General features: G+C 45.0%; 1 protein-coding gene across 1 annotated transcript; it reads left to right on the top strand.

The window, feature by feature from the left end:
- Positions 1-22,960: 22,960 nt before the first annotated feature.
- Positions 22,961-61,492, top strand: Bach1 (BTB domain and CNC homolog 1). The gene is made up of 5 exons (XM_041678557.1): positions 22,961-23,090; positions 42,496-42,789; positions 46,035-47,381; positions 50,533-50,739; positions 57,583-61,492. The coding sequence occupies exons 2-5, from the start codon at positions 42,556-42,558 to the stop codon at positions 58,009-58,011; spliced, it is 2,217 nt and encodes a 738-aa protein (XP_041534491.1). The 5' UTR covers positions 22,961-23,090; positions 42,496-42,555; the 3' UTR covers positions 58,012-61,492.
- Positions 61,493-71,657: the final 10,165 nt, after the last annotated feature.

Here is a 71,657-nt window from a genome sequence, read left to right as displayed (position 1 = left end):
AGTAGCAAGCGCTCTTAACGTCTGAGCTGCAACAAGCCGCAACATTATACAGTAATTGCTCAGCCATCTTTTCATGAGTGACTTATCAGATCCAAGCCACTTCTCCAGCCCTCCAAATGAGTCTAGCTTGTGTCAAGTTGACATAAAATGTGCCAGCACAATCATCAACTCCTCCCGGTTTGCCAGAGCCTTTCCCTGTTTAAACAATTAAAGTGAAAACTTACATTTATTATGAGGGATGTTATCGCCTTTTTCGGAGCCACCACAATTTCTATATATCATGGAATTCCTGACCATTTTTTCTCAGATATGACTTCTCTGTTAATTTAGATTTTGTTTTCCAGGGAAGAATTTTATTTCTTGTATACTCTTAAGGACAGTAAGGCTAGGGTAATTTTTAATTAAAAAGAAAGGAAGAGAAAGTCTTAAAATTTAATCAATGCTTTCATATTACGAGTGGGCTGTAAGCAGGTGCAGTCACTTAGGAAAGCAGATTAGTGTTATCTTGGGATGATGGATGTGCATATATCAAGTGTTCTTGTTTTGTATCCATTGCTCTGACAAGTACCATGACGAAAGCAACATGGGAGAAAAAGTGTTTCTTTGAAAGCCAACGCAGGAACTCCAGTGGCTAGTCCTATCACATCTACAGGCAAGAACGAAGAGATAGTAGTGCATCCTTGCTGCTCGCTCTACTCTTAGGCAGTCCCTACAGAGGCGGTGTTGCCACCCACAGTGGGCTGGGTTTTCCTTTATTAACTAGCAATCTTCACAGGCAGGCCTACAGGCCAACATAATCAAGGTAAGTCCTCATTAAGCCTCTCTTCCCCTGTGGTTCTAGATTGTGCCAAGTTGACAGTTAAAACTGACCAGCATTCCAGGTGACCTATAAATTATACTCTTAGGAATATAAAAATAAAACAACCTTTATACATGTTTAAGAGCGTTTATTGCATGACAGCTGAAACCTGCACAGAAATCAAATGCCCACCCATAGGGGAGTGAAGTAAAGACCTACTGAGTAACTACACAATAGAATATTAATTACTCTTAATCAAGGACTGTAAGACCCACTAATGGATGAATCTTACAAATGTAGTAAGTGCGAAGAAATAAGTGCCAAGGGATTATCTGTAATACTCCCATTTCAACACAAGTAAAACCAAACAAGTATGGTGTGCGCTACATTTAATCTTTTGGTCATTGATAGCCCGAATGTGATTATAGAGATGAAAAATTCCTACCTAATGATGACATAGACATTCTAGTGTTGTTGCACAATGCATCACTCACTGGTTGGTGCTGTTAACAGTGTACAAAGCCTACTACATAAAAATATAGAGTTTACAATTATGTATGGTACATATTATTTGATAACAGTAGTACGTGACGATGGGTGGCTTACAGTTCAGAGGTTCAGTCAGTTTTCATCATGGTGTGACATGGTGGTATGCTGGCAGACATGGAGCAGGACATGGCAGGTATGAAGCAGGAACTGAGAGTCCTTACTTCCTGCACAGGCAGCAAGAAGCAGTTTTAGACACTGGGTGTGGCTTCAGCATACAAGAGACTGCAAAGCCCGCTTTCCACAGTGATACACTTTCTCCACTAAGGCCACACCTATTCCAACAAAGCCACACCTCCTAATAGAGCCACTCCCTTTGGGGTCCTTTTCCTTTCAAACCACCATAGATGATTTCTGTTGCTGTATCACCAAATTAAAAATCCTTCTTTCTTAGTGCCTAGTGTGCTGTTAATTTCCTTCAACATTTTTTATGCAGTTCATCATGGACAGGTTTGCCCCTCCATAAATATTCTTGGATTTTATTTGAGATAGTGAAGAAAGTAGTTTAATGCTTTCAAGCCTTTGAGCTTCTCTGAGTAGTACCAGAGCAATTTCTAAGAGCCGACTGTGTCCTAAATCTAAATCGACGTTCTTATGACTGCTTTACAGTGAATAGGGTTTCCACTGTGGCGTGGAGATGCTGCAACTATTTCCAGCTTTGTGTGACTTGGAGGATTTGTTCCCTTTGCCTCTTTGTTAAACTTGTTTATTTTCCCATCTGCTGGTATTTTCTCCAAATGCATGCACCAACTAGGACTAAAGAGCTGGGCTGGGGACCTTTGCAGATTTCTGGAGGAAATAGATTCTCTCCCCTCTGACTCTCTCCCATCGCCAGCTCTCTCTTTCCCCTCCCTCCCAATAACTCCTTCCCTTATTTTATGCTATGTGAATTCTAGCTTTCTTGTTTTTCTCCTAGTACTAACGTTGAGCTCTAAGCTCAACCACCTGGTTCTGCCTGGAAATTTTCTCTGTGCAATAGTCAGGAGATTCTCACAATACTTATCCCTTGTGGATCTGTTTTTTCAGGGATCACTGTCCCATGTCCCTAGACTCCAACATGCAAGTGCACTATCATTTGGTATTCCTTTTTAAAAAAGTGTTTGCCTGTTTGTTTCTTGTAGAACAGGAAATCTTATTCCTCTTGTGCTATCTTGGCCACAAGTAAAGATCTAGAAGCTTCTACAACATTCCCTTTTCTTTTAAAATTGGATAAAGTGTGATTCATGTCATCCTTTTCTCACTGGCACTTTCAAAAATCTTACATAATTCTAGTTATGAATAGGCAGGAAACAGGCCACACCTGTGTGACTTTCTTCCCTGGGGAATGAGAGGAAACATACCTGGCATCTCTAGACTTCCCTATCATTGAATTCTATCTGTGTGAGTGATACTATTTCTTTAGAGAAGATACATAATTCCAGCTCCTCTTTGCTTTGTAAATACCCTTTCCAGCTACGCCCAATACTATCTGATAATAAGAATGGTGATCTTGCATGATGGATATTCAAGATCCGTGGCCAAGACACAGACATTGGCATTAGTTAGAACTGGGTCCAAATCTTGGCTCAACTACTAAGCAAATATAATATTTCTTGAGCTCTTACTACCCGAGCAATGCAATGTAGGCTTTTACCTGGGTGGTTTCATTTGATTTTCATAATAATATTATTTAATGTGAAATTAATATTATCAGGGGTTCAATATTAAAATCTGCTTTGGGAGTCAGATACTTAAGTTGAACCTTGACATCGTACCTTTCTAGGTTTATATTACTAGGACATCTTTCAACTTCTCTAAACCTTGAATTTTTTTTTTCCTGTAGGCTGGTAATGGTAATATCTTCCTCTCTGGGATGTGAAGACTGTAAGAGAAAAAAATAGATCAAATGTTCAGCATAGCTATTGGTAGAGGTAAGTCCTCAATAAAAGCTAACCGATGGGTTGGGGGTGGTAGCTCAGGTATTAGAATCACTGCACCATGTGTAGGAAGCTCTGGGTTTGATTTATTTATTTATTTACTTATCTATTTGGTTTTTCAAGACAGGGTTTCTCTGTGTTGTTTTGGAGCCTGTCCTGGAACTAGCTCTTGTAGACTAAGCTGGCCTCGAACTCACAGAGATCCTCCTGCCTCTGCCTCCCAAGTGCTGGGATTAAAGGTGTGCATCACCACCGCCCCGCTGGGTTTGATTCTTATTGGTCCTGGTGGCACACACCTATTATCCCAGCAGCTGATGCGAGGCAGGAGCAGGAGGATCCGGCGTTCGAGATCAAACATGCTACATAGTGAATTTGAGGTGCGCCTGGGATGGTATGAGACCTTGTCTCAAAAGGAAAAAGGTGACTAAGTGACTTATTGAGAATCAAGGGGATGTTCCAACAGAGACATTTTGGGAATGAGACAAAGGAGCCACGAGAATGCATCCTGCCCCAAACCCAGTGAATGGAAGAGCATAGCTGTAGATCAGTGCTACCAACTACTAACTTGAAAATACACAAGTAACTTTGCTTGAGGCCACAGCCCAGTCAGGCTGCTCCTGCTGGGTAGTGGAGTGCAGGGACTCTCGGGAAACCCTGTTCATGAAGCCACTGACAGGCTATTGGTGCTGACTTAGGCTCATGGATTTTTCTGATGGTGTTGCTGAACTTTCATTAGACTGTACGGTTTTTGTCTCCTGCATAAGACTTGCCAGAGCCTTAAGTCATTGCCGGCCATCTCCAGCTTTTTCTCTACCTCATTTCATACAGACATTCCCTCTGACCAGATCCTTGAATGTTTAATCTCATCTTGATATTTGCCTGTGTTCTGGTTCAGTTCTGTAGTTGGATTTTCTGTTATTCTAGTCCCATGTTGGAATGCCAAAATGTAGTTGGTTGTTTTACTCTTTTGGCTTTTTTTTGGGGGGGGGCACTACCCAGCTCCCAAATAAATCATACATGGAGTCTTATTCTTACTTGTGAATGCCCAACTTCAACTTGGCTTGTCTCTAGGAAGCTTTTCTTAAATTATCCTATCTATCTTTTGCCTCTGGGCTTTTATCTGTCTCTATCTGTATAACTTTCTTTCCTTCACTTTCCTGTCCTTGGAATTGTGAACGTATACTAGTTAGGAGGATTTTTTAATGAAGTTGGATTCACATAATCTTTGCACTCTCAATTGTTGATGATCATGCAAAACATCCTTCTTTCCACTCCGTGGCTTGCGTTGTAGCTGGGCGACTGGCCCCTGATGCCCTCCTCTCCTCCTTTTCTTCTCTTTATTCTCTCTGCCTTCCAGCCCCACCTAACCTTTCTGCTTTCATTCAGCTCTTTATTAGACTAATCAGTGTTTTAGACAGGCAAAGAATCACAACTTCACAGAGCTAAACAAATACAACATAAAAGAATGCAACACATCTTTGCATCCTTACAACAAAAGACCCACAGCATCAAAAACTGTAACACATCTTAAAATAATATTCTACAACAGTTTACCTCAGTGACTACTGATCACAAGTGCAAAAAGTTTTCCCAGTCCTAACTCTGTTCTCCTTAGAGAGTGCCCTGAACTCCAGAAGTTCCTTTTGGCTTTGTTCAATGTCCCTTTTCACTTTCCTGTCCTTGGAACTGTGAATGTATACCAATTAGGAGGATGCTCAATGAAATTGGATTCACATAATCTTTGCACTCTCAATTGTTGATGACCATGCAAAAATATCCTTCATGCTCTTGTTATATATAATAGGGCTTTTGCCTTTTGTGATTTTTTTTGTCATTTTACATTCAATTACAAACATGTGAATACTTATTATGAGTGATTTTGAACAAATTCTTTCATGTCTCTGATCCTCAGATTTCTCATCATGAAACAGGGCTAGACATACACATGGTTTTCATTACTGTAAACTAATGCATTGAGATCATGTATATTTGTACCTACTATTCAGCAATTGTTTATTTAGGTGGCTCAAAATATAAGGCAATTTTTGACTGCAGTAAGAAGAAATGAAAGTTATTGAAATAGAAATGTCCACAAGTGAGAGGCAGCCTCATATACATTAGTATTAATAAATGACAAGGTAAGATTTGAACTCAGCTCTTCTGGTCCAAGAATGTACCTTCATCACCAGTAATTTGTAATAAAATGGGACATTTCAGTGTCTTAAACTGCTCAGGCTGCTTTTAAAAAGTCCTATAAGTGGCGTATAACCACCAGAATTTCTGGAGGCTGGGAAGTCAAGGTTCTGACAAATTCGGGTTGTATTGAGACCTGTATCTTAGTCTACGTATAATTCTCTAGTAGAATAACACAGACTGGGTAAATTTCTAAGGAAATGAAATTGATTTGACTCTAAGTTGGAGAGGCTTGGAAATTCAAGGTCAGGAGGCTTTGGTCTGCCTTGGTCGACAATAAGTCTAGCTGCACAACAATAAGCCTCAGCTAGGTCTCAAACTTTTCTCCTTTAAGCTGCTCCTTGCCAACAGCTAATGCCCAGGTCAAAGGGCAGTCTCGGGCAAGGGTTCTGCAGGAGGCAGGCCCATTGGATCACAACGGGAACTTGGAAATTATGCTGTACTGCAGAGTAGAAGATAAGGGAACTTGATGTTTATGTTCTGGCCTCGATCGGCTAAGCGCCTTCGAAGAGGTGCTAAAGTCTCAGGCATGTCTAGTTTGGCACGTGCAGGAAAGGGGAGGGGTGAGCGGCTTCTGTACATCAGCCTCCAAAATACAGCAGATGCTGAAGCCGTGCGTTTTTATTCTCTATCTTAAAAGCGATCATCCAACTTGTTTATGACTAAAATGTGAGATACAGGAAGATCTCCCAGGAGGTTTTCTATTAGCCACATGATGTCAACACCACTCAACTCTACGCTCGCATCTTTTTCATGTTCTCTTATTCTACCTCAGAGTCAGAAAATGTGGGTCTCATGGGCCTAGTTTCTCATAATCCCTTTGTTTTTAATTTGTCTAAAACCTTCTTGGTTCCCGTTATTATAAAGCTACCATTCCGTGTTGTCCTAAGTGCTCTCTGCATTGTCTCAGCCAGTGTCTGCGGTCACTCTGCTCTAATGATAACCAGGATAACTGCTTTGGTGGACAGAGAAATATGCACAAGTGGTGAGTAGTGGAGCGGGCACTCAAACCTCTTGTCATGATTATTCTGAGCTGGCTGGCTCTCTGTGGGGACAAAGTCCCTCTAAAAGCAGCCTGCGTTGACTTGTGTTCTCTCTCTGCCTTCTCACCAGTGACATCCAGCCACCCTGAATGGGGCCACTAAGTACTCGATGCTGCTGGACACGTTCTTGCTCTCTGAACTTGGTGAGTCAGTAGTAGAAAGTCCAACTTCACGCCTTCCCGTCTCCACTTCTGTACCATCCCTTGATTGCTTGAGGTGACCTCCAGGTTGCACTCTACAGGTCAGGGGTTTGGCATTATAGAACATCTCAGTAAAATTCCTAGAATATCCTCTTTGATAAGGAATTGGTGCAGCTTTGGAAGTGACGGCCACATCACAGGGCACACACAGTGAAGCTTTCAGCCATGCGCGTCAATCAATGTAAAGGACAACTGTTGGGAATATTATTTTACGGTGCATATTTTTGTTTATGTTGCATTTTTAAACTCTGTGAAGCTGTGATACATTACCTGTCTCATCTGATGGTCTAATAAAGATCTGAATGGCCAATGGCGAGGTAGGAAAAAGGACAGATGAGGTAGAGAAAATATATATAGACGGAAAAAGCTGGGAGGAGGGGTTTGGTCTGGAGTAGTAGCCCAAGAAAGAGGAGGACATCAGGGGCCAGCCACCCAGTTACACAGCAATCCATGGGGGTAAGATTTAAAGAAGTAAGAGAATGGGAAAAACACGAGGCCAAAGGGTAGACAGGATAATATAAATTAAGAAAACAGGCAGGAAACAAGCCAAGCTAAGGCCGGACGTTTACAAATAAAGACTCCGTGTGAGATTCATTTGGGAACTGAGTGGTGGTACCCCAAAGAGCCAATGATCATAATATCACGTTACCACAGATAACATTTACATGGGTGGAGTTCGCTTATCTGCACTAATTTACGAGGTCCTTGGAGAAGATCTCTGGTGCAAGAAAGGGCTCCTGCTCATGTTCTCCCTCCTTCTGCTCCTCATCGGGACCTTGGGAGCTCAGTCCAGTGCTCCAGTGTGGGTCTCTGTCTCTGTCTCCATCCATCACCAGATGAAGGTTTTATGATGATATGCAAGATATTCGTCAGTATTGCTCTAGGATAGGGTCATTTCAGGTTCCCCATCCTCAGCTGCCCAAGGAACTAACTGGGGACCTCGGCTTGGGTATCTGGGAGCCACTCTAGGTTCAAGTCTCTTGCCAACCCTAAGGTGGCTCCCTTAACTAAGAACCGTGCTTCCGTGCTCCCCCATCCAACCTTCCTTCATCCCAATCCTCCCCCTTTCCCAAGCTCTCCCCCATTCTCCCCCTCTCCCCCCTCTCTCCCCATCTCCCCTTACCCCCATCCCACCCCACCCCCAAGATCTCAATTTTCTCCCCGGCAATTTTGTCTACTTCCCATAGCCAAGAGGACAACTATATGCTTTTCCTTTGGTTCACCTTCTTACTTAGCTTCTTTGGGATCACCAAGTGTAGACTCCGTGACCCTTGTTTATGGCTAGAAACCAATTATGAGTGAGTACATCCCATGTTCATCTTTTTGGCTCTGGGATACCTCACTCAGGATAGTGTTTTCTATTTCCATCCAACCACGAGGGGAGCACCCACCCACTGAGACAGTGGAGCTGATCTATTGGGAGCTCACCAAGGCCAGCTGGACTGTGACTGAAAAAGCATGGGATAAAACTGGACTCTCTGAGCATGGCGAACAATGAGGGCTGATGAGAACCCAAGGACAATGGCACGGGGTTTTGAACCTACGTAATGTGCTGGCTTTGTGGGAGCCTAGCCAGTTTGGATGTTCACCTTCCTAGAAATGCACGGAGCGGGGAGGACCTAGGACTTACCACAGGGCAGGGAAATCTGACTGCTCTTTGGGCTGGAGAGGGAGGGGGAGAGGAGTGGGGGGAGGGGGAGAAGGGTGGGAGGAGGGGGAGGGAAATGGGAGGCTGGGAGGAGGAGGAAATTTGTTTTTTTTTTCTCTTTTCTCAATAAAAAAAAAAAAGTTAAAAAAAAAAAAAGAAAGGGCTCCTGGCCAATGAGCTCCAAGATGACGCGGCACCTGCTGTGTCCTTTGAAAGCAGTGTTAGAAGGTGGCGTATCCACAGAATAAAGCCTCTGGAGAGGGACTGTAAAGACGCTGGTGTGAAAGAGACACCACCGCCCGGCTCCAATTATGACTTTTTCTGCCATCTTTCTTCTATTTAGAATCCAATACGTCTCTAAGTATTTCTATTTAGCCAATGAACCATTTCCTGGTGTTCTAATTAATTCAACTTGATAATTTCAGAATTATTAAGATTAATGTAAATTTTTGGATGTTCCTTGACTTATATAAAAATGTCAGGTTTTTAGTATACAAAGATATTTCCCTTAACTTAATGAGTTTCAATGTCTCCTCTTTCTGAGGGCTCATTTCTACCATAAGGATTTAACATGTGTCCTATTTTTAAAGTTTTGCCCACTTTGCAGTTGACGTAATCTGCTGGTTATGATGCTTTTCATTAGTTACTCTGTTCTATAATGCATCAAAATGGGGTAAGAGTTTGAAGTGCCAGGATAATTGCGTATAATTTCTCAAGCTCTCCCAGTGTTTGCACAGACCTTTAATTCGTGAGCTTGTTTTGAAGAATGGTAACTTCCCCTTTTCTCTCTCTGGCAGCTGTCCCATGTCTCAAAAGAGCCGTTTCCTGAAACTTAGGGTATTTTTACTGACATCTTTGCATTCCTCTTGGTGATCTACTTAGACCCAAGAGGAAGCAGCAATCTGGAAGTCAATAATGACAGTCTGCATAACTTCACAGTCAGATCCACTTCCCTGCTCCTTTCCTGGTGTCATCATTACCGTCTGCTGTTCACCTGCCAGCTTCCTGATCATACACACGGTCTGTGTGCCTCAAGCATTTACATCCATTACACAACGCCAGACTCTGCGGTGGCTAAACATTTATTTCTCACTGTCGCAGAGGAGGGAGTTCTAAGATCAGGGTTCTGACGAGAGCTCTCTTCTGTCCTCCAGCTGACTGTCTTCTTTCTCTGCCCTGATATGGTGGAAAGAGTGAGGGAATTCCTCAGGAACCTTTTACAAGGGCACTAACCCTAGTCACAGGGGCTCCATCCTTGTCACCTTCCAGTCTTTGAAGACTCCACATCCTCTTATCAACATAAGGTGGGGGTAGAATTCAACAAATAAATCTTGCTGTGCTGAAAATTCAATCTGATCCATCTTTTTAATAGTCTATTTACCCCTACTTATCCTGGAATGTATCAGAAAATTATGGGGGACTTGAGATTAAGTTCTGTGATTACAGGACCTCACTCTCTAGCTGGTTGCAATAGAAACCCGCATGTAGCAGCTTGAGAGACTGAGGATTTCTTTCCTTGAATAAGAAAGCATGATGGGTTATCTGGTCAAGGCAGCAGCTGAGGACCAGAACTGCAGCTAACATGTTCTGTTACGCTGGCCCGAGACTGTGACTTTTACACTTCCGACTGACTGAAGTGACTCCCTTGCTGGTCATTCTGTGGAGGGAAGGCCAGGGTCAAAATTGTATGACAACTGATTTGGTCTTATGCTTCAGGAAAGCAAGAGGTTTCCTGAAAATCCCACAGAGTTCCTGCTGAACAGAACTAGGTGTGTGATGGAGGAGTCTGGGAAGGTATTTAGTGGGTCTATGGCACACATCCTCAGAATTACATTAGAGAGGAGGAAGGAGAAGCTGATACTGAGCAGGTACCCAATAGTGTCTAACATAGAGGAAGCCAGAGAAAGGTAACGTGAGCAGAGAATGAGGTGAGTCATGAAAACACCAGCGATGAATGCAAAAGATGTTTCTGTGCAGTAGGGACTACCTTGACCAGGTCATATGACTCTGGGTTTGCCTTATCAAAGTCACCGTGACTCTGGGTTTGCCTTATCAAACTCACCATGACTCTGAACTTGCTGATTCTGACCGTTGGCCTGCAAATATCAGTAATGACTCAGCTTTCAAAGGCATGCTCACAAAGCTGCGGACTCAGAGAGAATGCTGGAAAGGTGGGTAATTCACAACGAGACTGTTACTGACATGTATGTCGAATAGCATTATTTATCACTATTCTATCTATCTCCATAGGCAAATGTATGCTACCTGCAAAGCCAGGTGTCATTAGAAAGAATCAAAGAGGACTGTGGGTGCAATGATTTTGATGGCCAGGGTCTAGATTTTGCAAACCACGGCAGTCTGCATTCCTGCCATCCCAGGTAGGAGTGCCCGTGATCAAATGCTATGTCTATGGACACATGTCTGCACCCCTAGGCTGTGTACAGGATTGCTGCTGTACCTTAGACTTTCTTTTCTTGGCTCCATGAATTAACTTCTCTACCCTACGGCTCCGTTTCTTGTTTAGAAGTGTTAATATAGTAACAGTACTTTCACCCAACTCCTGACCTGCTGGTCAGTGAGGAAACTGGCAAGAACCAGATGAGACCACTTCCGGGAATGAGGACAGAAAATACTGTAGAGGGTGAAGCATTCTACATGGAAGATGATAAAAAACGGGATGGAGGTATCACCACCCCTAAAGTGATGTTGGTTTTGACTTTAACTATAGTTGAGAGTTGCCTGGGAGGAATTGAAGTTTTCAAGAAAGGAATATGGACACAACCCAACCATGGTGAGGCCGGGAAGCAATTAATGCTAATGTCTCCTGCTATTATTGATAGACAGCTGATCAGGGAAGCCCTGCATCCTAAGGGGCGTGTCTTTGAGAACACAGGGCAAGATGGAGAAGTTAAAGGAGTAATCTGGAATAGCTAGTGCTGCAAACTAGCGATTTCCAATTAATTAAATTCTCCATGTCTCTGTAGCCTATACATCTCTCCTCTTATATCACAGATCTTATTTATAGATTTTAAATCTCAGAGGTAATCTTTGGTTTACTCAAAGTATCTCTTACCCATAGCAGTCCAGTTCAGGACACAGGCTGCTGTGATGGGGGTCTATGATTATGACTCTTTCCCTCTCTGGGATTTCAGGACTTCTCACTCTGCCTGTGGCCATCCCATTCCAAAGCTCAAGTCCTATTTGACCTGGACCCCAGTTTGTCAAGGATATATATTTCTACTTTCATTCCAGATAGGGTACTGATGATCCATCAGAGTAATGATTCTTTCTGCCTGTCTAGGTGAATCAATAATTTTGGGGATGACTTCTAGAATCATGAGTGAGGGGTTATTTACCAGAGGGTGGGAAACCCTAGAACAGCTGTACAACTGAAAGATATCAACCTGGCATGCATGACTACTTTTCCATAGTGGCACGGATGGAGTTCAAGTCTTCAGTGAATGTTCTATGCTTTAGTTTAGCATCTCCAAAGACAACATACACCTAGGGCAGAATTACATGCAGCTGGCAGGAAGGGAGTCCTGGAAACCTCAGAGCCCCTTCCCCTTCTTCTATGAGGGAACATCATTAGGCCCCATCTTGAAGGTCTCTTTGGGGGTATTCACTTCTGCTCTGATAAAGTTGGTGATGGTTTGTTATGCCCAGAGGACAGCACTCCACAGCAGAGGCTCACTCACATGACTGGGATTTGATGGTCATGACTTTTCTGGAGCTAGAAGGGAGAAGCGGTATATGTTCCATGATGACCTTCTAACAGCAAAGTGGCTTGGTTTTCAGCAGGACATTTTAAGGGAGAGCATTTCAGAAGAGGAAATGGCTGCCAAGCCTTTGAAAGATTAGATCCAGCTTTGCTTTCCTCAGAACAGCACCAAATTTGAGACAACAGGGAGGAGGACACATTTTGAGGCCATCTTTAGCCTGTGACAGCCTTCTGCTGGAGTTTAGAAGTGCAGATGTTTCCTGTGTTTGATCCACTTTGGTGGTCAATAAATCTGTCTCTGCATCATCTTGTTCACGGATTTGGTCCTTGTCACAGGGAGTTCTCTGGCTCCAGCACTCCCCTTCCTTTGTCTGCTATCTAGGTGTTTGGAAAACTATTGTTGGGGAAGTGTACTACTGCAGAGGCCAGACTGAATTCAACTTCATGATTACATGAGTGAGGTGTGGGCCAGAGTTAGAGGATGCATAGAGCTGTCCTAGGAAGTCAGACACAGAGCTGAGCGGGGCGAGTACTGAACGGCACTGTGCAGTCTTCCCTGATGCTAGGAAAGGGGAAAAGGAGGAGCCCAATTGTCATGTGGTATGGGATTATGTTTCATCCAAATATTGTGTCATGTTCTCCCTTTTATGGTCACCACCTGCTGCTTCCAGTAGGATTTAGATTTTTCATTTTTGAGTGCCGTGCAAGGCAATCTGTCCCTGGAAGAGAAAATGTTGGTGGGTATGTTTAGATTTCTTTGAAAAATTTCTTCTTGGCTTGTGCCTTGGAGTTATTTAAGTGCTTTTCATTGTTAATGTCACAATTTTGTTTTTGTGACAAAGCTAGTATAATGTCCCCAAAAGAGAATAAAGACGAGAAATGCTTGCAAAGAGAGTATTATTCTTGGAATAAGTGTGATAATACATATGTGTGATGATATGTCAGAAGGATGGCGTATGGACAAAAGTCACTCACACAGACGAGTTAGTCATCACTTTGCTAACTGAAGAGCAGAAGTGGTCAACAGGCTAGGATGTCTCTGCTTCAGAGGTAGACCTTCCTAGGGACTAGGAAGCCATAACTATGGAGCGAAGAAGCACCAACTGTTAAGTAACTGAACCAGCAGCATAGAATCTTTATGTTGTGCACCAGGGTGATTTTCTCAACTGATGGTCAACATTAGTTGAAAACAATCAAACTTTCCTTTTATCTGTGTGTGTGTGTGTGTGTACGTGTGCATGCACGTGGGTGTACATGTGTGTGTGTGTGTGTGTGTAGGGGAACATATGTATGTATGTAGGGGGACTTATGTGTGTATGTTCATGTGCCTGTGCACATATATATGTGTGCATACGCATATGGAGGCTTGTGGTCAACCCTGCTGTCTTCCGTGATAATTATTCCATTTTTTTGTTTTTGAGACAGGGTCTCTCACTGAACCTGAATCTTAATGATGTGGCTAGGTTGGCTGGTTATAGATCTCCAGGGATCCACTGTCTCTATCTTTTTAGTGTTGGGATTACAGGTGTGTACTGGATTTGAACTCAAGTCTTCACACTTGCAATACAAACACTTTACTCACTGAGCTATCTCCCTAGCTGCCTCACCATAATGTTAAATTTTTTTCCACTAAAAACTGGGAAGAAGCACCAAACCTCATTAGAGTCAAAGATAATTTTGAGCAATTTTTAAATTGATATTTAGCAAATGTGTAATAAAAAGATCCCGAGACTGGTATCTTTAAAAGTTGACCTGAAGTGATGAAACAGACTCTTTCTCATAAGAGCACAGAACATTGTGTACTTTAATTTGTAAACATGTTCAGCGGGGGGGGGGGGGGGGGGGGAGGAAAACTGGATCACGGTGAACCTGCAGCTGAGGAAAATGCCCAAATTTATTGGCTTAGCAGCTAACACACTATGCTAATCCAGGGAGTCCAGAAGGTGGACTCAGACCATATAGCCACTTGTGAATCTCTGTACTAATAGCCAGGCTTTAAAAGATGATTTCTTTCTTTCTTCTTCTTCTTCTTTTTTTTTAAACAAAACAAAACAAAAATGTGGTTTTGGTTCAAAGCAATGCATCCTAAAAAATATCATCCTTTCTTTTATCCAACCTACACTTGTTCCCTTTCTAGTCCTCTCAACTTTAGAATTAACTTAACTAATTCACAACTTAAAGATTTCTCGTCGGTCTAGAGATGAAGTCCAACTCCCAGCACAGTGCACGGTCCTTCCCATTGGTGTGATTTTTATTTCTGAAGCATCTTTCATTCTCTGTTCAGGTTTCTCAATGGTTACCTGAAGCCCACTTGAATCAATATTACAAATGCTGATCCTTCACTGGGTCCTATGGAATTAGAGTGTCAGGGAGGCAGGACCAGAAGTCAGCATTTCAATGTCCTGTAGATATTCTTACTCACTGACATTTGAGTTGCTCGTCACAGTCCCCACAGTCTCAGCATCTCGGAATGCCTCTGTAGGGAAGTTCCATGTGATCAATCAGAATACAGGCCATCACTATTGGATGAGAAAATGTTGAAGTCTTGGTCTAGACGAGAGAAGAATATGCAAACCTGCCAGAGAAAGACTGCATAGTTATTGTTCCCTGTGGTCTGGAGAATCATCAATAATAGCCATATTTTTGGTTTTGAATGAGTGAATTTATTCAGTATACAGAAGCCAAAGTAAAAGAATAAATAGAAGCGGTAGATGGACAGATTAATAGATCATAAAATTGGATACTCATAACATACAACTGAAATAGGTTGGGGAACTCCTGATTTCTTTTTCCACTGTAGACTGTAAGTGGAGTTTCCTGTCTAGAAAGCAAATTAGCTCTGTGCCACCAGCTACTCCCCAAATAACCACACAGAGACTTATTCTTAGTTATAAATGCTCGACGGATAACTTAAGCTTGTTTTTGGTTAGCTCTTCTACCTTAAATTAACCTATTTCTATAAAGCTATGTGCAGCCCCAAGGCTTCTTTACCTTATGTAATCCATCCTGCTTGCTCTGTGTCTCATGGCGTCTCCTCTGACTCAACCCTTCTTCTCCCCAGCATTCTCTCTGTCCCCCAAAATCCTGTACAGCCATCAGTCAATCAGTTTTTTATAACAATGAGAGTCACTCGTCTTTACAGTGTGCAGAAGGATTATTCCATAGCATTTCTCCCTTTTTGTTTAATTAAAAAGGTATGTTTTAACTTTAACATAGTAAGATTATAAGTAACAAAAATAATTATCAAGTAAGAATTACATCTACAATATCCATTCTATTTATATTTGGCAAAATTAGAGAAAATATTCTATTATTTATCTTATTTTTGTGAGTCTAAAGTTTTATATCTAACTTACCTTTTGTCATAACTAAGAAAAACTTTAAGTCTAATTATTTATTCTTTGATTCGATGAAATAAATACCCCAGAAGGCTGTAATGTTACATAACAATAGGGATATCCAACTGCCTGCACAGTCACCCAAAGTTCTTCTGTTAATGCTGGGGCATCCAACTTTGGCCTACAGGCCTAGTATTATCTGGCAGACACTTCTGAGAAGGAGGGAATTATGAAGGACTATCCTACCTTGTCTGGGAAAACTTTGGCAATTACTTTCTTTTGCATCCTACTGGTCCAGTTTGGACAGTATACTGTCAGCAATTGAGGCAAGGACAGTTTCTACCCACATGGCTAGCTTTTGACATAAAGAAAGCAAACACCATACAGAGGTTCTTTGATTCCCATAATCCTCTTTTGAAGTAAATTGGTATTGTCTCATTGTCATAAAAAGCTTTCAGTCATTAAGCATATTTAATGCAATATTCTGTAGGCCTTTGGAGTGCTTGAAGACTATCTATCTATCTATCTATCTATCTATCTATCTATCTATCTACATCTGTTTAACATTGAAAACATACCTAACATGACTACAAGTTTATTATAGATGACTAACTACTGAACCTGTATTTTTAATTATACATTATATTTATAAATGAGCTGTGTAAGTACAATACCCCAAACATGAGTGGAAACATACATACAGTGTGCCCTGGGAACTCCTTCAGCCAATAGCCTTTAAGATACCTGCCTACTTGGGCATGGTCTCTTATACTATAAATACAGCCCTAAAGCATGTGTGGACTCTCTCTCTGCTGTTGGATTTGGTTCCTGTTTCCTATTTGTTCAGGGGACAGTGATCTGTGAGTCTATCCCTGAATAAAGGACCCTTTATTATACTCAATTCTGAGCTAGTGTGGGGTTATTTTATAATGCCCATCTTCATCTGGTATCATACAGTATAACAAAATTAACTTTAAATTTGTATCAATAAACCAATATCCATACCAATGTAAAATATTTTTGAGACCAATAGTTGTTTTTTGAATTAAAGTAGATTCAATAGTCAGCCTTTTATCTCATCATTTCTATATCATACCCCCTGTTTTCCTTTAGAAAGAGATCTTTGAATTTAACTCCTTCGTCCCACTTATTCTCTGACTATGACCGACAACCACTTGTAACCAATCCCTCTTAAATGGTAACAAATACCCATAACCTATATTTTGGGAATTTGGTCTCTGTTTTTTTCTTGATTGTTTCCTGTTGTCTGGGGGTGTTGGCAACTTTGGGAGAATGATGAGAAAATCAGGATAATTTTTAAGTTTTGGCTAGAGTATTCTGTGAGGCTAGATCATCATGACCAGCAACCTTGAAACTATTCTGGATGCTGAAACATCTGGACCATCCATATTTATTGGTGTCTTGTCTCTTTGTTCTGAAAATACACAATTTTTTAAAGGTTAACATACACATCTGTATTAATACAAGTATAGACTGTGCATTATACACAAATTAAACAAAGATGACTTTTTTGTTTTACATTTAGGCAGGTAAAATATAGATCATATGTCCTGTAGTTCTTCTAGATTTATTTCTTTACATCTGTAGTCAGGATTTTCAGGGGGTCTTCCTTGATCAAACCTGATCATCTTTAACCTTGAAGAAAACCATAGCCTTCTGTTTTCTGTGGGGAAAAAGCATACTTCTTCCACAAAGCAACATGTCTTTTGACTTCCACTTAGAAATCAAGACATTTTTAAAATTTTTATTTAATTTTTTTATTTTCCATACCAACCCCAGTTCCCCCCATTCCCTTCTCTTGCCACTCTACCTCCACTCCTCAAAGGCCTTCTGAGGGGAGTCAACAAAGTCTGTCATACAAAGTTGAGGCAGGAAGTATCCCACCATAGGGAATGGCGCCAAAACTCCAGTTCATGCACCCAGGATAATTCCTGGAACCTCTGTCAGCCCCCTCTCCCCAATAGACCAAGCCACATTCAGTGGGTCTAGTTTGGTCCTATTCAGGTTCTCCAGCTCTCAATCCAGAGTCCATGAGCTCCCACGAGCTCTGGTAAGCTATCTTTGTGTGGTTTTCCCAATCACGATCTTGACCCTCCTTGCTCATATAATCTCTCTTCTCTCTCTTCAACTGAACTCCAGGAGCTCAATCTAGTGCTTGGCTGTGGATCACTACATTTGCTTCTGTCAGTTACTGGATGTAGGTTCTATGATGACAATTTTGGTAGTCACTAATCTGATTACAGAGGAAGGACAGTTCAGGCACCCTCTCCACTATTGCTAGGAATCTTAGCTGAGGTCATCCTTGTGGATTCCTGGCAATTTCCCTAGCATCCAGTTTCTCCCTAACCCCATAATGGCTCCCTCTATCAAGATATCTCTTTCATTGCTTTCCTCTTTCGTCCCTCCCCAAACTTAGCCATTTTGAACCTTCATGTTCCCATCCCCCATTCTCCTTTCTACCCTTACCCCCCTCCAGTTTTCTCTTCCTGAGGCCATGGATGTGTGTCCCTCTTAGGAACAACCTTTTTTACCTGGCTTCTCTGGGGTTGTGGATTGTACAGTCTGGTTATCCTTTGCTTTACATCTAAAGTGTATAAGAGCATTATCCCACAGCAGACATGTACCCCACATCCATTTTTAAATTGGATTATTTGGTATTTTGGTATCTAGATTTTTGAGTTCCTTATATATTTTGGAGATCAGCCTTCAGTCAGATGTGGGTTGGTGAAGATATTTCCCCATTCTGTATGTTGCCGTTCTTATTGACTATGTCCTTTGCCTTGCAGAAGCTCTTCAGTTTCAGAAGGTCCCACTTATTTATTGTTGCTCTCAGTGTCTGTATTTAGGCATTATATTTAGGAAGTGGTCTCCTGTGCCCATGCATTCAAGACTACTTCCCACTTTCTCTTCTACCAGGTTCAGTGTAATTGGATTTGTGTTGAGGCCTTTGATTCATCTGGACTTGAGCTTTGTGCATGGGGATAGATTTGGATCTATTTGCATTCGTCTAGATGTTGATATCCCTATGCCAGCACCATTTATTGAGGATGCTTTCTTTTTTCCATTGTATAATTTTGGCTTCTTTGTCAAAAATCAGGTGTTCATAGGTGTGTGGTTTAATATCAGGGTCTTCAGTTCGATTCCATTGGCCCACATGTCTGTTTTTATGTCAATACTAAGCTGTTTTCATAATAGAGCTTGAAGTCAGGGATGGTGATGCCTTCAGAAGATCCTTTATTGTACAGGATTGTTTTGGTTATCCCATTTTTTTCCCATATGAAGATAATTATTGTTCTTTGAGGTCTGTAAGAATTGTGTTGGGATTTTTTTTAAATATTTATTTATTTATTATGTATACAATATTCTGTCTGTGTGTATGCCTGCAGGCCAGAAGAGGAGGGCACCAGACCTCATTACAGATGGTTGTGAGCCACCATGTGGTTGCTGGGAATTGAACTCAGGACCTTTGGAAGAGCAGGCAATGCTCTTAACCGCTGAGCCATCTCTCCAGCCCGTGTGTTGGGATTTTGATGGGGATTGCATTGAATCTGTGGATTGCTTTGGTAAGATTAACATTTTTACTATTTTGATCCTACCTATCCAAGAGCATTAGAGATCTTTCCATTTTTTGATATCTTTTTCAATTTCGTTCTTCAAAGACTTCAAGTTCTTGTCATATAGGTCTTTCGTTTGTTTCATTAGAGTTACCCCAAGATACTTTATATTATTTGTTGCTATTGTAAAGGTTGATGATTCTCTGATTTCTTTCTCAGCTCATTTATCATCTGTATATAGGAGGGCTACTTTTTTTTTTTTTGAGTTAATCTTGTGTCCTGCTACAGTACTGATGGTGTTTATCAGTTGTAGGAGTTTCTTTTACTTGTTTGACTTGTTTTTCTTGACTTCCTTTAAGGGATTTGTTGATTTCTTCCAATTTTTTTGTTTGTGTTTTCCTCCATTTCTTTAAGGGAATTTTTCATTTCCTCTTTAAGGGCTGTTGTGGAACCACTAGTTTCTGGTTCTGCCATATTGGTCTTTCTGTTGTTGAATGTATCTTCTACTGCTGTCTACCCATCTCTTCCTGTCGTCGGTGCAGGTGGGGCCTGTGGCTTCAGTGGTTGCTCTTTCTCCAGGTGCAGGTGGTGCCTGTGGCTCTGGTGGTTGCTGATGTGGTGGTGGATGGTTAGGGGTTGGGAAGGATGCTGCTTCCTGGTCACTGGGGCTGCAGTAGGTGTGGGAGGGTACAGGATGTGAACCCAGGTGCAGGGCTGTCCAGCTAGGAGCTCAGGCACTCACTTCTTCCTCTACATGCAGGTGGGGTCTGTCGCTCTGGTGGTCACTAAGACAGTGGGGGATGGTTGAGAGGGCAAGGAAGATGCTGCTGCCTGGTCACTGGGGCTGTGGTAGGTGGGGGAGTGGTATTGGGTGTCCGAGACATTTTCAAAATACATAGGTTGCTTTAACACAGCAGCCTTCATAATCCAATGTATTTTAGCAGCTGCCCTTCGTTCATCAGCAGTCAAAAAAATTAAAGATAACACAATAACATGCAGAATCCAGACTCTGTGTATTTTCTATCTTTACGTGGCTTATTATATTTTTATTACTTTATTCCTTTTTAAGGACTTTATTGTTTTTAAACTATTTTTTTCTATGACTATATATATATTTTCTCTTTTCTCTCCCAAGACTATGTCTATTTTCAAACACACTGTAACCTGTTAGAAGTTTTTCTGTCTGGATCTGTCCTTACTGGTCATCTATATTGCTTTGTGATCCTATGAGACAAATCTTAAACTGCCATGTCAGCTGTCTGCCCTACTCAGCTTAGTGCATGGCGGGAGGGTATGGTGGTTGGCGGCCGGTTCCATCCAGCAGGCAGCTGCCAGAAGACATGTCTCTGCACTGTAACTGGCATGAAACTGTGACACTAGGAAGCCACGTTTAGCTGGTTTTGTATGTTTGAAATCATTTTTAAAGCTTTCTCAGGTTTTATGTGGATCTATGTTGCGTCATGGTGGGTGCCATTGTAGACAGCATTTTCGGTCTAGACTGCGGATCCGTTCTGTCCTTCCAGGCACATTCCAAATAACCACACAGAGACTTATTAATTATAAATTCTCAGTCAATAGCTTAAGCTTGTTTTTTAGCTAGCTCTTATGCCTTAAGTTAATCCATCTCTATGAATCTATGTGCTGCCCTGAGGCTCGTTTACCTAATGTCTGTATTTCCCATCTCGCTTTCTTTGCATCTTAGGAAGTTTCTTCTGACTCCATCTTCTTCTCCCCAGCATTCTCTCTGCTCTGAAAATCATGAGAGCAACACCTCTTCAGTGTTCAGAAGGACTATACTGTAGAATAATTCTGCAGTGAACCTTGTAACATCACAGAAGCAACGGTAACCTCTGTTGGAAGTGGCTCACCTTCTAGTTGTTCTCAAGGGCACAATGTTTTCACTTTTGTTCTTTCTTCCTTGTCACAGAGTCACGCTAAGAGAGGTGTTCTTGGAGGACACACCAGGATAAGCTGGTTTGTAGGGAGCTTCTGGAAGAGCTAATACCATACAGCAGAAGGCAGTTTATCGAAGCAATGCATGCTAGAGGTGTGGAAAGAAAGCAGATGACAGTTCCCTTTGCTCAGAATGGAAGGAGAGTGAATGAAGCCTCGGCACTCTCGAGTGTCTATCACAGCCCTCATCCTTCTCGCATGGTCTCTCTTTAAGTGTCTTCCCTCATTTCTCATGAAACAAATACCTGCATCATGAACTCAGGCATCTGAAAATGCTGCCCACCTCCATCTCTGAACCCCCCACCGCCTGCTGGACCACACTCATCTCAACTAAGCCCTGGTTTTTGCTCTGCTGTCCCTTCCTCACGAAGCCATCACTTCAACAACTTACATTGCTATCTCATGCCACTTACGCCACTTTCTTACGGATTTTGGAGGTAACTGAGTGTCCACAAGAGCTGAACAGATGAAATCAGGTAAATGATACGACTACTTGGTAGCCACCCCTCTCTTGGAATCCCTGGGTTGTCTGTTTGTGTTTAAGGGGTAAATACATTTTGGGGTTGCTGGTGCTTAGAAACCCATTTCCCCCCACCTTTTCACGTTACTCAAAAGCCAGCAATATTATCCCTTTCCACAACCCTCCCAGGCTACAGGTCTCAGGGCTACAGGACTTAGGGGTGGTGATTCCTTCCTTAGGTCTAATCAGGTTGGCCAGGAAAGCCCACTCTTTCTGCAGACTGATAACGCTTTGCCACAAGTGCGTGCAGCCTTGCAGTAAGACGCTGCTTTGAACAACAGTGAACACAATAAAAAATAAAAACGAACAGCTGGGTAGATACCTGAATAAGCCGCTGAGGATGAGAGCATGAGCAGCACTTGGTGGAGATGGCTGCTGGCACTGCCAGCCATTGAAACTGGGTCCATGTTTTCCGCTAGCTACAGCATAGACAGACCAAAGTAGGCTGCCAGGCACTTTGCTCTACATTCCGGATGGGAAGCCCAGCACAGTGTGTTAGCTCCTTGGTGAATGCAGTGAGCAGACAAAAAGCGCGGGTTTATAATCCTAGTCCTTGGATGACAGAGGCAGGTGTATAGCCCAGTTTGAGGCCAGCCTGGTCTACATAGTGAGTTCCAGGACAGCCAAGGTTACACAGAGAAACTCAGTCTTAAAGAACATAAACAAAACAAAAGGAAAAAGAAAAAAAATATGTGTGCAGATTACACAGGCAAGTATGAAGGGCACAGGGTTAATTCTCAGAGCAGCCTGTGCCGGGTGCAAGCAGTAAAGGGATTTGATCAGGGAATCATTCATATTAGTGGGTTATACATATAAGTGGGTTATAATGACCAAAGTACGCTCCAGGTCACATGCCTTGTGGTTTTTAAGGAAGGGACTCATTTGACACAAACAACTTGAAGGGAAGTAAGTGACCATGGTGGTGGTGGTGGTGGGGGGGGGGGGATGGCGGCGAGGGGCGGGACAGCCTCTTTCTCTCAAACCTGCTCCTAAAAGTCCTGTTCAGCTCCAGATGGACGTTCTTGACACATCCCTTTCGGCAAGTTCAAACACCAGGCTCTCCCGCCCCCTCGGGAAAGCAGCCCAGGAGCATGGCTGAACCGAGCTTCTATGGTTTGGGGCGGCGGGGGTGAGGGGTGAGGGGCGTGGGACAGAAGATCCTTATCTGACTTGCTGGGGGCGAGGGTTGGGGGGCTGTCCTGAGCAATGCAACGACCCTTGGGTGTATGGAGGCATCAGCAGGTGAGAAGGAGGTGGTCCTCGGTGGTTTGTCACTCTGCCACCGAAGGTAGAGGTAGGAAGACGGGTTTGGACCCCGGGCTCTCAGTTCCAAGCTCCACCAGAATACACAGGGTACCGCTCTCCAGGCGGGACGGGGTTGGGTCCTACCAGTAGAGGGCGTGGCCTGGAACGGGGCGTGGCTCCAACGCGGGCGTGGCCTGGAGTTTGGCCAGGCTCCAGCCACGGGGCGGGGCCTGGGGCGGGGCGGGGCTTTAGCGCCGGGAGGCGCTGGCGGCCGTGGCGGAGTGGAGCGGAGCGCAGGGGAGGGGACGGGCGGGCGGCCGGCAGCGCCGAGGGAGTGAGTCACCTGACCGCCGCTTGCAGCTTGCAGTCGGGCCGCGCCGCGCCTCGGCTCCGGTGAGTGGCTCGGGCGGTGCGGGGCTGTCGTCCTTCCGTCCTTCCCGGGGGTCATCCGGGCTCGCGGCGGGCGGTTGCGCGGGCCTGGAAGGGGCGGCGGGCTGCGCGCTGTTTACGCGCTGCTCCGACTCTCGGGCAGGCCGAGCCGGCGCCGCCCTGCACCTAGCTCCGCGGGCCGCGTCCCGATCTGCCTGCGTGCCGGGGCAAGGCCGAGCCAGCCGGGACGCCAGGACCTCCCGGCGGTCCGGGCTTCCCTTTGTTGCAGCTTTACGCACGTTTGTAATTTAGACTCACACTGTCTGGGCAGAGTGGGTCTCGATGATAACGACACCCGCTTTGTGTTCGTGTCCGGTAGCGCCCGGGCCAACGCGTTCTCGTTCTTCTCCGGCACTTTGGTGTCATTTAGTGGAATTGCGCCGATGGCTTTTATGTAGTGAGCTCTTTACGTTCAGCATGGGGTTGAATCAGGGCAGACGCTGTAGTAATTCTGAAAGAACGTGTGTGGGAAAAATCCAGCTCCAGCGACAGGCTTGGAAGAACAAAGACTGTTTTTGCAGGATGCTGCTCTTTTTTTGGAGAATTGTATAGAGTTGTGACTGCTCGCTATGGAGGCTGCCCCTGCTGGGTCTTTGTTTAGGTATTTCAGCGCTCCTTTCAGCCCACTGGGTTTGCGTGGAAGGCAGTTTGGAAAGATTTAAGGATGGACACTCTAGATTTGTTAGTGGCTGAGCCTTTGAGTGCTACACACGTTCAGAGAAATGGGAAGAGGTATGGGTTGGCCTATTCTTCCTACTCTTGTGGTAGTGGTTCAGGCTCTGGGCTGGGCTTGAAGGCGCTTGCCACTTCTGGCTTTAGACGTCGTAAGGTAGTGTAGGGGGAAAAAGACTCCTGTGAGTCATCTTGGAGTTCGTTGGCTTTGGAGGAGGATCGCCTCTTGTATTGTTGTTTAACCGATGGATCTGTCAAGTGGCTTCCCTTTGTTCGCTCCGTTGGTTGGATAACAAGGTAGGGTGACTCTTTAAAAGAGTTTGTGTTGCTGAGTCATTCCCCCCAGTCTGAGAGGTAATTAGGAACAGCTGGTGCAGATACGCACATCACATGCCTCCACTATAAAAGGCCGAGCAGCACACACGAGAGGTTGCTTCAGGAGGCCGGAGGGGGCCCAGCTGCGGGCTGTGTGTTTTGATACAGGTAATCAGTGAGTGACGTGGAGAGCACGCTTAGGACGTGGCCAAGTATAACACCGAGGTGGTGTTTAAACAGCAGCCTCGTGGCCTACTGCCGGATAATCAATTTGTGCTGGAGAAATTTCAGATAGAAGTGAGGCATTCAACAGTGTTGGAACGAAGCGTTTCCTTCTCTTGGTGCCCTAAATGAATCGTTTCGCTTTTAGTGTTGATGCTGAGTGATGAATACATGCTTAAGTTATTCTTTATAAAAGTTTGTTTTTGATGAGGTCACTAAGGGGATTTCCTTTCAGGGCTTTTAGGTTTTCCTGCATAGCTAGTTTCTAGGGTCAGAGAGTTGATAAAGGAGAGAGTCAGCAAGGTTTTCTTGGGTCAAGCCTAGAAAGAGGGGTCTATGGGAAGACAGCATGTGTCTGTCTTACTCTTGTGATTTTTATGGATTGGGTGTGATTGCCTTTGCTTGAAAAATGAGTACTTACACATACCAGTCACTCCTCAGTGCAAAGTTTAGAGATGGAAACGCGTGTGAGGCGGGGGAGAGCTGGCTTCTCCCCTTTGACCGAAAGAATGAAGTTTTTTTTTTTTTTTTTGTGTGTGTGTGTGTGTGTAAATTTTCTTTACATTTATTGATTTATTTTTTGTTTTCTGCATTTATTTGTGTAGTGGTCAGAGGACGGCTTGCAGTGTGGTTCTCTCCTTCCATCATGTGCTTTCTGGGACTTGAACTCAGGTCATCTAGCTTGGTGGCAAGTGCCTTTATCCATCAACCATTGCATGGGTTCCAAGAGTGATGATGAATTCTTTATTACTGATGGTCAGTTCCTTTAAAGCATTTGTTGCAGGAAAGCAGTTACTTTGTTGCTTTAGGAATTTAGGGATTATCAATCATGTATCTTTTAGGAATTAGGAGCTTTTAGGTACTGTTCAAAATTATTTTTCTGAGATGAAAATACCCAAATTTTGCTTTTAAAAATAAAAGACAAAAAGTTAAAGAAGCAGAGTGACATTATTGCTTGTGTATTAAGTAATGCGCTTCATCCTGTTTTCTTTTGAGGAATACAAAATTCACTTACCATTGTTACTCCGAAACTGCAACAGGGTTGTTTTTGTTTTGTTTTTAATTTCCAGTCTCTTCCCGAGAGATTTAAAAATATTCTTAGTATTTAATTTTCACTTCATATGTAGTTTTTACATTGGAAAGACTAGAAGATGGGCCAGGTGGTGGTGGTGCACACCTTTAATCCCAGCTCCCAGGAGGCAGAGGCAGGTGGATCTCTGAGTTTGAGGCCAGCTTGGGCTACAGAGCTAGTTCCAGAACAGGCTCCAAAGCTGCACAGTGAAACCCTGTCTTGAAAAACCAAGGAGGAGGAAGAATAGAGGATGGTAATTTCTTGCTACATTGTTGAAGTTAGTGGTAGCAATAAGAAATGGTACAGTTAGATTAATTACCATGTTATTGAACTTGGAGGTGAGACTAGTGGGCAGGTGGATGCTTTGATCTGCAGAGCAGAAGGACAGCAGGAATACTGCTTGATAATTTACACACTGAGTATAATATTTAGAATAAAGTCTTTAAAATTATAGTGTTCTCTTACCCTTTGAGAACCTATAGGTTTCACCCCTTTTTATAGTCTTGTGGGAATTATTAAAACTGTGCATTTAGATAATCCCTTGGGAGGTGGCATTCTATTTCTTAAAGTGTCAGCCTCTTAGGAGTGGTTACTAATTTTTGTTTTACTTTTTTTGTTTTCATTTATTCTTTTCTCTCTGTTGATGTGTGTGGGCACTCGGGTACCATGTAGGTCTGAGGACAACCTGTAGGAATAGGTTCTCTCCCTCCACTATGTGGCTCTGGGCATCAAACTCTAGTCCTGAGGCCTGGCAGCAGGTGTCCTTACCCACTGAACCGACTCACTGGCCCACGAGGTGTGGCTACTATTTACCATCGAGTTCCACCTCAAGGCCTGTGCATTTGTACCTCTCTCCTGTGCCGGTAACTCTCACAACAATGGTTACAAAACTTGTTGAAACCACCCAGATGGCAGAGAAATCTTCACAGCATGAAATTTTAAACAACCAACCCCTTCAGTTTTTTAGCTTTCTGTTAATGGGACACTTGCTCGATCACTGACCCCTGTATCTCTTGAAGAGTCAGCAAAATGAAGGGATTGTTTTAGGTGGTGGGATGGATGATTTATGACATGCTTCTGATTTTAGAAAGATATGCCAAGTGAGAGACTCAGCTTGTCCAAAGTTTGGGTAATCTGACTGCTGTTTGCTAAATCCAGGCCCTTTGCAGAAGGTAAACATTTCAAAACAGCAGACAGATTACTACTTCGCATCACCCTGCCCCCCACCCCCCGGCTTCTGCCTTAGTATGGCATTAACAGATCTGAAGCTGGGGTACCTGTGCAGTTGACAGAGAAGCCATACACTCTGGGTGGGAGATGTAGACCTGTACTGCTAAAGATCAGGTCTGGCTAAGTTGTCATCTTTTAGGCCTTGAGGCTAGCTAGCTTTTTAACTTACTTGTGTTTCTGAAAAGTGGTGGTGGTGGTGATGGTGGTGGTGGTGATGATCGTGGTAGTCCATCATTGATTGCTTTGAGGATCTTGTGTGTCACTGTCAACCAAGTCGTCAGGACATACCATAAATTGGTAGGTCCTATTTTCTGGTGTCCAGAATGAGGCAGGTTGTACTCTGACTTACATGGCCTCATTTGGTGGCTTCTGGGAGCTGAAGTTGCAGCCACCACCACGGTGAGCTGGCTGCATACCATCTGGTAGGTATCACTACTAGACATACAGCTCAAGAGAACACTAGCGGTAAGTCGGTAGCAGCTTTCAGGTTGGTGCTTCTGGGCTCTCAGCCTTGGCAGAGCTCTGGAGCACTCTAAGCTGTCAAGCCAGTTAAATGTCACTGGTTTGTGAAGAAATGAAAAGGACTTAGAATTCTCTGTCTGGCTCCTCCTTGGCATCCTAGCTGAGGATGCTCTGACCCATCAGATGTAGCAGCCTGGCCATTCCCTCTCTGCTTATTAGTGCTGGACTGGAACTGGCCTCTCAGTTCTGTTTCCTGGCCTCTATCCAGTCTATGGGGAGCACGTGTAACATGTACATTTACCTTCCGGTCGCAGCTTGTAAGCCCTGCATTTTCTTTAGACAACAAGCCTGGAGAGAAGTTATTCGTGGTAGGGACCCAGAGACAGTGGGTTTGGCGTGTTTTTAGCTGTCGTTGTACCTGTGATAGTTAGGAAGCTGCGTCAAACACTTGGATTTGCTTTCTCCCGGTGTGAGTTTTCTGCTGGTGAACAGCTGCCTTTCAGTGTGCCTTGGCTGTGTTGGCTCACCAGGAGGTCTGCTGACTGCCTCGGAGTTATCCAATATGGGCTAGTTCTGGTTCCGTGGGCTTTGAAACTTGGCAATGTTTCAGCAGCTTGACGGAGAGGGTGTTGTGTGTCCTTGTTGGCTGTGTATTAAGTTGAGACACTTAGATTTGGAGTTTCTGCTGTCAGGCATTGTGATTACTGAGGAGGTAGCTGCAATTGAGTCCTTGTTCTAATCTGCTTCTTGAGATACAAAGGAAGCTAACCTTGGGATTAATTTTATTACCTGCAGTTGCCGTAGAGTGAGCAAATATAATTTGGATTGTGGAGTTGTTAACCATCTTCTATCCCTCACACTTCCTTTCAACTCATCCCTCCTCAGATCTTTATTAGTTCCACTCAGAACCGCAGAGTTTTGGGTGCATTTGTCCAGTATTAAACCAGCGCCAAGGCAAACCTGGGGAGCAAAGCAACAGGGGCTGCCCAGCAGTCCACTGCTGTCAGGACACCGTAGACTGCCCTGAAGCAGACCAGCCGCAGGCTCTCTTCTCAGTGTAGGGAGAGATTGAAAATGTTCGTAATGCGCTAAAGTTGTGTACAAATTATATTCTGTTAAAAGGACGTTTAAATGCATTTTCTTAAAAGCCCTAGGATATTCTTTGTTTTAAAGAATAGTTTTGTAAAAGAAATTATTCCTGTTTTCTGTCTGCCGTGGTCAGTGTTTAATTGCTGTGCCGAGACACCATGACCGCAGCAGCTCCTATAAAAGATAGCATTGATTTGGGGCTGGCTTACAGTTTCAGAGGTCTAGCGTGTTTTCATCGGGGCAGAGAGCATGGCGGCACATAGGCAGACATGGTGCTTGAGAAGTAGTAGCCGACAGTTGTACATCTGAATCTGCAGACAGCAGGAAGAGAGAGATTTTGGGATTGGCTTGGGCTTTTGAAACCCTAAAGCCCACCCACAGTGACACACCTCCTCCCACATGACCACACCTCCTCCCACAAGGCCACACCTACTCCAACAAGGCCAGACCTCCTAATCCCTCTCAAGTAATGCCACTCCCTAATGAACAAGCCTCCAAATCTGTGAGCCTATAGGGGTCAATTCTTATTCAAACCACCAAACTATCTGATAAAGTTATTTTACTGAAAAACAAAAACAAAGAAAGCAGCCCCCCTTCCCAAAAAAGCTCTACTACTTTTGGCCATTTTTTAGGTGGGGTCAGTGACATTGGGCAGGTGCTCCCTTGTGTTCTCATTCTTCTGTGAGCTTGAATTCTGCTCAGAAGTTCTCTAGAGAAGAGCCTGTTTTGATGGTTGTCCTTTTATAGCTTGGATGTCAGCGGCTGGCCATTTCCTAGGCTGGAGATTAGAGAGTGAGGTCTCTGCCCCCCTTCACTCCTCTCCATCAATCTGGGTAATTGTCTGTCTACCTCCCGGGTGCCCTAGGAAGGCGCTCTTGCCTGAGGAGGCAAAGTCTTCAGTGTCCACCTGAAGAAGTAGGGAGACCACCTACCCACCCACCGACTTCCCCTCTTGCTGGTGTCTTCCTGTGTGCAATGTCTTCTCCCTCTGCTGAGGATGCCTGCATCTTTTACCAGTCAGCTCAACCTGCTCAGAGAGTTGAATATAAAATACTTAGCTATAAACATTTGTTAACATTTTTAATACATTTATTAGGTTGGAATTCCAGAGTAAGTGGTTTTAGGTGAGAACAGTAATTATATTAGTGTATATTTTGTGTTTAGCTCCTGGTTTTGAAATGAGAAGCTGTTATTGTGCATCGGCTCAGGTGTCACTTCCAAGGTACTGATGTTTATGTCCTGTAGTTTCCTGAGGTGTCTTTTTCGGCACAGCACACCGTTTGTCACTGTGTACGAGCCGTCCTTTAAATGAGAAGATTCAGCAAACTAGTTTATGTCTCTCTTAAGAATAGTTTCTTCATTCTATAAAAGTCTTTGTTACCAGGCAGGACAGCCTCCAGGAGAGGGTCATAGGTGTGTCTGGTTAGCAAGACTTTTAATGGTGGAAAGCCTGCCACCCTGCCAAGGAGTCATCCTTGCTGACACTCCTTCAGTTGTAGCTGCCATGGAGAGAAACCAAAGGAAATTCCAGTTGATGCTGAGTCTGTGGCCACTGCCGAGTATCGATACTCAGTTTTATGTCTTTGTGGTAAAGGACTCCCCAAGTGCTGATCAAGCTCCAGGTCTTTGAGTTTCTGTGAGGCGTGTTTTGTGTCTGAGGACTTTCATCCCTGCTCTAGCTGGGTTCAGGCTTCTGGCATTTAGGGCACCATTCCCGACAATGGGCTGACATGAGGAGCTGTTTTGGCTGAAGAGCTCACATAGGAGCTCTCCTCTCCCCAAAGTCCTCTGCTGTTCAGTGCAGCTGCTCTCCCTGGTGATGGTCAGGGTGGGGGTGATGCATGTTTGGGTTTAATGAAGCTTTGTTTTTTGTCTCCTCTTGCATGCTGCGACTCTTCACACACTCACAGGCACATCTGATAAGTCTGGGTAGATAGTAGGGTGGCTTGCTAAATTTACCTCAAAGTTTGTGACATCGGAGCTTGCCAGATACTGGGTTTGCATGCAATGTAAACTTATGGCTTTCTATACCTGGAGCCTCTTTAGGTTTGGCAGAACTTTATAGAAGGATGGCCAGTTGCAGTGAGATATGCCAGGCGATCATAGATTAGAGAAGCCTCCATTCGGGGAAGTCAGAAGAGCCTTGGGAGCGCTAAGATGACGATGTGGTTGGGTGGAGGATACTGCTTGCGTTGGCAAGTTGAAGTTTAGCTTGGGGATCAAGGTTGGAGATACCAACAGCGTCTGTTCCCTTTGGGTGGCAAGATAGCTGCCACAAGCGTATTTATCTCAGTGACTAAGTTTTCTGCAAGGATGCAAGGAGACAGATACCCCGCACCCCCCCCCCCCACCACCATGGGATGCTGCTCCTTTCTCTCTATGTCAGTAGCCCTCCAAGCCAGTGTTGACATGGAGATGTCAGTGTCAAGGGAAATGAACGGAACCTCTGATTGGCTTTAATAGGGAATGCCTCTGCGTATGTGGCAGCTAGATGTCTTCCTCTGTTACTCCCACCCCTTTGGCTTTTGTTTTCTCTTGTGTTAAAAGGTCTCTCACTGAATCTGGACCTTGTTGATTGGGCTGGCTGGTTGGTCAGTACAGTCCAGTGATGTCTTTGCCTCCCGTGCTCCCCTCACCATGCCAGTGCTGAGCACTGGAGTGTGAGCTGCTACTATGTTGCCCAGGGATCCAAACTCTGGTCCTCATACTTGCAGAGCGAGCACTTAGCATGGGCTCCGCCCTAGGCCCCCTCCCCCAGCCACACACTAAAATGAAACTATTTATTTTGGTAGTCACTGTGAGGCCATAGCCGTGGATTTCTGTGTCTTAAAGTCAGTGGTGGATTTTCCAGTGTTGATTGCATCTTTGTTGGTGAGAACAGAAAATCCCATTGTGAAGACGGAAATGTTACTTGTCCTTCAATCTAATCCACATTTAAAATAAATGTGAGCAGCATTTTAAACTAAGGCCTACTTTTATGCTTGTAGTAACTGCCTCATATTTATAGAGTAATATGTGTTTCTAGCAGAGAATTTGAATGCCAAAACTGAAGGAAGTAAAAGAAAAATACTCACCTAATGAGTGTGGTGACGGATGGCACCCGTATTACTGCACAAGCTAAATTTGCCACGCCTGTTTGGCATGCATATAATAATTTGAGTATACATCTGGGCACATGTATCTGAAGTTGAAGACTGAAGTCTGGTGTGATGTTGAGTTTATGTTCCTGCTGTGGCCTTAGATAAGCCCTTGAATGTGGTGGGGAGACCGGCTGAGGTGTGAGGACTCAGCCTGGCCCTCTAGAGCTGGGGGAGAGGCGGACTGTCTTAATTTTTTTCCTGTCGCCGTGATAAAACACTCTGACAATCAGCTAGCGGGAGAAAGGGTTTGTCCTGGACCGCAGTTCAGGTCCACCGGTCCATAGCGGGGATTCTAACTGGTCTTGATAAGAAAAGCTCGGAGTCAGCTGTCGTGGGTGAAAGCTCAAGGGTCAGAGAAGCAGGGCGGCCAGTTTCTAGAGTTCTTTCCTCTGCCAGTGCTCAGACCAAAGGGGCGATTCTGTCCCTATGAGTCCCCAGACTGCATCCATATCTATAAATCCTCAGACTGCATCCCAGACTGCATCCTCAGACTGCATCCTCAGACTGCATCTCAGACTGCAACCATATCTATAAATCCTCAGACTGCATCTCAGACTGCATCCATATCTATAAATCCTCAGACTGCATCTCAGACTGCATCTCAGACTGCATCTATTTCTATAAATCCTCAGACTGCATCTCAGACTGCATCCTCAGACTATATCTGAGTGCCTGACCCCTCCCCTCTTATAGTCCTCTCTTCACCCGCCCACTCCTGTCTCCACCTACCTAGCGCTGGGATTAAAGGTGTGTCATCCCAAATTCTGGGATCACCTTTGTGTGAGCTCCGTTTGTCTTTTAAACAGATTCAATCTTGTGTAGCCCAGGGTTTTTTTGAACTCACAGAGATCTGTCTGCTTCTGTCTCCCCAGTGCTGGGATTAAAGATGTGTGCCACCACTGCCTAACCTCTATGGCTAACTAATGGCTTAGTACTGCACTCTGATCTTCAGGCAAGCTTTATTTGTTATAGCATATATAAAATACCCCCACATTCTGCCTGGGACGTCGAGGTTAAGCGCTAGTTACATCACATCCACAGTTAGGAAACAGAGATGAATGCGCCCAGAGCGCTAGCTCAGTTTCCCCACACTGGATCCTCCGCCCAGGGAGCCCAGGGAATGGTCCTGTTTGCAGTAATGATAGGTCTTCCCACATCATTCGGGACACACCCTCAGAGGCATGCCCAGAGTCTGACCCTGCCCCCCACCAGATGATTCTAGAGTCTGTCAAGTTGATAATTAATACTAGTCATCAACAGAGATACCCAAAGAAAACTGGCAGCAATGTGCCCGAGAGGCTGGTTGGAAGTCCATGAACTGTGGGGTCCTGGAAGCCTAAGGACTGTAGGGAGAAGCTAGAAAAGGTGGAGTATTGCTGAGGTAGCTGTGCACAAAAACTGATAATTTGCCCTTGGCAGACTGGCATGAGATTGCACAGAGAGGGAAGTAGAGACAGTGTGAGTGTGGATTGCTCTTCCTGGGGAAGAAAAGTAGAGAACCCCAAGTGTGTATTAGCCAAGGTTCCCCGGAGGAACAGCCACTAGAACTGCTGTATATTAAAAGTGGGTTAGTTAGATTGGCTTACGTGATATCACCTGGGTGGCCCCACAGTGACCTTTGCACTCCAAGTGAGAACCAGAGCTGCTCAGTACACCAGGCCAGACGCCTCAGCAGTCCCCATCTTTTGCCGAAGGCCTGGGGGATTCCTTGAGAGCCACTGGTTTTCATTCCTTGTGGGAAGGCTGAAAATCTGAGTTCTGATATCTTTATGGGATGGCTGCAGCAGAGAGACGGCGACGGTGGCAGCAGCAACTAGTAAGACACGAAAGCAGGCAAAGAGCGGAAAGCCATTCCCGTTGGGCCTCCTTAGATTCGGCTGCTGTTGCATGGTGCTGTCCCTGCTGAGATGGAGTGTAGAAGGAGGGCCCGTTTGTTCGTCCTGGCCACCCTACTAGCTTAGCCTCGAAATAACCACACAGAAATTGTATTCATTAACGTACCACTTGGCCCATTAGCTCGAACCTCTAATTGGCTGACTCTTATATTAATTTAACCCATTTCTATTAATCTGTATATTGTCACATGGCTGTGGCTTACCAGGTAAAATTCCCAGTATCTGTCTCCAGGGCCTCCATGGCTTCTTCCTCCCAGCTCTGTTCTGCCCTATTAACAGGCCAAGGCAGTTTCTTTATTAACCAATGAAAGCAACACAGAGACAGAAGGACCTTCTACACCAATGGATAGTCCCATTGTAGGCCGTCTGATTGAGAAGAGCCCTCCCAGGAGTGAAGAGGCTTGCCTCGGGTGATTCCAGATCTTGCCAGGTTGACCATGTTAGCTGTCACAAAGGCAATGGGGGGGGCGTCAAGAAATTTCAAGAGGATCCTCCCATTCATCCCTTTGCTGTATCTTGTCACTTTCCCTTACTCCTCTTTTGTTAGAATCTAAATTCATTGTTTAAGATTGATTTCTCTTTAAGACACCTTTCCTATTTGAAAAATCTTTAGACATTTTATCTGTTCTTACAGCCAATTTACCAGCAATTTCTGTTTAACTGAACCCAACTGGGTTTTGCTACTATTTCTGTGAAAACCTTTCAAGTTTGTTTTTAGTGAAATCGATACAATGTTGTTTAAAGTATTAAAAAGTTAGAGGGAACAGCCTGGTTCTCTGTTGTAATTCTGCTGAGATGTAGTATCTGTTCATGTCTGGTGTTGAACTCTTTGGTGACCACTTCTGTGTCTGAAAGATGTTTATGTGCCAACCTGACACTTTGTTCATTTCCTGTGTCCCCTCCCCCTCCTAATCTTGTTAGTTTTGTTTCTGCTATTGAAAGCTTGTCCCACTCAACTCTGAATGTTTTCTCTTTTTTATTGTTTTCTTGTTCTCATTAATTTAAGCTGAACATTGCGTTATAGTCACATAGAAATACTACCACTCTTTCTGCGCTCTTGGATTCTGTCCCCTCTCCAGCAGTTTTTGTCAAGGCTGGTAATATTTTCATTCTGTCCTCTAGCATGATGCTATTCTATGAGAACCAGTTAACAGTGCTTATATGATTTTAACTGCGTTGTATTGGGTGTGAACTAATGCCATTCTATGAGAACCGGTTAACAGTGCTTATATGATTTTAACTGCGTTGTATTGGGTGTGAACTAAACTATGTGGTAATGCATTTCTTTTCTCATTGTCTTGGTGTCAACCTGAGCATTAAAGAACAACAGCACACATTCATAGCATAAAAATCAAATCATACGTCAGGTATTATCCTAAACATATTATGTATACCATCTCTTTTTCCTGAGAAAATAACTTCTGATTCTAAGAGAAAGAGACAGGAAGTAACGTGCTCAGCTGGCTGGGAAGACACCAAGTGCCACTTTGTCCCTTGAGTGGCCGCCGCCCCACATCTGAGACTCTGATAGAGTCCTTGCTCCATTCTAGGAAGTCTCTTGCCTTCGCTTTAGTGACATCTGGTTGTGGATCTTGGGATGTCTGAAGTGTGTACTTAGGCATGATACAGGCTTTGGGGAGGCAGAGTGACCCAGAATTTCACAATTTGGGAGATTTTCAGCCCCCCCCTTGAACTTTTTATGGGAGGCTTAAGTTAACTGGGGTGGTCATTTTCTGTCCATTACTTGCTGTTCATCTAAAAAAGAAATCTATAGCTACTTCATTGGAGGTGGGCGGGGCACACTTCCTAATAAATGAGCGAGTCAGGACATCCCTGTCACCACTCGTGGTCACTGCCATGAGGAACAAAAGGAGGAGGCATAAGCAAGGGGAAGAAGTGAAATCACTTGTGTTCAGATAGTGTGATTGTGCACAGAAAAACCAGTAAAGAATTACAAAGAGGCTGCCAGAATTAATGAATTAGCTCAGGTTGTTGAATTTTGGTTCATATCCCAGAAATACATTTGCAATTACATAGTAAACCTAGAAAATAAAGTATAAGAGCTCAAATCTATTTACAGTGCTACAGAAATCACAAAATGCATAGGAATAAATTTAGCAGAAGATGCACAAACCTCCTTTGCTCCAGATATCATCATTATAACATTAAGAGACATTAAAGAAGTCCTTGGAACATGGAGAGGGAAGCCCTACTGATGAGCTGGAGAGCTCAATTTGTTAGCTGTTCTCTCTAAATAAATAGTTTTATTGCAACCCTAATCATAATTCTACTAGCTCATATGACTCTAAAACATAATAAAAAAGTCTAGGAAGAATTAAACCTATTTCATGCAAGAAGATAAAAAATGGCCAACACAAACACATGCAAGGGTACCTAGCCACCAGGAACACAAATAAAAACCGCAGTGAAATACTCTGAACACAACCATAGCGAAGATTCAGAGGATGGCACCGCCAAGGGTGAGTGCTGGTGTAGAGCCACTGGAACCGACGCACACTGCTGGTAACACATTAGTCCATCAGGGAACTATTGTGTGATTGCTAAGGAGCATCCTCCTCCCTGTCACTCAGCTCTTGTCTTCCTAGGCCATGCCCTGGGAATGCGGAGCGAGTGTGTGTCTAGGCACACGCTGTTTTATTAAAAGTTTAGTATCATCCCCAGCTGAGACCAGTCACTTATCTGTCTCTGTCACCAGTTAAGTGGGTGAACAAATTGTAACACATTTGCATAATGGAGTATTTGCCAACAGCAGCAGCAGAAAGAAACATCAGATGTTCTTAGCATCAGTGTGTGTGGAAAAAGATCACAGGACAGAATCCATTTGCATGTCGAAAGGGAGCCTTGTGTTACTGTACAGTGATGGTGACAGACCCCAGGTCAGCGGCTTTGCATAGCCAAGCGCATTGAGGAGATGACTGGGAGAGCCATGTGGATTCTGTGGGGCCACAGAAATCCAGACGCCTCTTTGCTGGTCTCGTGTATATAGTTTTCAAAGCCTCGTGTATATATAGTTTTCAAAGCCTCTTGAAACTTGGAGTGCCGAGGCTAGCCTGGGTTATGTAATGAGATGTGTCTTAACAAACACATCGTAGCAAAATAAAAGCCCATTGAAGTGTATAGCTCAAATACAGGCAGCTCATCGTGCATAATGTGAAGGCCACGGTTGATAACAGTGACTGATGGCTGATGAAAAGTCTGGATTCAGGAAGGATACTTTGTTGGTGTGGACCAGTTCTAGCGGCTTGTGCGTATTTTCATAAAAGATGCAACAGTCCTTGTAAAACTTTAAGTAGTTGGCCAGTGCACTGGGCAAACAAAAGACCCGATTGTTTCCCAAGTTCTCTGAGGGAAGAACGCAGCAGGTAAAGTGATGGGGTGTCTTTGGTTTTCAGTTCTGCAGCTTGTACCTCTGTTTTTTTAGTTTGTTGTTTTCTTTCGTATTGTTCCTGAACTGTCTTCCAGGCTTTTCTGAACTTAAGACCCTGAACAGGCAAAGTTGAATCTGCAGATTTGGGATATGAGAAACCTTCTGTTGCTGATGTCCCAGTGGGAGACTTAACTCTCTCTCCAGCTCCCTAACTCTCCAGCTCCTAGCCTTTAAGCCCAACTCGGTTTCACAGTTTCATATACAACATTTAATCCAGTAAATGTATGACAGGCCAGGCATGGTGGCACACACATGTGATCCTAGCACTTGGGAGGCAGAGGCAAGGAGATGTCTTGAGTTCAAGGCCAGCCTGGCCTACAGAGTGAGTTCCAGGTCAGTCAGGGCTATATAGAGAGACCCTGTCTCAAAAACCCAACAACCCAAAGAAAACAAAAACCAAGAAAACAAAACAGACTGGCCATTACTTAACTCTGTAACTGTTGAGATTGGGAAAAGAGAGAGACCCAGCCCGAATCAAGGTGCACCTCAGTGCAAGGTTCTTAGGGACGTTTTCTGCGTTTAGAAAGTCCGTGTGCTGCAAAAGCAGAAGGGGGCAGGAAGACACTACAGGGGAGGGAAGGGGAACTAGGGGGAGGAGAGGTGTGGGGGGAGGACGGAGAGGGCAAGGACCAACGTGCTGAAGCCTACTGCTTTCTATGCTGACTTCACATTTGAATATTAAGAAGTTCCCGCGTCTTTAACTGCAGAGCATTTGAACCCTGCTCTCCGGGTCTTCCTGAGCACCAGCCTTTGAAACTTTGCCCCTTTGAGTGGTGCTGTCGGCGCTTTCGCTTTACTCTTCTTCCTTAGAGCTTAAAAAAAATAAGTTTACCGTGATCCCTGGCGAGTTCCACCCTAGTTTTCCTTAAGGCTAAGGGAGCTAACCCAGAGATGTGCTGTCAGGGCTGGGTGACTGATATTTAAGCCTCCGAGAGGGTAAAGGAACTAGCAGCTCTCGGTTACTGGTTTATTCCTCCTTCTGGCTTTTTCCTGGCCTGTGAGCCAAGTCTCAGGAAGACAGTGCTGGGTTAAATTTCCACCAAGCTTTTGATATTAAGGGTTTTTTTTTTTTTAAACTTAATGAAAACATGTTTTTGAGTATTCTTTTCTATGGGCAGCCTCACCTTAATTTTTAACATTTTAAAGAAAAATAAAAGAAAGCCCTTAAGGCCAAAGGACTAAATGTGTACAAACCATAGTGTGCCTGTCTGTCACCTCCTCGAAAGAGTGATATAAGGCCAGCTCCCAGATTTCAGGACACTCCCATTGTGGGTAGCTTGGTGTGGGATTCAGGAACTAACTTGGGGAGTTAGAAGCTTATCAAGGGTCAAGATAGATACCAGGTCCAGGAGTTTGCCATCAAACCCCCTGCCTTTCAGTTAGGTGGCCATGAAGTCACAGCAGGGGATGCTGATGGGGGAGACAGAAGTTTCAAGGAGAAGACACATCCAGGGGACTGGATCAGCTGCGGATCCAGAGTGTCATTTACGAAGAAAAGCCATGATGAGTGTTTTTCTTTTTATCAGATAAACATTTTTTTAATTTATTTATTAAAGATTTCTGTCTCTTCCCTGCCACCGCCTCCCGTTTCCCTCCCCCTTCCCCAATCAAGTCCCCCTCCTTCTGATGTCCTTCGTCAGTACTTGTCTAGACATATGGATATTCATGCACACACACAGGATTAACAAAACTCTTTTGACATATTTTTTCTCATTAATTAAATAGTACAATTAAATGAAAAATGGCCAGCTTTTATTTTGATACTTACCATCAATACCTTTGGGTATCTTGAATTGCTGCCTTATTTACCCTGGATCCTCGTGCTCATTTTGAGCACCTAAGTCACATTTTTGAATGGGCCTTTCTTTCCTTTGTGTTCCTGTGGTACTCAGTGCACAGACAGAACTTGTGTCACTGTTCAGTGAAGTCCGAATGTTTAGATGGCAGTCTTGTTTCCTGTACCCCCTGCACTGAGACCTAACACACATCATTGTCTTGAGACTGTGGCAAACTGTTCCTTGTACTCTTGCAGCTTCCTGGCCCCATAAAGCCACACCCTAAACCTGTGCTCTGTGAGGCTTTACAGACCTGACCCTGCCATCTCAGGCCATCTCAGATTGAGTTTTCTGGTTTGTACATTATCTGAAGATTAAGAAGTGATGAATCTTAGCCTTTTGTCTTAGTCTCGGTGTGAAAGTGAAAACAGCAGCCAAACAGCAACTGTATTAAAGTGTAACTCATCCATCATGGGTAGAGAACAGAACATCTCCAAACTGAAGTCCAGGAAGCTCTGAAATGCTTGCTCATCCTTCGTCAGCTTGAGGGAATGAGTCAGCAGTTTAAGGCTGGCACCTCTGCTGGAACTGAGACACCCGTGCCTGCCCGGGAGTTAGAGATGTGAGCAGCTGGAGTGTGGTCGTTTGCTGTTAGGTTCGAGAAGTGTTGGCTGGTGCCTGGTGGATGTTAGTAGCAATGCACGGTCACCACGTAGTTAAGGTGTTAGGTAAAAGGATTTCTGGCCGCTTAGTTCGGGACACCCCTGGGCACTGCCCCGCTGTAAGGAGGACAGAGGTCAAGGTGGCTTTGTTGTTGCCATCACTGTAGTGAGGGTGTTTACAGTCGTGGCTCTTCTCTGACTCAGCCGCTTGTGTCGTGTCGTAGCTCCCAGAGGCCTGAGCTGGGATCCTTTGGGCCTGTTGTGGTTCTGGAAAAGTCATCTAAGTGCTTCATTCTGTGAGGTCTGATCAGTGCACTTCCAGTCATGGGTGGAACGTTCGGAAGGTGTCCACGGTCTGGGTTTGGGTTGTATTAAAAATGTCAAGTCGTTCAGCAGCGAGTACCTGTAGCCAGACCAAGTTCCGTCTTCTGTTCTTGGATTGTGGCAGAGCGTAGTCTAGACAGAATTGTGGCATTTAGACTGAGGCCGAATAGGCGAAGAGTCCGCCGCCCGCAGTCGTCCAAGTGGCTGGCGTGTGGACAGTGGAGGCTCTGGGCTCTGCGGGTGAGTGGCAGGTGGGAAGGGCTGTGACAGGAGAGTGGCATGGGCAAGTGGAAGTGATCTGAGAGAGCAGAGGGTTGGCGAGTGACCCGAGAGCCCACCAGCCACGTGACTTTTAAAAACATGCTAAGAAACTGGGTATGACTTTCAGAAACTTGATGAGTTCTAAGGTGTTCAGCAGGGAAGATCAGGCAGAGACAAAATCACTTGAGTGGTGTGAGCTTTGTTAATGTCAGCCCTTCATAAAAAGCTTGCTGGGAGACAGGCCTGTGCTCAGTCCCTTTCCCTTGTCATCCCACAGAAATATCATGACCTCTCAAGGAGGGGCTGAGCTCTAGCTCGTTAATCAGCTTGTCCGAGCTGCCATGCAGCTGTGGAAGAGCTGGGATTTGATCCCAGTTAATCTAAGATTCTCAGTCCCAAGCTGTTAGTGCTGAGACACTCAGGAATCTTTAAACTGAGTCGATCACAACTGTTTTTTTATACCTTTTAGATTTTGAATTTTAATTTGTGTGTGTGGGCATCTGTGTAAGTGTATACACACAAGTGTGTAGGTGATCTCAGAGGCCAGGAAAAGGCATTATACCCTGAAGCTAGAGTTACAGGCAGTTGTGAGCTGCCCAGAGTGGGTGGTGGAATCTAAATTCCTGCCTTCTGCAAGAAATAGCAAGAGCACTTAACCTCTGAACCATTTCTCCAGGCCCTGGCATTATTTTTTTAAATGAAGAGCACATCAGAGTACTTTGTATAGGTGTAAGGGTTAAATGCTAATATATGAAGGTTTTCATATTTTAATTTTATGTAACTACATTGGCACACATGAAAACTTGGGAGGTGTGTAGAAGGATAAGCATTTGTAGAAATAGGACTTGAGTGCACCAGTTAGAGCTGGAGAGAAGTGTAGAGCTCAATGGTAAGGCCAAGGCACCGGGACTCAGCATAGAATTGTATATGTGCGTCTGGCAGGGAGAAGTGTGAGTGAGGAGTGGGTCCCGGAGTTCCATGGGAACAGTGAAATTCCTAATGTAAGCTGTGCTTACTCTACCAATAGGGACCCTGGCCTTAGTGGGTCCTCATGTTTATTCCAGCTCCTGATGCTTGCTGCTCTCAGCTGGGATTCCTAGCACTTGGGGCTGGCATTCTACCAGTCTGAATGCTCATGTCCTTCCTGAGGGACGTGAACCTATGATGTGTAATCTGTGACTGAAAGATGCCCGAGCAGAGGTGATAAACCAGATATGATTCTCTGAGTCTGAAGTAAGCTGTGATCCACTGTACCTCAGAGAAGCAGTGGCCACGAGGCCAGAGGTGGGGGTGGCGTTTCATGGGAGTTACGTTGGGATCCAAAGAACCTTTAGGTTATGCTGTGCCGTTTGTCTTTCCAAGTCGGAAAGCCCTTGTGAGGTGAGACAAGGGCACGCATAGGACTTTGATGACATCGCACACTGATGACAACATCAGTCTCTAAGCTCTCACACTTTGACTTGGCTGTGTGGTGTTCACTAGAATGATCGTGGTAAGTGTAAGACTAACCCACTTTGAAGGTTTTTAGCCTGGGTGGCTGGAAAGCATGAGAGCATCATGGGGCGGTGGTAGCTATGATGATTGCCTTGGCCGGCAGGCTAGTGTGGGCAGCTGCCTTGAAGGAACTCCCACCTATAGGAGACAACAGGATTGGGGAAAGCTAGTCTCAGCTATCCCTAGCAGTTCTTAGTAATTCCTTGTTGCTAACGGAATCAAGAAGAACCATTTTAAGAAGAATCTAGAAGAATCTGACTGCTCCTTTTTTTGTGTGTGGTTTTTTTTTTTTTTTTTTGTAACTAGAACACCGGGGCTTTGAGGTGGAGTGAACTTGCATGGTTCTGGTTTCTCCTTTCTTGTCTTGTATGGCAGTTCTCCTTCACTAATCCCCAGAGTGGGGATCAGATGGTGAATTAGATGGCAGAGGAAATGAATGATGCAGAGAGGCTTATGGGTGTCATCTGTGGGGTGCACACTAGTGGGGGTGCACACAGGCCATGGGGACTGTATGAAAATGCTATCCCTTAGTCTCTTATTGTAGTTTCTTGTGTGTCTCAGGGTACATATATCAGAATTGTCATGCCAGATATAATAAGCATACATGGATTTGGGGTACCTCCTTTCTTTGAGTGCTGGTATTGTGCACATGCTCAAAAACTGTTTGAACACCACTTTATATTCAAATGGTTATACTTTGTCTTACATTGTAACATTTGAGGAAACCAAGGCTTTCTGCACAGGCTAAACCATGCTTTTGGTGATACCATGGCTTTTCCTGACTTTGGCCTCCCAGAGTGCAGCATGTGGAAAGTGAATTCTAAGATGTGTCCTGACACACGGGACCGCTTTTCCTGTGCTGCAGAGTGCACTTGACCTTGTGTTGATTGGAGCCTCTGGATGGGAAGCTAAGCCTGTGCCTAATCGCTCCTCACTGTGGGTGAACAGGGTGTCCATCCCAACGTGAGACCTGGCCATACCCATGAACTGTCTCCAAGTAGAGGGTGGGATTTGGACTGAAGGTTCTGGCCAGCCCTTGGCTCTTAGCTCAGTATTTTTCAAACATCTAGGAAGTCCTGGGCTTAGAAAGTTCTTACTCCTTAAGAGCCTTGCCTTAGAATTACTGTCATCAGCCCGCTTTGCTTGAAGTTTGTTGAATGAATCTAGATTGTCCCTCTGGAGGCTTTTGTCTCCATTCTGTGTTAGTAACAAGTACACATTTTACTTCATGCTGACAGTTTGCTGTTTAAAACACATCTCTCCCCCTCCCCGAATATGTTAAGTGACATCTTCCCTGTGTGTTTGCAGGTCGGTGACAGTTAGAAGCATGCTTTCCACTGCTCTCCCTGATCCCGTCTGCCACCCAGGATGTCTGTGAGTGAGAGCGCAGTGTTTGCCTATGAGTCCTCCGTGCACAGCACCAACGTCTTGCTCAGCCTCAATGACCAGCGGAGGAAGGACGTGCTGTGCGATGTCACTGTCGTGGTGGAGGGCCAGCGGTTCCGAGCCCACCGCTCGGTGCTGGCTGCGTGCAGCAGCTACTTCCACTCGAGAATCGTAGGCCAGCCTGATGCTGAGCTCACCATCACACTGCCTGAAGAGGTGAGGGGCCACAGCGCTGGCCGTCACAACCAACTCTTACCCAGCTACCTTCTGACTATGAACCGAGCACAAGCTCCAGTCTCCCTGAGGAGATGGGCATCTTGGGGAGCATTTCCACAGCAGCCCTTCTCTGGCTTTTGTTGTAGGAGTATTGACGTGTAAAGTTCTCCCTTTGGATGTTCATACTTGTTGGACTGTGGACTATGTGGATACAGTCTCCCCTGATAGATTGTAGCCATTTGGAAGGGTTCTGGCTTAGAGAGTACTGGCTGTGTGACTCTGTCCCATGACTGGACAGCCATGACAGATTTAGGGTGTGTGCATTCTCTCTCAAGACGTCTCCCATGAAAAGCAGGCACCCTGTACGTGTATTTCTCCCTGATATACTTTTTTTCTGAGATTGACTTTATTCTTTGGGAGGAAAGACATGGTCTGTTGTCTTGGCTGGCGAGACGGCTCAGCAGGTAGAGGCTTCTTGTTGGCCGCAGTTCAGTTCCCTGACTCACATAGTGGAAGGAGAGACAGAAGCCTGCAGGTTGTCCTCTGACGTCCACATGCTTGCTGGCACACACCCTCCCACATCCCCCACCCAGTAAACAAACAAACAAATTAATGCTAAACACTAAAATAGTTTAGTGTCGTCCTGGGAGAGCCCTGCCCTGTTTTCCATACACCTTCCCACCCCAGTCTGTGTAACTTCCGCTTGTGAATGCTAGGGTCTCTGCCATCTTCCTAGCTTCCGGGGGCCTGTCTCAGGTGAGGTGGGGCTGCTTGCACTGATTCTCCTGGCTCTGTTTATTGGCGTGTGCTTGGGCAGTTATTGCTCTTAGCATATTTTCACATCAGACCCAAAGGGTTTTAAGGAGACTAGGAGGAAGTGTGTAGAACTTCCGGTGTATGGCATAGTGTGTCATGTTCCCTGTTGGGTGTAATTGGATAATCTGAAAACTAACCCCTAGTGGGGCCTGTGGCTGGTGCTGCATCTTGTCTGTGTCTGTAGGGTTGGGGGTGGTTCAAGGGTACCCACCATTGGTTTTACAAAAGAACATGAATCCCAATGGTGGCATGTTTTCTACAGTTCATGTTTAAGCTATTTAATGTGTCTTTAGAGGTAGAACAAAGTTTCTCTAATGGATTGTTAAGAGAAGATGTATATATTAATATACAAGTATATGTATAGTGTTTACATTTGTATGTTTTATGTTTATTCTGATGATGTATAAATCATGTTTTCAAATATTTGAACTGTTCCATCGCAGTGACAGGTTGAAGACATTACATATATTATTTGGTCGTTTTAGCATATTTTGGAAAAGTTTAATTGAAATTTTTGTTCAGATTGTTATAAATTTTGTATGGTCTTAAGGAATAATGCTCAGCGTTCCATCAGTAACGTTCTGAAAAATTAATAATGTTCCAGCAGGAATGTTGATGAGATGGTTATAGTGTTACAAGCATTAATTAGTTTCTGTGAGTTCTGTGAAGGTTCCGGTATTCTTCGTAGTTACTATCTGGAACCTGCGGATCCCGCATGCTGCTTAGCTAATTCCTTCTTGCGCTTGGGCCCCATTCTCCCTTCCCCTCTTCTGTCTCTAGATGCTGGCCACCACTTTCTGTCCTTTCACAAGAGCCGTAGAAGTGGGACAGTGCAGGGCTATGTGACCGTGTTTTGCCCTTTTTACACTTAGGATAATTTCCTTGATATTATTCAGATTTCTTGTACCAATAGTTTATTCTGTGTTGCTGATGAATACTGTATAATAGTTACATCTTAATTTTCCTCTTTAAAACCCATTGAAGGAACTGAGATTAGTTTCGATTTTTATCTGTTACAGATAAAAGTTGTTTTAGGTTCTTTTGTAAAAAGTTCATTAATTAGGGATAAAAACCAGAATGTTTTTCTGGTAGTAAGGTAGTTGTGCACATTTAATAAGAAACTACCTAGTGACTTTTTGAAGTGTTGTCCACTTGACCTCCCTACCAGCATTGGGAATGACTCAGTTTCGCTGTTCTTGAAGAATGCGGTGGTGTTTAGTTTAGCACTTTCGAGCTAAGGGCTGTGAGAGTAGCGTGTTTTAGGAGAGTCTTAGCGCTTTGGTCAGAGTTTTAAGTGCAGTTTGTATTTTGAACCCAGGGTGAACGCTCTGTGCACATTTGCGGGCTCTTTCCACCCCAGCCGTGCAAACACAGCCTCGGTGTAAATGCACAGGGCACAGGGGTGTGTTCGGAGGCCTTGCCTCCCAGAGCTCTGAGTCTCTGCTGAAGCCATACAGAGGCAGGATTAGAACCTCTGCATCTGGATCATTAAAATATTTTTAGAAATATTTGGCACAAGGCGGTACTCGCCTTTTTTTTTTTTTTTGGTTTTTTTTTTTTTTTTGGTTTTTCAAGACAGGGTTTCTCTGTGGTTTTGGAGCCTGTCCTGGAACTAGCTCTTATAGACCAGGCTGGTCTCGAACCCACAGAGATCTGCCTGCCTCTGCCTCCCAAGTGCTGGGATTAAAGGCGTGCGCCACCACCGCCCGGCTTCGCCTTTTTTTTTTAAAGATTTTTTTTTTTTTATTTTTTAGTGTGTGTGTGTGTGTGCGCGCCCGCGCGTGTGAATGCGGGTGCCAGCAGAGGCATCCGATACCCAGAGCTGGAGTTACAGGCAATTGTGAGCCTTCCCCATGTGGGTGCAGAGAACCAAACTCGGGCTTCTCTGCAAGAGCAGCCAGTGCCATGATCGCTGACCTCTCTCTCCAATCAATACTTTGGTGTATTGTGCTGTTTTTGATAGTTAAGGTATTTCTATAAGTATTTTATAAGTACTTCTCATTTTTAAAAATTCCACTCTATAGTTTATTACTGTTCGTATTGTTTGGCCTTTGGGAACTGCACTAGCCTCAGACACCCGACAAATGCCATTGCCTTTTTCCCCTGGGGGCTATGAGTGGGTCTGTCCTGCTTTATTTCATGGATGACTTCTTTCCAAGTGCGGAAATCACGGTTATGTCTTAAGGAGTAAACCTTATTAATGTGGAATTCCTAAAGTGAGGTTCAGTCCTGTTGAATAGGGGTGGGCCCTACTTTGCCGGTCTCCCTTACTTCTGCATTTCGAGGGCTATCTTTTCTTACAAAGTACCTGTCCAGCCACCACAGATGAGTTCATGGCTCTGCTCTTCTCCTGCTGTCCTGGCTAGACAGCTGTCCGGCTGCTAGTCAGCTGGGAGCGACACGTTTATTTTTGTCTTGTGTGTTAACAGGTGACGGTTAAAGGATTTGAACCTTTGATTCAGTTTGCCTACACTGCCAAGCTCATCCTAAGCAAAGACAACGTGGACGAGGTGTGCAGGTGTGCGGAGTTCCTGAGCGTGCACAATATCGAGGAGTCCTGCTTCCAGTTTCTCAAGTTTAAGTTTCTGGACTCCACCGCGGAGCAGCAAGAATGTGCAAGGAAAAAATGCTTCTCCCCCCACTGTCAGAAAGCAGACTTTAAAATCTCACTTTCAGACCAGAAAGATCTAGAAATCATTGAAGCAGAGGAGTACTTGGAAAAGAAAAGTATTCAGGCCCCTCAGTGTGACCCGCAAAGGTGTCAGGGCAATGTGAAAGCATTGCCCTCTCTCCAGGACAGTGCCAGTCAGACGTGCCAGGCCATGTGCTTGGAGAAGGATGGAGCCCTGGCACTGCCATCTTTGTGTCCCAAGTACAGAAAATTCCAGAAAGCGTTTGGAACTGACAAGATTCGTACTCTAGAATGTGGCATCAAAGATGTCCATGCTGCTTCTGTCCAACCAAACGAGACATCTGAACTCGAGTGTTTGGGGGGAGCACAAGGCTTTGCAGAGTTACAAGTGATTTTAAAATGTGAAGGAGCGAAGCCAGCCATGGAGAGTGAGGAGACAAAGCGCAGAGACCCTACCCCTCAGTGCCCCGTGGCGCAGACAGAAGCGGCTCCTTTCCCTCACTGTTCTGCAGACCCTCACGGGCTCTATTCCCTGCCACTCCTACAGGCATACGACCAGTCGGGTGACTTGGGCTTTGCTGGGGTGCAAAGCAAAACAGTGAAAGCAGAGAAACCTTTGTCAGCTCCAGATGCACAGGAAGAGAAACCGTTCAGTGAAAATCAGGATTTATACCTGAAATCTGAGACGGGCCCCAAAGAAGACAGCAGCAGCCTTACTTCTGGTGATCGGAGTAGCGTGGAGAGGGAGGTGGCGGAGCACCTGGCCAAAGGCTTTTGGAGTGACATTTGCAGCACAGACTCGACTTGCCAAACGCAGTTGTCACCTGCTGCGGCCAAGGAGGGCTCAGAACAGGGCTTCTCGCAAAGGCGGTCCGAGTGTCCCTGGTTGGGTATCAGGATCAGCGAGAGCCCAGAGCCAGGCCAGCGGACTTTCACAACTCTCAGTTCCGTCAACTGCCCCTTTATAAGTACTCTGAGTTCTGAAGGCTGCTCGAGCAACTTGGAAATTGGAAACTACGATTACGTGGCAGAGCCTCCGCAGGAGCCTTGTCCGTACACTTGCGTGATCAGCCTGGGCGATGACTCTGAGTCTGACACAGAAGGTGACAGTGAGTCCTGTTCTGCCAGGGAGCAGGAATGTGAGGTGAGTGGACGTGTGCTCTCACTGCGCGCGCGGCCTAGCGGAGGGAGGGGGGGAGGGAGGGGGAGACCACGTGACAGATGCGGCGTGGTGAGCCGGATGTATGGAGTTTGAAAGACTACTGTGTGTGTGTATGTTTCACGTGGTATGCGTATAGATCATGGGGGAGACCCCCACATGGGCAGTGTAACTTTTGTAATCAGATGCCCCAGCAGGGAGAAAGGATAGCAATGTTGTCATTGGTGGTTAATGGTAACTTTTGGAAGAAAACATCATGTTCATAGCCCCAGATCGTCAAACCTGAGAACAGTCTGGTATATGAGCCGTGGTTGGCCCTGAGGAGCTGCAGGGTTCTGGCATGTAGGGACGTTTTCGTAGACCTAATTTTTCTTATACATTGCTTTTAATTATTAATTTATTTTATTTTTCTTTAGCCATTTTAGTCATTAGTTTAATGAATATCTCAATAATTCAGCTTGGTAATATGTAGCTACTGACTTAAATTAGCCACATCAAGCTTGCCCAATGCTTTTGGTGTGTATAAGTTTATATTTACTACGTAATACCTACTTTGTGTAACATTCTGCTTCAGTGATAGTAAGTAGGGACCCGTGCATTAGAAATTAAGTTTCTTTAGTTTGCAAAAGTCACTGAGGCCATCCTCACTTTGCTTTTATAAGGAATTCTTAATCACACTTCTCTTTTTGTGCGTGCCTTACTTGCTCTTTAGTCTGTGGTGGCCCGGGGTCTGTCCTTGGAAGGGTCCTAGAGCACAGAACGGTGTCAACACTCATTTCTGTATCAACAGCATTTCTCTGGAATGAAAAGTCACTGAACACCTATGTCCCATTTCCCTCCTCCCAGCCTATAGCTCGCCGTTAGCTCTCGCTATTGGTTGCCTGTTACAGTTACTGCCCATAGTAGGTGAGATAAGTAGGGCTTGCTCGCCAGAATTTGCTTGATTTTACTTAGGATAGTGTTCTTCACGTAGCAGGCTTTCTTATAAGGCTGAGTAATAATAGGTCGCAGTGTGTGTGTATGCCACGTTGTCATTATCTGCTCACCTCTGTCTGTCTTGGCCATTGTCAGTGAATGCAGAAAGACAGACGTCACTTGGGAGATCTGATTTCAGGAGACTCCGGGCCACATGGCATGCACACAGTTTTCATTTCTGCGAGAGCTTGACGGTGGCTTTCATAGCAGATTGCTGGTCCCTGCCAGCCATGTACAAAGAGCCATTTCTCCATGCCCAGTCTTCATCGTGGTCTTTCGCTTTGCAGCGAGTCGAGGGTGTTAGTCTGAAGAGGCTGCCTTTCCCTGGCTTTGGGAGGAGATGGATTGCAAAGCCAACGGGGTGCAGTCACTGGCGCCTTCAAAACAGATGAGAAAGTAGTCCAGGAAAAAGTATTCCTAACTTGTTTTCACAGTGTCTCCATTGGCAAGTGAGATGTATAGCTTTTTAAATAAGTCATATGAAGCTACATTTTTGGCAGAAGTTTTATGAAGTGCTATAGAGATGACTGGCACAATTACTCCAGTACTGCACAGTGCCATTGCAGTGTGGTGGTATTCAAAGATAAAGTGGATTTTATTACACACTAAAAATACGTTAACGTAGTAGACAGTAAAGTACATATTACCGTAGAGCAGTAGATGAATTCCTGTTTGAATGCGGTGCTGTGTGGTGGCTGTGTCTGGTTCGCTGCAGTGTTTGCCTTCTGGATGCTCTCCCAGCCAGGAGTCGTCAGCTGAACTGTCCGTTCTTACTGGGGTGGATTCTGTAGAAACTGGAAAGCAGAGGCCTTTGTTTAAGGATTTATCTTACTTAGGTGCATATCTGTTTGGCCGTGTGCCATGTGCATATGTGTGCTGGTGCCCGCAGAGAGCAGAGGGTGGGATCCCCGGAGCTGGAGTCAAAGGCAGTGGTGAGCTGCCTGACCTGACGGGCGCTGGGTGTAGAACTCAGCTCCTCTGCAAGGGCAGGGAGCACTCTGAAGCTCTGTATTGCTCCAGCCCATGGTCTTTTCATAACACGTTAAACACGTTAAACTCTGAGGAATGTGACGCGTGTCTTCATCCGTAGCTGATATGCAGTGCGTGTCTTCATCTGTAGCTGATATGCAGTGTGTGTCTTCATCTGTAGCTGATGTGCAGTGTGTGTCTTCATCTGTAGCTGATGCGCAGTGTGTGTCTTCATCTATAGTTAATGTGCAGTGTGTGTCTTCATCTGTAGCTGATGTGCAGTGTGTGTCTTTATCTGTAGTTAATGTGCAGTGTGTCTTCATCTTTAGCTGATGTGCAGTGTGTGTCTTCATCTGTAGTTAATGTGCAGTGTGTCTTCATCTTTAGCTGATGTGCAGTGTGTGTCTTCATCTGTAGTTAATGTGCAGTGTGTCTTCATCTTTAGCTGATGTGCAGTGTGTGTCTTCATCTGTAGTTAATGTGCAGTGTGTCTTCATCTTTAGCTGATGTGCAGTGTGTGTCTTCATCTGTAGCTGATGTGCAGTGTGTGTCTTCATCTGTAGTTAATGTGCAGTGTGTGTCTTCATCTTTAGCTGATGTGCAGTGTGTGTCTTCATCTGTAGTTAATGTGCAGTGTGTCTTCATCTTTAGCTGATGTGCAGTGTGTGTCTTCATCTGTAGCTGATGTGCAGTGTGTGTCTTCATCTGTAGTTAATGTGCAGTGTGTGTCTTCATCTTTAGCTGATGTGCAGTGTGTGTCTTCATCTGTAGTTAATGTGCAGTGTGTGTCTCCATCTGTAGCTGATATGCAGTGTGTGTCTTCATCTGTAGTTAATGTGCAGTGCGTGTCTTCATCTGTATCTGATGTGCAGTGTGTGTCTTCATCTTTAGCTGATGTGCAGTGTGTGTCTTCATCTGTAGCTGATGTGCAGTGTGTGCCTTCATCTGTAGTTAATGTGCAGTGCGTGTCTTCATCTGTAGCTGATGTGCAGTGTGTGTCTTCATCTGTAGCTGATGTGCAGTGCGTGTCTTCATCTGTAGTTAATGTGCAGAGTGTGTCTCCATCTGTAGCTGATGTGCAGTGTGTGTCTTCATCTGTAGTTAATGTGCAGTGCGTGTCTTCGTCTGTAACCGATGTGCAGTGCGTGTCTTCACAGTAGTCATGGTTCCTGATGTTTCTTTCACATCTCAGGTAAAACTGCCATTTAATGCTCAGCGAATAATCTCGCTCTCGCGGAATGACTTCCAGTCCCTGTTGAAGATGCACAAACTGACCCCAGAGCAGCTGGACTGTATCCACGACATCCGCAGGAGGAGTAAGAACAGAATTGCCGCGCAGCGCTGTCGCAAGAGGAAACTGGACTGTATTCAGAACCTTGAATCAGAAATCGAGAAGCTGGTAAGTGGGCGGGTTTCTCGATGTTATTAAAGCCCTGCTCTTTCATTTTACAGATAGTTATTTAAATTCTAAGGAAGGTTCAGAGTCCAAATACCATTTTAAGAGAAATGAAGATGTGCAGAAAGATTAGAAGATGTGAAACAAGGTTTCATTGACTGCTTTGGTTATGTATGCAGTCTGCATTTTTAGCATGAGATGCTGAGATGTGCAGGTGGGGAACTATTTCTGAGTTGGTTTATTAAAATGATTTTCCAATTTAATGACTCTTCTAGCTAATCCTTAGTGGTTGAATAAAGATTAAAGTAATTATACAGTTCTTTATGATGTTTGATGTCTATAAAAACTTGTTTTCCAGTTGGGTAGAACTGTGGACCTGAATTACCTGTTTGGGTTGATACCAAAACCAAGCAGATGAGCCAGTGTCTCCCTGCCAAGGGAAAAATTCTGATGTGAAGTTGTGCTTTGAATAGAAACGTATGACATGCAGCAAGATCCTCCGTGAGATGGGTACTTGCTTATCGGACCTATCTCTTCCAGCTTCAGAACATAAATTAATTGGAAGACATATTAATTTGTTCCCATTTCTAGTTTCCTCTTGTGGTTGGTGGAGGTATTGTGTGAGAGGAAGCTCCAGTCCCAGACCAGCTGAGGGCTCCATGTGGGCCAGGCCAGCAGGGCAGCAGCCTGGAGGCAATAAAACGAGTCCTCAAATACTCACTTTGTGTCTTTGCTAATCATGGGTGGAAAAAAAAAAAAAAAAAGAAGACCAGTTGTGTTTGCAACTGATCTTCAAGCTCTGGGTGAGACTAGAAACAGTATAATGGAAAATATGTGTGTATGGCTTTAACAGAAGTTGACACATAAAATTTTATTATGTATGCACTGTGCACATACTTTAGGGAAAGGGTATAGTTTAACTAAAACAATGAAGGAGAAATTGGATGAGATTGCAGAGTAACTAGAGCTCCTGGGATCACAACATTCTCACAGCTAGCGGGCCTGTGCACACATTATGAACTGTAATCTTTCGTATTAGCCCACTCCAGTGCTCATGCCTGTGAAGGATGAGTTTGTAGGGTGTTGCTTGTTGTTAGGTGCTGTGCTAGATGCTTTCACACTCTTGGGCTACGGGGAACTATTTGAGCTGGCGTAGGATTGTACTAGAGTGCTTTTTTTGCTTCCTGTATTGTTCTCTTCCCCTCAGCTGGTCAGAATTTATAGTCATCGTAGCATTTACCAGTTTTCTCACTTTCCTAAAAATAAACAAGGCTGATGAAGATTTACTCTGTTTTATACACAGCGAATGTGCTGCGCGTTTGAGTGTAGCTTGGCAGTTCTCCATTGCCTGGCTCGAAGGTCCCGTGATGCAGAAGCTGGGTTGCAAGATTCTATATCTAGGGTGATGAGGAGGACAGGAGATGCAGCCGAAGCGTGGGCGGGATAATGTTACTGACCACTTTATAGTTACAACGCTCTCTTGTGAAGAGCAAATGGATTAATGTGTCAGAAGTCCCAACAATTAACTACTGTATAGCCCTCAATAAATGCTAGTGTTTCTTGTTACGGCCATATCATCATTGGCTCATATTCAGTTTTCTTAGCCTCTGCTGGCTTCCTTCCTGCTGTCTTCTATCATCTTAGTTCACGTTCTGCTACTGTGATAAGCACCACAACCAGAAGCAACTGGGGAGGGAAGGGTTTAATTGGCTTACACTTCCACACCGCAGTCTTCTAGCAGGAGACATCAGGGCAGGCACTCAAGGTGGGAACCTGGAAGCAGGAACTGAGGAAGAGAGCTTGCAGAAGTGTTGCTTATTGACTTCCATGGCTTTGCTCAGCTACCTGCCCAGGACCACTTGCCCAGGAGTGGCACCGCCCACAGTGGGCGGGGTTCTTCCTCAGGGATCATTAATCAAGGAAGTACCTCACAGGCTGGCCTATAAGCCATTCTGTCAGAAATACGTTCTCAGCTGAGGCCTTCTTCTGGGATGACCCTAGCTTGTGCACAGCTGTGAGCTCTGGTAGGGCCTCCTCCTCTCCCTTCCTCTCAGCCCAGAAGAGCTCCTTTCCTCTGGTCAACAGAAAGATGGTTTTCCAGAGCAAGACTGGTAGTTCTCAGACCTTTTTGTGAACTCAGAAACCAAATTGGCAAGTTTCCTATTTACCTGTTGTATTGATTTGGACTCTGGCTACAAAATCCAGGAATCATCTGCAGAATGGACCGGATAATTTGCTGTGGTCGAGGCCAGAGAAAGGAGCCACGTCTCGTGACTAACGTGGAACCAGAAACTAGAACGCCTCCAGAAACCCATGAGTGGGCTGCCCCCAATTCTGAAGGGATTCAAGAGGACAAGTAGCATTTATAGTTAGCTCTAAATGTCTGGGAGGAACAAGGAGGACCGGCCTCATGAGGCTTAGATGTTCTTGTGTATGACTGGAGGACAGAGACCATAGCAGGGAGATGAGAGTCCTGCCTTTCGGAGCAGGCCAGGCAGGTCCCCGATGGGGCTGCTGTGTCCACAGCTCATTTCTGCCACTGGCCTCATTCCTAAAGCCAGCCTGAAGAGTCCTGTTGGCTTGTGTGTGGTGCAGGGCTGTGGGTGTCCGTCCCTGCACCCCACTCAGTACTACAAGCCCTAGTAGCAGAGGCAAGGGGCATGCTATAAATGTCTACCCTGCCACTGATGTTCTTCTCAGACAAAAGATGGTCAGAAGGTGTGCTTCTTAGCAAATAAGAATAAGGAAACTGCCGGAAGAAACAAGATGTAATGTTAAAGTACAGACACATGGTATACAGTGGTTTGTTAGTGCTCCACCGAAGCTGACCCTCCACACAGTGGAGAAGCTGCTGGGTTGCTGTCACCTTGCAGAGGATGAGGTGGGGGAAGGGAAGCTGCAGGAGAACGTTCGGAGGGTTCAGTGGCAGCTGCTGACTCCCAGGCTAGCAACCTGCTGTGGTGAGGAAAGAGCTTGGTGCCAAGCCTGACAGCCTGACTTTAATCTATGGGGCTCACGTGGTGGATCAGGAGAATTCTCACAAACTGCTCTCTGATCTCCACATGCGTGACGTGGCACATGACCCACCCCCCAAGTAAATACATATAATAGAAAAGTGCCCCCCTCCGAAGGCTTCCCTAACAGAGGCGAGTGTTCGTCATCCACTCATTGCAGATATGATGGAGATCATAAAGCAAGCACCCCGCCTTGCACCTGTTTCTGCAAGGCGAGCCTCGGGGGGATCCGACAGAACTGGTGCTGTTACAAGAGGGGACAGGTCCATGTGTGTCACACGGCTGAAGACCCTAGAAGGGAGAGTGTGCGGGTGTCATCGGGGACACTGATGTCGCTGATCCTTTGCAGGCTGGGCCAGTGGGTGAGACACTTGAAAAAGGAAAGGGAAATCTTCAAGAAAGGCTAAGGATGGAGAAACAACTTTGGTGCGGCTGCACAGTATTAGTATTATTTTAGGCACAGGCCTGAACTCTTTGTCTTCACTATTTTATTTTTTCTGTGTTGTAAGCTAAGTGTTATTTTAAAAGAGTCAAAAGATTTTAAAAAACTTAAGGTGTAACGTAAACAATTTATAATAAACTAAGTATATTACTGAAGAAAAACCCTAACATGCTGAAACCTTTAGTACAGCGTGAACATGCAGTTGTAAGGGCCCTGGTGTACACAGACCTGTCCCAGGTCCTTCGCTTGCTCACCCTCCCACCCAGAGAAGCGTCCAGGCCTGGAAACGCCACTGCACATGCGCCTGTGTAAGTGCACATTCTTAGTCTTTTGAACCATATCTTTACTGTGCCCGTCTCGTGCTTAGATAAGCGCAGATATGCAAACACTTGGGAGTGTGTGTTGCTGCTTGCAGCGTCAGTAAGGAACACGCTGTTCACATTTGTAGCCCAGGAGTTAACAGGCGATAGCTCAGCCCACGTGTGTTGCGGGTGGCACCATTTAGATGTTTGTACAGTGGCCCAGTTGCCTCAGAAGACATGTCTTAGAACATGTTGCTGTCGAGGACCATGCATGACTATAATCTTAAGGAGTTAGCTTGCATTTGAGGTTGGGGTACTGAGACGTCATGCCTCCCACCCCCGGTATTGAACCTGGGATCTTGTGCCTGTTCCATCCCCAGGTCTGTCTCCAGTGGGACAACATGGCTTCTCTCTGACTCTGCCTTTTTTCTCCCAGCATTTAGTTTAGTTTCCCTGCCTGGCTCTATTCTTCCCTATCAGAAGCCTAAACAGCTTCTTTATTCACCAATCAATAAAAGCAACACATACACAGAAGGACTTTCCTCACCAATAGGGATCTTTAAGCAGACCTGCAGCTTGCCTTTTTTTTTTTTTTTCTAGACTGACCAGTAAGCCTCAGCAATCCTCCTGACTCCTTCCTCTCCCCCTAGCACTGGGGAGCAGTGTATGGCCACATTTAGTTTTGGTGAGGTTTCTGGGGATTCAAACTCATGCCCTTATACTTGGGCAGCAAGCATTCTTGATCCACTGAGCCATCTCCCCAGACTCCTCTTGGATGTTCTGAATGAATGGAGTCATCTCTTACTTAGGGGGCAGGAGGAGCGTGGATATGGAGGGTGAGATAGATAGATATTTACATGAAGGTACAGGCATTATGTGATATTTGTGATCTTCGTACCATCTCTAAGCAGTGGTTCCTATTTATGGGAGGAGCCCAAATGCCCACTGTTAAAGCTAATCTTAGTTTCAAAGACCAGCATCACTTGGCATTTTGTATATTGCTGTTCAGAACGGCTTCATCTCATGTTCAATAGAAGAACTGAGACAGGAGTATGGCTGTAGCTGGGTAAAGAGAGCTCTCGTCTTCTTCCGAGGTCTTCGTTTTCATTTCTGTTAGATGCACTTCTGAGAGGTCCAAAGAAGAGAGGATACAAATGCTATAAATGTGCTTTTTCTCAGGGGTGGAAGTCAGTGCTGCTCTCGGCCCCTTGGCTCCCGTAGGTTGATTTTATGTGAAGCCTGTAATTGACAGATTCTGTATAGGAGAAAATGTCTGAATGTAGACCTAGCGTGCACACAGGATGTGTGCCTTCATTCTTGATCTGTTCTTTTTTATTATGAAGCAAACCTAGAAATCTGAACAAATTGGAGAATTACTTTGCAATATAAAAATTTATATTGTGTTTATAATAAAGGAATTCCTTTTTAAAAATCTTAGTATTTCCCAAAAATCTTCAATAATTGAATTCTTGCATAACTTTGTAGAAATATTTTTATATAAAGCTGTAATGGTACTACGTATCTAGCAAAATCCTTACTACCTTTGAACCTATGTTTGTGCCCAAAGCGACATATAAACTATGACAGTTAGAGGTTATCCTTGTGGAGTCCCCATCTCATTGCTCTCCAGCACCTAGTGGGCAGGCAGGAAGCAGAGGTGGCCCTGGTCCCTCAGACACTGGTCCCCTTGTTTCACAGGTGAAAGCTTTGGCCTTCTGCTGCCATTCATTCTCTCTCACTTTACCTGATGATTAGGTTGCCTGACTCATCGCAGATTAGTAAGCGAGATGGTTGAGTGCAAAAGAGGAGGCAGAATATGGGTGGGTGGAAGGGATGGGCTATTCTTGATGGCAACTGATGTGGGCAGAGGAGGCGGGGACAGGAAAACCTGAAAAAGTCTTGTGGCAGACATTCTTGTAGGGATTTAAAAAATCACACTAGTGAGAGCAATAAATTCATACCAACCATTTCAGTCCTTATACTCACTGTATAAGCTCTTTCCAGGCCTCTGTGCTATGCTAACATCTTCCTCCTGTTTACTTAGTCACTGTATGGATCATATAGCTGAGATTGCATATTGAAAGCATTGGCCATAATCTTGGGCTCCGCCGCATCTCAGGAAAGCAGGCATTAGCCAAATCTTACAGTGGCTAAACCAGGAACACCGCCTTGGTGTCCACACAAGGTCACGTCCACACTTCTCCACAGTTCAGATTCAGACACTCAGAGCAGGGAGCTCGTCTTAGAGTCTTGGCTAGACCCCATCCAGATTTGATAACCGGCTATACGTAGTTTCCCCCCACTTCCTGCCTTATTTGATATTTTAGTATTTTGTTTAAAACTATAAAGATGTTTAATGATGGTGCTAACTCTGCACACGATGGAGCACTCGTGTGCACATCTGTATTATCTTTCTATAGTGTGAAAAGTTAGGAATTCCAGCATAGGTCTGTCTCTAGGAGTTTTTGGATGAAGGATCATGAACTTCTGATATTTAACGTGTGTGTTCAATTTTAAATTTTACATATTCCTGGTACATGGTGCTACAGCACATGGCCTGAGGATGCTGTCGTACAAGTGCATATTATCTATTGAGGACATTCCTCTCACCCCTACCTGTTTAGTCTCCTCTGTTTCTCTAGACTGGTTTTGTTTCTGCTTTCCCTTCATATGTGATTTTTATGTGTCTATCTGAAAGTCTAGGACTTACATATGAGAGGGTACATTTGTGTTTTGAACACTGGTGTAACTCACAATACAAACTTCAGTTTGTATCCATTTTCTTGCAAATCACATGACTTCATTTTCCTTTATAGCGGGAAAAAATCCCATGGCATGCTAATGCCACATCGTCCCTTCCTCAGGTCGGACACTTTGGTTGGTCCCGTGACTTAGCTGTTGTGAAAGTGCTGTGAGACACATGAATGTGCAGGTGTCTGTGGTGAGCTGACATGCATGTGTCGTTGAGTTGATTGAGAGGAAGCATCCCGTGTGACCTTACTCAAGGATGCGGAATGTTTGATTGCCTTAGAAATGTCAGTGGACCCAATAAACACGAGCCCTTGTGTTCTCTCTCCCCTCTGCACAGCAAAGTGAAAAGGAGAGCCTGCTGAAGGAACGAGATCTCATCTTGTCGACGCTGGGTGAAACAAAGCAGAACCTGACGGGACTTTGCCAGCAAGTGTGCAAGGAAGCTGCTCTGAGTCAGGAGCAGATTCAGATCCTCGCCAAGTACTCGGCCTCAGACTGCCCGCTTTCTTTTCTAATTTCGGAGAAAGGAAAAAGTACTGATGGTGAACTTGCTTTTCCTTCAGTTTTCGGCGTGTCTGATGGGCCACCCCCCTGTGGACCAGGGAGCAGCAAGGCAGGCCAGGAACCAGGGCAGGAGTCCCAGACAACCGCGCCAACCACCGCAGCCGCCCTGGAGCAGGCCACACTGTTGGAGCCCTGTCGGCAGAGTGGCGGGATCGCAGACTTCTGCCAGCAGATGACTGACAAGTGCACTACTGATGAGTGAACCGCGAGCGTCCTCCAGCCGTGGATTTCCTACTGAAGTTTGGGCGTTGTCTTGCGAGCCGCGCATGGCCGTGTCTTCTTGCTTTCAGTAGCCTTGCTTCCCCCGGTAGCTTTCTGGAGAGGGAATTGAATTTCTCTTCTAAGGTGACCCTGAGTTCTCCTTGGTTTTCACAGAAGACATGACATGATTTACCTCTTGGATGCCGAAAAAAAATCACATGTGAAAATGTAGAGTAATAATCTCCCAGTGTTCAAAATAATTAAGATAGTGAAAACTGCAGGGTCCGCTTCAACAGCTGGCAGCATCTGCACCCAGCCCTCCTGGACTGTGGAAGCTCAGTAATCTACCTTTTGACAGAATACTGATCAGAAAGAAAAGTTCTCCCCAAGCAGTGAGGTGGCGATCTACCCAGAAGGGGCGTGTCAGCACTGAGTGTTTGTGTAGAGCTGTCACGGGGAAAAGAACTCTCACGCTCCTACCAAAGTCCAGCCCGGACTGGACCCGGTGACCTGCGGCTGCCCCGGTGGTGACCTGCGGCTGCCCCGGCAGGACTTAGTGAAGGGCCACAGCGGCCTGTGCTGGAGGCCTCCCCTCCTCAATACTGACTAAGAGTTTCTGTCTGCACCAACACTAGAGAGTTGTCATTTCCCCTGCTCTCTCCTTTGATCCTGTCTGCAGTTCCTGCCATGTCTAGGCCACTCACGGACTTCCTGTTCCCTTCTGTTCCTGTCCCTTGGAGGAAGAAATGGGAGTTAGGCTGAGTGGCCTGAGTGTTCACAAGTTGGACAGAACCACAGTTGCCACGGATCTGGAGACCACACTGCACGAGGCCATTCATCGTCTCGTTGCCGATCACCGATGCCCAAGAGGGCACTAGGATGTGTGTGTGTGTGTGTGGGGGGGGGGTATCTACGTTGACCAGAGGTGCAGCTCGCTGGCATCCTAAGGAGGAGCTGCGGTCTGTAAAAAGCTCTGTTGGAGCAAGCATGGAGCCACAGCTCTGCTGGCATTTGAAACCATAAAATTTGTGCTCAGTCCATTACGGGCTTGCACTTGAGAAGCAGATTGAACTCTGTTATCCCTGCCCCCCAATTTGGTATGGTGTAAAGGCACGTGCATCACTTTGACTTGGACATGGCCAAGTCAATCTTGTGCTTATTTTAATGTTAGTAGAAAATGAATTTATAATAATCTGAGCATCTACTCCATAACATTTTGCAGTGATTCTTGGTTGTTCTGGAATCTCACACTATAGACCTCAGCAGTAGAAACAAAGCATCATATATACAAGTTCAATATCCCTATTCAAGGAATGTGAAATGCCTTAAAATTGGAAACGTTCTGAGTACCTAGCTGATAGCAGACGTGGGGTATTCCAGTCCTGAGTTCATGAGGTGGGCCACAGGCAAAAGAGGATATTCAGAATCTTCTGAGAGCTTCTTTAGGATACATGTGTAAGGTACATGGGAACTTCATTAGGACTTTATGGGAGGGTCTTATCTTCAAGCTAACTGTAGAAGCTTCTACATTCTGTAGAAGTGGATATTTGACAAACAGGAAAAATCTGAAGTGTGAAGCACCTGTGCTCTCAAACATCTTGATAAGGGGGTCTCTCAGGACGCTCCCGGGAGTGTTTGTAGAGTTGTGCTTAAAGGAACAGTCAATAGGATGCCATCTCTCACTGACGCTCATCTTCACTGCATGCTGCGTCCAGTGAGAGCCTAGAGAGGGAAAGAGAGGGCGAGAGCACGCCAAGAGCCACCTGAGTGCGGTGTCATGTCGGTAGGTACCTAGCTGGTGCTTGCCGTGAGGAGGTACGGGACCAGCTTCAGTATGATTAGTTGTCATGATGCCCTTCTCTCCTGGGTGCAGGGAGGGAGGGAGAATAGTGTGTATTTTATCTTTGGAAGAGAAAATGAAATTGAAATTATCTTCTAGAAACTTTGAAAAGTCCCCTCTGTTTGTCTGGGAGAGAACGCTCCCAGACGAAGCATCCCATGTGACAAAGAGCTGTGTATATATGTATATGTCCCCACGCAGCTGTTTGATACTTGTAATTTTAGATTTCAACAACGTAAAATAATATGAAAACGTCTCTGGTTTACAAAGTGTAAAATCTTCTACAAGCCAATGGAGTCCTTGATTTCCTACCTCACTGTACACTCGACTGTCTGCCATCAGTGTGCACACGTCCAATTTTTTTTTTGCTTTAAATGTAACTGTAAATATTTGCTTTGGAAAGTTACTTAGCATTTCATGATAAGACCCAGTTCTCTCCTCAACGTAAAGATACTTTTTAAGACACTTCCTTTAAATTTCTTTCTACCTTTGAACGTTTAGCATTAAGGGTTAATTTTAATGGTGTTTGGTAATTGGCCAAGTGTAATAGTTCTTAAAATTTAGCATTACTTTTAACAGCCAGCATATAATACAAGTAACTACACTACCTCATTCCTGTGTGATTTTCGAGTTGTATTGGATGGACAGGAAAGATTTTACCTTTGTCTTTGGCCATGACGTGGGTAAGTTGTCTGTATATTGCATAGCATTACACATTTATGCCTATTTTAACGTGAACTTTTAGAGACTTTTTTTTTCTAAGAAAATTTGTTTTAAGGCAATATTTTTTTTTTGGGAGGGGATGCCGAAGACAAATGATAGGATCATATGTGTACACATATGCTTTTTCCTTCATGCAGAGTTTTGATGATGTTTTTCATTTGTTATTTGCATATTCCTGCAATCATTGCTCCTCGTTGTATGATCCAGCCTTCTCAATGCCTGGTGATTTCTTTTAAGTTGTCATGTCTGACTCAGTACAATTATGTCCTCTTAAATTTTTGCCCCTTATTTGACTCCTATAGCTGCAAGCACATAATTTGTTAAATTCTTATGTTCAGAATAAAAATGGATATAACTTTGGTTGTCCATCAGCAAGCATTATAACAATTTGCTGTAGCTTGATGCTTAGCCAATTTTAAGTCAGGAATTCAGCATAAATGATGTGTGGGTAGTGGAGATGGCGTGGGGACACGCACCCACGTTAACAACTTGGGACAAAAGAGAAGCAAACGGCGATGTCACAGTGAATTCTCAGGTGAACCTTTCGGTTACAAAAACATCTATTTTGAATTTGTAAATATTTTAACTGTTTTATTAAAGCATGTACTAAACTATTCTTTGACACCTGTTCGGTAGAATGAAAATTTAAAGCCATAATGGTAAAAGATGGCATACTGATTGTAAAATAAACAAATAATAATATTGATTTTTTTGTATCTTTCATAATATAATTTTTCTAACTGCAATAAAACCACTGAACTTATATATTCATGTCCTATTAAGCCCATGTTTCATTAGAAGTATACTTTATAATATTTCATTTACATTTTCTTCATAATAGGCTTGTTTATGTGTCAGATATAAATAGTAGATGCTGACGGTGGACAGATAGTTCAATAAAGTTCCTAATGCTACCTTTAATTGAACAGAGTTGTACCTTCCCCGTCTCCCTGCTCATGTGAACTTACTAATGCTAAACTTTTGATCAGTTACCAGAGCTCAGACTATGCGTTGGTAAGGGAGACGTTTTGATTAGTTGATTATCTTATGTCTGAAAAAAGACTCCCAGTGCCCTGGCATTGGAAGACACACAGGTTTTAGCCTTGTATTTGATTTACTTAATTTCAGTCTGTGAATTAGGGGCATGCAAAGGGTCCGAGGAGATTGGTTAGTCGATAAAGTGCTTGCCGTGGGCCTGAGTTCTATTCCCAGAACCCATCTAAAAAATGCCAGGCATAGCTGGGTGGTGGTGGTGCAGGCAAGCAGATCTCTTGTAGACCAAACTGGCCTTGAACTCACAGAGACAGGCTCCAAAGCTACAGAGAAACCCTGTCTCAAAAAAAAAAAAAAAAAAAAAAAAACCCAAAAAGCCAGGCATAGCCACAGGTGCTTGACCCATGTGTGCCTAACGATGGCAGCATCAAGAGAGGCAGTCTAGGCACCTGCCTGGCCTGCTTGTATAGTCCCAGGCCAGTGAGAGTCACTGTGGTATCTTGAGGAATGACATTCTATGTTATCTATGAAACCCACACATACAGGCACGCATGCACATATGTACACACAGTCCCAGATTTCTCAAAATCTGTTGCTCCGAAAAGGCCTTGAGCTGAGCTTTGAGCAGCTACCGGTGTTGAGGCCATCCAAGGGACCAATGTTAGCTTGAGATAGGTGGTTAGCATTTGAACCTATAACATTCCAGCTTCTCCTAATCAGTCTGCCTGCAGACACAGCTGCTTTCTGGGCATTCTCATTGACACCCAGGAGGAGGAAGCCACTTCTGTCAGATTCCAGTTTCAGACTCTCATGTGCTGGGCTGTGGGTGGTTGGTAGATAGTTGGTCCCTCAGAAGGCTCTGGAGTGGATCCAGCAACACACTGGTAACTAAATAATCCAGACATTCCTCGTGTCCTCCTAGCCCTGCCATCCATAATTGCTTCTCTCTCTCTGCCCCTCTCTGGCATATCAGAGATTCTGCATGGGGAGCAAGTGAATACCCACACAGGAGGATGCCCGTTAGTATGATGCACGTTAAAGACTGCAGCGATTATACTCTGCAGATGAACCAAAGTCGGTGGGGTAGAGGTTCTCATAGAAGCCTTAGCTTTGCTGCCCTGTGAAAGCTCCTAATGGAACCTAGAAAGGGTTAAGGCCAAGGCTGGATGTCTGGTGTGACCAGTGGTTCTCAGCTGTGACCCTTTAAATGCAGTTCCTCATGTTGTGACCTCCAACCATGACATTACTTCATTGCTACGCCATGAGTGTAATTTTGCTACTGTTATAAACCGCAATGTAAATATCTATGTTTTCTAGTGGTTTTACGTCACCTCTGTTGGTTACGTCACCAGGTTGGGAACCACTGGTTTAGAGTATGAGGGGTTATAACATCTCAACTGTGGTCCCACTGCCATATTTATTTGAAGTAAGCTAATTCCCAAGCTGTGAATCACTTGTCCCAGATGGAGCTAGAGTCCCTGAACTCAGTACCTAGTACTGCCCATGTAATAAGAGAATTCAGTGATATATGGGGAAAAAAAGTTCTGGTTTCTGCTTCTTAGAGATGCATTTGTTGTGGAACTCAGAACCTGTGCTCAGATTCTCTGTTGGGACTACTTAGATACAGCTTGATTTTGACTATAAGCACACTAGGAGACAGACCCAACTCCTATGCTGAGATTTACACTTGTTCCAACAGGACAGTTTGGGGGCTGAGGGGGCCTGAGCAAGCTCTCTCAGGGCTTGAGCCCACTTCCTTTAGCACAGATGTGGTCAGGCCAGGGCTGCTGGGATGTGGCCTAAAAAGGTGGCTGCCCCAGGATTGGGTGGTCTCTAAGTAGCTTTAAACAACACAAAGTCTACTAAAGAGAAGCCACTTGTATCCAAGGCTGGAATCTCCGCTGCTCACTCCTTGACTAATGTGAAGTTTAGTGTGTCCCACTGGCCTGAAATTCTCTCCTAGAAACTAGAACCTTTAAAGAGTTCTCTGCATTGGAACCCAGTTGCCTTGGGAACTGCAGAACTAGTACATATTCTTTCCATTTATACTAAGAAGTCTTCGAGCGTCGCTTTTTCTCTGAGGACTGCAGCTACAGCATCTACGCGCCTTCCCCCCACACAGAGCTTGCTGCTTGGGTGTTGCTGTGCCTTGTACAGCTGCTGGAGCTGGAGAGGACTCCCACAAGCCTGCTGCTCACATTGTAACTCGGGTCGCCTTGCACACTTTTTCCAAAGGTCTGGAGTCCACAGGGTTGGAGATGGAGGAAGGTTTCTACTAACTGCTTAAAGACCATAGGTAATAGATTCCCCAGAGAAGAAATGGCTGGCAGAAGTCAAGGCAAGGCTGATAAAATGGCATTCCCTGTTGACTTTCCTTCCTTCAGGCATTCTGTGTCTTCTGCAGAGTACTGAGCATGCCTGGTGCTGCATTCTGGTAATACCGCTTTTCCTGGCATACCTGCCGTTAGCTCCTGCACGTTACATGTTTTCCCCACACGCGGCACAGTGCTATGTTCACCTTGTATGTGTATCGTTGATAACAGTTGCTTCAGACTCAGCGTTGGGCCAGTACAATGGAACCCCCGAAGGACTCTCCTGTGAGTGACGGCCACATTTCTGCTGAGGTTCCAGTGGCTTAGGCTTAAAAGTCTCTAAATAGTCTTTTCTAAGGCCCAAGGAAGGCAGGAAGCAGTTACCACAGGAAATCACATTTGCTGGCTAAAACACTACACTATGGCAAACTTCCAGATTAATCTAGCCCAACTTCATTACCAAAGCAACCCGCATGCCTGCTCTGAGCTAGACCAGCATGCAACGGCTCACAGATGGTAGTCATACATGTTTCGGTTTTCAAACCCTGCTCCTCACACCTTCTCTCTGCAGGGCCTCTCAGATGTCTTTCATATTCCTGCTCTGGAGTTAAAGTTAGAGACAGAAAATGATGTTAGAAGGAAGACCAAATAACCTGCTTGATGGCGCAAGGAGGTGTCTAGTGGCGGGCTCCAGAATTGGGCAAACAGACATTCAGTAGTGCTTTGCTTCTTGTTGGATGGAGATAATTTCCCTGCGTTCATTTTCGCGGAGGGAAGGTTTCCTCTCGTCAGCATGGTTTTTACTGCTTCTGGTGGGAGGAACATTATTCCAAGGAGGAAAGTTACTGAGGAGACATGAGGGCTGCCAGCTTTCTTCCCTTATTCATCGGTTATCCGGGGCACTTCACCTCTCAAGGGCTGGAGTGAGGTTAAGAGGAAACTCACAGAAGACTGGAGGTCAGGGGGAGGTTATGTTACATGGAGTCATAAATCGGGAAGCTTCAAGAAGTTTGAGGGAAACAGCAGGGTACCCTCATGAGGGGTAGAGCCCAATACAAGCCCCGAACTCATCCTCCCGTCTTCTGAAAGGGGCATAGGTCCAGGTTTAAAATCAAAGTATTCGCTTCTGAGACACTACCTCCGTCTCTCTCATCTCTATTACGGATGTTGCTCTTCGGGTCTAAATGAAAAGGTGTGAACCAAGCAGAGTGCATTCCTTCATCATTTAAACATGGCTGTCTTTTCTGCGTTTACTGTTTCCAGCTTTAAGTGTGCTTTTAAATTGTTCTTAGAAAGTCAGCGCTTTCCTGAATAGTTAAGTTCCTTTCTGGACACTGGGACCCAGACAATTTTCTAGTTGCTGTCTCAATAGCATGGTGATATTCACCATGCCAAAGGAAATGCTGCTAGAATCTTGCTTTGTGGTGCAATCTTGCTTTGTGTTGATTTAAACGGTAGCTTTAAACGATGGATACAGGGTTATCCATTAGTGCCTTTAACGCAAAGTTTTCTGCAGAAGGGCACTTTTGGAAAACCTGTTTTGGCCTTGTTTGAGGTTTTTTTTTTAATCTGATGTCTACAAGCTCTCAGTACTTGAGGGGTGTCTTTCAGGGAGCCGTGGAAAGTTTACTCTGCGAGACATCTTTCCTCGAGCGCAGGAAGTCTGCTCAGACTGCTCTCTCTCAGCCTTGCTGAGGAGTAGCATGTGGGAGTGGAGCTCAGGGTGGAGCCGCGCATGGAGTTTGTGATTTTATAGGAACGAGGAGTGGAGCCCGTCGGTGCTCTGATAAGGTGGGAGATGCTGGCCAGGCAAAGCACTCAGGAGATTGTGTTCATCCGGGTCTGGTAGGGTGGACAGCTATGGCATGCTTGAAATAGAGTCAGTGTGAAGTTATGTGCTTAAGAACTCAAGGAATGACACGGGTTTAGGCAATGCTCAGGCATAACTCCAAGTCCCCATTAAATGGACTGTGAGGAATAAAAGGGCTTGGTCCTGGCCTCAAGAGATACCAGGTTCTGGAGCCTGAGTCTGGTGCTTGACAGCTGTACAGCTTAAAGAAAATGAATTTCTCTAGGACATGGTTTCCTTACATGTTCTCTATCAGTGTTGGTGGCAGGGCAGGTGATATTTCTGTGGCATGTACGGGTTATTCCTATGCCTGGCTTAGCATGTCATGGCCACCCTGAGTGTCTGGGTTCCTGATTCCATCAAACCCATTCAGGCTCTCAGTTGTCTTATTCTATGTTTCGCATTGGCGGGGGCATGCCCCTCCATCACGCGCTTGGAGATTAGGTGAGTGAAGAGGTCATTCTCTGATTTGATAAGACTCACGGAGAATGTGGGCAGTACTGTGTTTACATCTCAGCAATTCAGGCAGCTTCAAACTGAATGCTCCTGCATTAGGGGCTCCATGGTCTGCCCATCTCACGCTGCCTTAGCCATGTCCTGACACACTGGCACCTCCCCTTTTCCTCTGTTTATTGCTTGGTCTCTGATGTTGGCTTCAAATCTTGCTCATAGATCCACCCAGGGTTCAGAAGATTTTGCATTCCTTCCTTGGAGTGCCTGCCTAATCTGCAGAATACCTCAGTCATTCACGCAGAAGGACACTGTCTATCCCCCCAAAAGTCACTTTGGGCTCCAAAAATATAGAGCAGGGTCACATATCGTATGTCCTGCGCCTCAGATATTTACAAGGAAGGACAGAAGGTGTCTGCCCCTGTGGCTCTCCACCTTATTCCTTTGAGACAGGATCTCTTGCTGAACTGGAAACACAGGGATTCAGACTGGTTGTCTGGCCAATGAGCTTTCAGGATTTGCCTGTCTCTGCCCTTCCTCCTCTTGCTGGCATGCAGAGTTATGCCTAGCACTTTATGTGAATGCTTGGGATTTGAACTCAGATCCTCATACTTGCAAAGCAAGCACTCTTAACATGCTGAACCTTCTCCCTAGTTCCTCTGATATGTAATTTGAGACACAGGTCTCTACCGAGTTAGAAATCCTGCATCTCCTTGGAGAAATGTAACATTAGAGAGGCTGGCAGAGCGGCCTGTGGGAACAGGTGGAGGAGAGGCAGGTGGAGAAGCAAAATTATAGTTATGAAGTAGCAACGAAAACAGTTTTGTGGTTGGCGAGATTGAGAAGCACTGCCTTAGAGAAAGACAAAATCTATGTCATTGTCAATCTTATCTTGTAACCAAGATAGAGGAACAACTAATTGAAGAATAAAACATGTACCTATTAGATGATAAGAGTTACCTAAGAAGAATAAACATGTATTAATTAAGATTTGTAACATGATATAAATTTTCAGTGTTGCTGGCTACATTTCAAGAGCTCACAGGGCTCTGGTGTGCACAGTGCACACTGAGAACACTATAGTCACTGTGCTGAGTTCCGCTGGTGTCCACACTGAGAACACCGTCATCACCGTGCTGAGTTCTGTTGGCAGCGCTGATTAGAATGTGGAGCACTGCTATATCAAGGAAATGTAATTGTATATAGAAGAGAGGTGTGCTGGGGCTCCACCACCTTGGAATTTCAGTACAAGCCTCAAAACTTTGGGCAGCCGGAGACAAGTGTCGCCACGTTCTAGAAATGTCAGTGGAGTGTGGTGGTATACACCTACAATCCCTGCACTTGAGACATGGGGACAGGGGAACTGCCACAGGATCCTGGGCAGCCTGGACTACATAGAGACTTCCAGCATAGCTTTGGTGGCTGAGTGAGACATCATCCTAAAACAGAGGAAAAGGAAAGGAGACAGACAGGCATGTGCGTGCGCACACACAGAAGGGGGAGGGAGGGAAGGAGGAAGAGAGAGTTTTACCTGGGTTCCTAGTTCCTAGGAGTAGAGAGTCTGTGGAGTAATAGTAGACCCACCTCCAGGGAGCCCCTTATACAGACAGCCTTGTCTAGGGACAGAGGAATTTGACATCTTACTCTTTGTTAGACTTGTGTGATCTCGGTGAACTTGAGTGAACCTTCTGTTCCTTGAGTGGTCCTTGGATGAGACTGATATGTGATTCCGTGTGTGTGTGTGTTCATGTTGGCCCACGTGCATGTCTCTGTGTGTTGCATACATTTACACATGTTCACACAGGTGTAAACAAAGAGCAGAGGAGGACAGAATATCTCCCTCTCTTGTGTGGAGGCCAAGGAAGGATGGAAGGTGTCTGCCCCTGTGGCTTTCCACCTTATTCCTTTGAGACAGGATCTCTTGCTGAACTGGAAACACAGGGATTCAGACTGGTTGTCTGGCCAATGAGCTTTCAGGATTTGCCTGTCTCTGCCCTTCCTCCTCTTGCAGGCATGCAGAGTTATGCCTAGCACTTTATGTGAATGCTTGGGATTTGAACTCAGATCCTCATGCGTGCAGAGCAAGCACTCCTGACCTGCCGAAGCTTCTCCTTATCTCCTCCGATATGTAATTTGAGACACAGGTCCCTACCGAGCCAGAAATCCTGCATCTCCTTGGAGAAATGTAACATCAGAGAGGCTGGCAGAGCAGCCTGTGGGAACAGGTGGAGAAGAGGCAGGTGGAGAAACAGCCTGCATTGCCATGCATAGCACTCTGGAGGTGCCCACAGAGAAGTGAACTGTAAGTGTGCCTCACGGGCCAGCCAATCCAAAGCCATATAAAGCACCTGCCTTAAATGTCAAGGGACAAAGTCTGTGTTTGTACAGGTAAGAGCCTGGGCGGAATGGCCCGATGTCGGTTACAAGATGCATCTCTGTGCCGCAGCAGAGGGTGTCATTTGATGGCCTGCCTCAGTAGGAGGGATCAACAGCAGGAAAGACCGAGACTGACTGGTGAAGGGGGACTGTGGTGCTAGGACAGAGAGAAATGACCCCGCGCTGTCCCTGGGCTGATCCCAGGGTCCGGAGACCAAGCAGAAGGGAATGGGGTTCACTAAGGGAGAAAAACAGGTGTGCAGTGTGTTGCTGGGCTCCAGATATCTGCTGTAGTTAGAAAAATAAAAATAGAATTTCAGAGGCAGTTGGAATGTTGAGTTTCCATGGGACGCGATCCAATTTCCAAAACTTGTGCATATTTTAAACATCCTGTTTTGTGTTTTTAATGAATTGAAAATAAGACTGTCCTTACACACTTATTAAAAGCTGGGGTTTTGAGATTTGCTGCAGCCATACCCCACAAGAGGCAAGAAGTGAGGTTCAATAAATTAGTCGTGTGTAAAAGAATAAATTGATTAATGCGGTTATCGCTATTAGTGTAGCTAAAAATGTCTACCAAAACATGACCTCATTGTATCTTCTGCATTTGGTTGATCTTGCCGGCCAGGTATGCAGCATAAACAAACGCTGTTTTCAGTGTCCATGTGCACTGTTAGTCTGAGGTCACTGCAAGTTAAGCTGCCTTGCGTCTCCTTCTGCTTGATCTTCTCATATGAAGCTGCTCTTCCCTTTCCCGCCTGGCCTCCCTTCTTTCCGCTGGCCCTTCCTTTTTCATTTCTTGCAGTACTGTGGATGGAACTCTGGGTTCTGCTTGCTAAGCAAACACTCTACTGAACTTTATCCTCAGTCCTTTTTCTAGTTTTTATTTGTAGAGAGTATCTTACTAAGTGGACTGGATTGGCCTTGAACTCACTCTGTATGTAGCCTAGCAGCCTTCAAAATTGGGATCCTCCTGCCTCAGGATCTGAAGTGGCTGGAGTTGTAAGCTACCCCTCTAGGCTGCCCATGAAGCAGTCCTCTTAAACTCAGGATTCTTTCCCATTTTATTTATCACATGCAAGGATACCCCCTGCAGGGTCGCATGTAGCCCAGGTTAGCCTTCAACGCCGGGCCTTCTGGTCTGCGGCTCACCAGCTTGATGCCTGAGATTCTTTAGAGGCAATGGTGCCCTTCCCTCCTCCATATCCTGACTATCTCATGTCTGCTTTGATCGGTAGGGAGCAGTCCTACGGGAGAGATGGCACAGAAGGCTATTCGTGCTTTTGTTCAGCTCCAGAACACTTGTTCTTGGAACTTGAGTCATGATGAGCAAGCAGGGATGTCTTGAGGTCATCATGCTGTGAGAAAGCCATGTGGAAGGGCCATGTGTATGCACCCCACCCACTGACAATACCCACTGAGCCTGGCTGCAAACTCAGAGCCTCATCTTTGAGTAAAAGCCATTAGATAATGTTAACCCTGGTCACCATGTTAGCCTTCCCAGCTGAAGCATCAGGTATACAGGACAAAGACTAGTCACATCCATCAGAATCCATGAGCATTGATGGGTTAACCATGTTGTTACAGGACCATGAGTTAGGAGTGAGGCAGAATAGTTGTCTGAGGTGTAAGACATCCAGGCTTTGAACTCCAGTTGCTTTTTCTATATTTCCACTTAGATGTGCAATAATCACATCACTTAAGATAACCAAGACAGATTTTTTAAAAATGATTTCCTGATGTAAATCCTGCATTTTTTGAGTCATTCCCATTTTAGCAATTGTACCACCAGTAGTTCATTCCTTTGCTGACTCAGAGCCCTGGAGTCATCTCTGGGATTACTTCCTCTCTCATCCCTAGTACACCACAGTGCCTGTTGGCTCTGCTGCAAGACAGCTTTCTTCTGCCTGAGGGCTCCCAATATGTGCCAGGATTCCCCTCAGAGCCTTGTCCATCTCCCCACGGAGCCCTGAGAACTTTCTAACTGGACTCCTTGTTTCCCTCTACATTCTGTTTCTACACAGGAGCTTCTGAGGAGTGAGGGAGCTGGGAAAGAAGGAAGCTTGGATTGACCTTCAGGTTTAGAACTGAGGGGGGAATGCATGCAAGTGGAATTCAGAGAGCTGAGCAGAAAGGTGGGCCTGGTTTTCAGAGCCTCGGCAAAGGCGTAGGCAGATGCGGAGAGAGGCAAGATGGTTTTATCAAGCATGGGGATGTGGTTGTCAGCAAACATCTGTTTGTTGTGCTGTGTATGTCAGATTGTGAGGAGGTGTTCATGGCTTCAGAATGGAGGTGCCTGAACTGAGAAAGGGGTACCCCTCTTGAACCTTCTTTTATATTGTGTAGATTCTGGAATCTCCTTAATTGTAGCAGGAAACTTCTAAACTGTGATATGACCAGCTTTGAATTCCTGCGCATTGCTTTGGTGATTCAGAGGACAATGGCTTGGGCAATGGATGAGTTTGGAATTGGGGAGATGCATGAGAGGCCTTGTCTATGGTCAGGCCAAAGCTGTGGTCAGCTGGAGTAGAGATGGGCTTGTAAACGTGGCTAGATTCGTGAAGTTTAAAAAGAGACAGATCTGAGTTATGGAGAAAGGGTGGCTAAAAAAAATAGAGGAGTTAGTATCAGTGGAGGATGTCGCTAGTGAGTGAGATACTGAGATGGTGACTCACAAGGGCAAAGGTTCAAGGGACTCTGTTGGCTGATGTTTCTGTCCCACTCGGTCCTGCAGTCATTCAGTCCCAAAGAAACATACCGAGGTCTACATTAATTATAAACTGGGTGGCCTATTAGCTCGGGCTTCTTATTAACTCTTATAACTTATATTAGCCCATAATTCTTGTCTGTGTTAGCCACGTGGATTGGTACCTTTTTCAGCGAGGCAGTCACATCTTGCTTCCTCTGCAGCTGGGTCACGACTGCAGACTGACTGACTGTTTCCTCTTCCCTGAATTCTCGTTGCTCTGCCTCTACTTCCTGCCTGGTCGCCCAACTTAAACGTCCTGCCTGGCTACTGGCCAATCGGTGTTTATTTAAACTACAAGTGACACGGTACAGACCCACAGCAGGACTCTTTCAGAACATAGAGGTGAGCGTACAGC

The sequence above is a fragment of the Microtus oregoni genome, unplaced genomic scaffold, assembly GCF_018167655.1.
Source record: "Microtus oregoni isolate MIOR12 unplaced genomic scaffold, Mior012 000030F_ref0000283, whole genome shotgun sequence".
In the NCBI taxonomy this organism is placed as follows: Eukaryota; Metazoa; Chordata; class Mammalia; order Rodentia; family Cricetidae; genus Microtus; species Microtus oregoni.
Note: the sequence above shows the minus strand (reverse complement) of the source record. Positions and strands in the feature narration are given on the sequence as shown.

Coding starts and splice junctions, on each gene's coding strand:
- Bach1 (XM_041678557.1), top strand. CDS start 42,556: ATGTCTGTGAGTGAGAGCGCAGTGTTTGCCTATGAGTCCTCCGTGCAC. Junction 47,382..50,532: donor CCAGGGAGCAGGAATGTGAG/GTGAGTGGACGT, acceptor TTCACATCTCAG/GTAAAACTGCCATTTAATGC. Junction 50,740..57,582: donor AATCAGAAATCGAGAAGCTG/GTAAGTGGGCGG, acceptor CCCTCTGCACAG/CAAAGTGAAAAGGAGAGCCT.